The sequence below is a fragment of the Tinamus guttatus genome, unplaced genomic scaffold (genome assembly GCF_059628265.1).
Source record: "Tinamus guttatus ecotype Peru unplaced genomic scaffold, ASM5962826v1 Tinamus_guttatus_pri_ptg000067l, whole genome shotgun sequence".
NCBI classification, from domain to species: domain Eukaryota; kingdom Metazoa; phylum Chordata; class Aves; order Tinamiformes; family Tinamidae; genus Tinamus; species Tinamus guttatus.
Window position 1 is genome coordinate 481575 of NW_028288601.1, and position 72089 is coordinate 553663.

Here is a 72089-nt window from a genome sequence, read left to right on the forward strand (position 1 = left end):
TGACATTGTGACCCAGTGAATTATCCCTGTAGGTCCTTATCAGACCGGGTAAGTGGCATCATTTTGATAATGCATGAAATGTTCCTTTTTACTTAGGTACATAAAGTGTTCATCAGAGTGATTAGCTTTCATGCTCCCTATAATTCTACTACTTTTATCGCTTTATTAATTAAAAAAAAGTTTCGTAATAGAAAGCAAAGAACAACACTGACTTGATTTTTTTTTCCTCCCAAGGAAAAAATTGTCATAACTACCTGAGAAAACTAATTCTCTGTATTTATCACAGAAGTCTCTCTTAAGACAGACTTATAAACTTTACAATAAAGAATAAAATTCATTTCCATGTTTAAGCTCTTCAAGCAAACATGAGCTACAGATAACCCGTAAAACCTTTTCAGCCTTGGTAAATTCTTCCAAGCTGTTCTACGTAGAAGAAATTATGCTGAAATAGATACCTCTGATATAAGTGTTTAATTAAATGATTCAAATACGTTCCCATTGATTTCAGGAAAGCCACAAATAGTTGCTTTGTTTGGTCATCATGACTTTTGGACAACATAGTTGAACTATGGGAGAGAGACAGTTTTTCAAGTTACTTATTGCCTCTCGCTACTTCCTTTTTTGATGCCTGCAGCCCTCACTTCTATCCAGACTTTCCATACCTCTCCATCTATTGCTAGAAGTCCTTGAAAACTGCAGCTTTCAGTGTTGCAGTGGTACATATATCTTTGTTTTGGAGAATTACAGCCTTTAGGTATCTACTCCCCCTAAAGAAATCAGAAAGCTTCTTATAGTACAATGAGTATCCTCAAACCTTAGTATTTGAGAGCAAGTTAAAAGCTCAATACTTTGCATAAGACCACCAAAACACAACCCTAACTTACAATGGGGCTGCACGTACAACTACACAATCACAGTTAACTACAAACAATTAATAATATTACTAATGAGCTTGAGCACAGTACCTGTGTTGCTGCACTATTGAACAAGTAAATGAACCTCTAGGGCCTGAGCCTGGTAAGTATCAATACTGCATTTTCAGTCTGATGTTTAAACAGATAAACATTGAAAAGAACTTTTAAATTATATATCCGCATGCAGATAATTTAGCTTTTAAAAATATTTTTAGGTGAATGACAGCTGTAACAAGGATACAAAAGTTGCAAAGCACCTAACACACCAAATAAAGGCAAGAGCAGATCCAGCTCTTTTATAGCTCCTTCCTGCTAGCTAGCCCTCAGCTACAGGAGGAAGTGATTTCCACTGATAGCTCATTAGGGTAATGAGCCAAGTATTACATACACTGCATGGCCAAAGTTTGACTCTCTGGGGGAGCCTGGCTGTCTTACTCATATTCTTCAGTTCAGGGGTGGCAGTCAAAAAGGGTTAAATGGCTATAACATTGGCAAATTGCAATGTATCTTTATATTTAGCTATTTTTGAGATGTTCTGGTAAAGCTGGGTGTCTTTTCTAGTTTAGTCAGCTATGGCTGCTCTTAATTAACCCAATTTGACTGTGTTTAATTAATTTTGCCTTTCCTGTTCTTGATCTTCCCAGGAATGATCAGTCAAATAGATGTAGGCACTTGTAAATATTTGGAATAAAGATATATATATATTTCAGATGCAATATTTTCCAAAGTTAATCAAACACCTCTGGATAAAACAGGAAATTACACAGAAATAATCTCTAGAAAATTCCTTCCTTTTTTTTAATTTTTGAGGGGTTTGTTTGCTCATTTGTTTTCTGGTGGGGAGATACTCATTTGTCTGTATTGAGTTTAACATATGTTCCAAAGGAAAATAGGAAGAAATGGAAGGGGGGAAGTGGAAAACAACTTTCTTCTCCAGACTCCATTTTTTTCTCCTCTGTGTCACCAGGTGCGATTGCCCTACCCATCTTGTAAATCCTTTTTGGGCTGTCTTTTCTGTGCAGGGGAACTGGGAGGCGGTCTCTTACCATGTGCACAGTGACTACAGCAATGACTATAGAATCTTATTTGAGCTTTAGGTCTACAGTGTGAATAAATGATAATCTCCCTCCACCCCACACCTCTCAAAAACCCCTAGTAGGCAGTGCCTTTCTCAGGTGGATGTTCCTAAAGCTTGTCAGTCTTGTTATACACAGTGGTATATTTTTCTGAAACCTACAGCTAATAATGTATTTTAATAAAAATTAAGATACAGTGAAGGTCATACAGTGTATGCAGATCCTTCACATGTGTCAAAGCTGAACTTTTTTGTGAACTCCCTGATCTACTGATGTGTGTTATTCAGGCTTTAAAATAATTAAGAATCACTTAATTCTCTGAGTCAGTAATGCAAACACTAAGTAATGGGTAATGAGACAAGAAAGTGCTAAAATTGTGATCAGCCTGGCAGAAATTTGGATTCAAGTGAAGATAAAGGGCAGAAGAAGACCTGGGTGAATCATGCTAGTTGGTTTCAAAGGAATGTAACCAATGTATAAAAGGTAACGTGAATCTTGCAGAGAATAAACAAGAATCTTGAATAAAAGAGAAGAGAATAACAGAGAAGCGAATAGTTCAGTCCTGAACTTGTTCCTTAAGAAAAGTTTGAGCTATTTAGTTGACCAGTTTAATTAACTGGGATTCAGCTTTTGAGGAGAACAGCATTTCGGTGACTGGGAAAATAAGTAGGAATTTATTTTCACAAACAGTAAAGCAACATTGGAAACAAATGGTACAGATTCCAGTAAGTGCTAAGGAAGTGTTATTTTTGGAACTACAGAGAAAATCTGCTTTGTTTACCTGTTGGTAACAATAGTTCTTGAAATGGCGGAAGAAGTGGGGAAGAAACTTTCTCAAATAAATAAATTCAGCTAGCCATGGTCTTGATGTCATTTAGAAGGGAGAAATGAAAACACTTTTTAAAAGAAATCTTAGTTTTTAGGTGAAATGCATAGACATTTCTATATTCATAGCTGACATTCAGCAAATTTGGTGTGACCTCACAGAGAGCTTTCACCAACCTGAATTTTTCAGTGGCCTTAAACTGACTTTCCTTAAGCCACCACCTCCCTGCTGTTTATTGGAACAGACTATAGGATGGAGTTCCCGTGTGGTGGGGGATGATCCCACATGTGCTTTGCGAAAACTAAAAATCTAGCTTCTAGTTTTACTAACAGTGAGAATCAACTTGGAAACAGAGGGAGAAAAAAAAAAAAACACGGAGAAGAAGGAATAAACAAAAGAAAAAAGGGAAGCCGCTTGCTGATACCGCGGAGCGGTTCCCGGGGTGGGGCTTGCCTGTCTGGGCACCTGCGGGCTCTTCCCAAGGGTGCGCCAGATCCACCTCGGCGCCTCTTCCCGGGCAGCGGCCCCGCGTCCAGCCCTTGGCTGCGGGGAGCACGCGGGGACGAGGCGCGGAGCGGAAACCTCCCCGCGGAGCGGCGCGGAGCGGCGGTGAAGGCAGCGGCTCTGCGCGCAGGTGAAGCCGTGAGTAGGGACCGAGCGGGGCCGGGCGAGCGAGCTCCGCGGGACCGGCCGCACGCGGGGCTGGCTCCCGTCTCCGATGGTGGATGAAACTTGGCCACGAGTTGCCTTGTCCCCAGCAGCTTTCCTAGGGATGTTGCCCCGCGCTCCAGCAAAGCTCAATGCGCAGCACGGGGGGTGACGGCTGGCAGAGGGGAAAGGGCCGTGACCTAAACTTGGTCCCTTTCTTTTTCTGTCGTGGCTAATGAGGTGCCTTGTGGCTGTAGTGAGTGACAGTGGGTGAATTGTAACCTTGCCAAGGGTTGTCCTTCTATTGGTATATCCATCGGGACAATCTCACAATTTCCTATTTTTATGGGCAGACCACACATTTTAAAGATTAAAATGAAACAAAAAGAGAAAACACAAGTAGAAATATATCAAAAAGAGTAACTGAAAAAATACAGATTTGAGAAGTCATACATTTGCTTTCTTGGAAGTTATGTCAGGCTGCTTATATATGTTGTTGTAACTATTAATTTAACCTCAGTGATTCAATTTCATTACTTTTTAAAATGTTTATGTGATATGTCAAGGAGCAAAGCGTTGAGACGTTTGGAGTGTCAGTCACTCACTGTCTCAGAATATCACTTAGCTGGTGCATGTGTAACATGTAGGTATATCTTTAGTCTTTAGCTTGGTGATCATTAGCAATTATAATTGCTCGGTAAGGTTTAATCAAATACAAATTATTGAGGGAAATCTTTAATTTTTATTGTACAATCAGCCTGGGTGAACTATTATGAATGATCTAGATGATTTATTTATACAATACGTAAAAGCCTACTTAAGTAGATAACTGGTTTAGGTGGTATTGTTGTAGTTTGTATTGTTTTTAAAAATCTCCATATGAAATTATATATTTTTCTTTTTATTGTGCTGTTATAAATGTTTTTTAGTCGTTCTATGTCAATAGGGAAAATATTGATACTAAAATGTACTTGTTATTTTGTGTGCCGGTTTTGCCTAATGTGACTTTCATGTCTTTATCTCATAAGTATCCAACAAAGGGAAAAACAATGAGTGACGATTTTGTAAATCATGCAGAAATGGATCTCTCTGATGTTGGTAAGCTATGTGCATGAAAGCAGTGTGTGTGTTTGATGAATGTATTTCACAACTTTCTTTCAAACTAAAGGTGCATTCTAAATCCTGCTTGATTACCGAAGTGATTTTATAGGCAATAGCACATTAGCATATGTGTATTCTATGGCAATTTGCTGGACATATCCTATTTTCCCCTTCATATTCTTCCCGTTCAGTAAGTTTCTAGTGATTTTAAAACAGCTAGAGCCACCACCCAGAAAGCATGCATGCATAAGACTCATTCCGCTGAGTTCAACTGTGTTCATTCATATGAGTAAAGTTATTGGGTAGTACTGGCCTGGACTTGCAAATAAGATGAGCCCAATAAGGTAATAACAAACCTATGGCCTTTGAATGGTTATTTAAACAAATATTTATAGACTGCCTACGAAGGTACATAAAAACAGTACATAGAATAAAATCTAGTCACAGTGAGTCAGTAGTTATAGTTAAGGTTAAAGCAGGTTAGGGATGATTGCTGTGTTCCCATCATTTCTCCTCATGTGATTTGCAGATGCCCCTGTCGTGATTTGGCTCATCAGTTTCTTTATCCACTTGTTAAATCTTATCTTGTGCTATTATAATCATAAATAGGTGAGATTCCTCTTTTATGTAGATTTCTAAAGCCTTCAGTAAAAGGCTCTGTGGCAACTACTGCAATATTGCAATAAAGATACAATTAGAGGCCAAAACACGATTCTGCGGGCAACTTGCAAACATTCAGTGTTACCTACAGGAATTTTAGTCTATACTATAAGCAATGTTCCTTTACATGGATAGCGATCTTTGATACCTTTTCTGTATAAACATATCCACCATATCACCATTAAGAAATGGTGAAAACAAAGGCTGTTTTCATAATAAAAATGGGACTAGGTACTTTTTTTTTCTGGAGAGACAGAGATGAGCTTAAAAAAGTAAGTTTCAAGAAAAATTAACCGTGCCGTTTCAAGAAATGAGAAAAAAAATAATCTTTAAGATTTAAATTCCAAAAGAACGAGCTGGGAAAAATGTAGGAAAATCATACAAAAGACCGGATGTTATGTTAAAACAAAGTCTGCTTTTTGTTTCACAGAACCTGTAAGCAAGGGGAATGACAACTCTTCTTTCCAACATGATGAAAATCTTCAACAGAGTGACCAGCTAAAGACCAAGAAAAAAAAGTAGGGGGTCTCTGAATAGAATATTGGCTGCTGGCTTTTATTGCTTTGCTAAAACAAGCTTATTTTAATTCAATCTATTGTATTGTATTCTAGGAAGAAAAATGAGAAGGCAGAGAAAAAAATGGTTGGAATTTTTGAATTGGTTAGTGTCCACTTTGATGGTCTGTTTTGCATTTCCTTTTCTTTAGCTGTCATTGTGAATTGTTTATGTAGGTATAAGAGTTAGTAGGTAGTGAAAAACTGGAAGAGACATCTGAGACCCAGGAAATGCCCTCCTTAAAATTTGGTCCTCTTCAAAATTTATACTGTTATGTCCAAGTTCCCACCACAAGTATACTGGAAGTGCTTGAAGCAGCCTAGTGTTAGTGGCGTTGCAGATTGAAGTTCACCCATTTTGGAGGTAGGAATTTACACTGCACTGGCCCTTATGTGAGCTCCATGGATAAAGGATTTATACTGCGCTTAACTTCCAAGAGATTGAGAGAAACAGTGGTATGTTTTTATGTCAGGTTTCTACAACAGCTGTTCCTAAATAACTCTGTGCATATATATGCACGTGAACTAAGAAGACTTATTTCTTTCTAATTTATTCTGTGACCATTTATACTTTGTAAGTGGTTAATGTTAGAAATAACATTTCATAACATTTCAAATTAGATATCCAACTAACTAGCTATTCAGGAATAGCTATTTCACTTTAAATTCACATCATTTTTTAATCCAAAATGGATTAAAGGATGGATCAGTCCTAAGATACAATCAGTGACGCAAACAATTTCTACTGACAGCCAGGAGCTGGCTGATAACTCTTGTTTACATTTCAAAAGCATTATCTTAGTAAATATATAACTAGGTGGAATGCAAAATGTAATAAATTGTACAGAGATGAACATCAATGTGAAACATATAAGATACACACTTTTTTTTTTTTTTTCCTGTTGAGGAAATAACCAACAACAGCTTTACTGAATATTGATTTAAAGATGTATGTCCTAATACAAAATTAGTCTTATGTTCTTCTACTTTTGATTTTAGTATAGCTTCTTAGAATGTATATATAAAAACAAAGCGTGTTTTGGAAATATGCTGTCCTGTATCAAGGGTGTGAATTGTCAGACATAACCTCACTACTCTTTTTTTTTTTTCCTTTAATATTCATATAGTTCCGCTATGCTGATTGGGTGGATATACTTTTGATGGTAATTGGTTTGATAGCAGCTGCTGCAAACGGTACCGGATTACCGCTCATGATCATTGTCTTTGGAGACATGACAAATACTTTTGTGCTAAGCGGCCTGCAATCAAATGTGTCAGAAAGTAAGTGAATAGACTTCTCTAAGCATCAGTCCTGTTTTGTGAGAAGGGCTAAGGCTTACAACCCTGACTGAGTGGTGGTAAACATCTGAAAAAGTATATGATGAGAAAAATTAGTCCCTCTGCACATTATCAGATCATTTAAGTCAATGTTTGGTGGCTTGGACAGGACAAAACCAGCCCTTTAGCTATTTTCTTTATGAAAGAATTTCAGCACTGATGGAAGAGCAGGGTGCATGGCCACCTTTTGTACCATTGTTTTTTGGACAGTGCTGTGTCCTTATAAATAAGTCATTTCTGACCTTATTACCATATTTGTCTAGTGTCTAACCCCATTTGCTTAATGTGGAACACCCCAAAAATGATGATCCTAGGCTGTTATGATTTATTTTCTAAACATTTTAATTGCATAATTAATAGATTTTTTTTTGCAGATGCTTCAGTAAATGGATCTGCTTGTTTAGTTCCAGTAGATATAGAAGCTGTAATGACAAAGTAAGAATCTTTATAATTATTCTGTTAATAATTTTTTTTATTGTTATCATTATTGTTATCCCTTTGAGCAGAAGCCAAATTTTGCCTTCTTAGAAGACTTCCCAACACTACATCACACACTTTGGTATTTATCATAGTGGCATAAATAAAGACTAACTGAAGTCTTCTAGATGTCACTTCTCTTACAGGATACAGAGTGATTATATGACCTTTTTGTTCTCTTATCTCAGATTTGCTTACTACTATGTTGGAATTGGCTGTGGTGTGTTGATACTGAGCACCATCCAAGTGTGGACATTTTTGACTGCGGCCACAAGGCAGACATCAAGGATCCGGCAGAAGTTCTTTTTTGCAGTGCTTCATCAGGAGATGGCCTGGTTCGATACTACCCAGATTGGGACGCTGAACACCAGATTGACAGAGTGAGAACTTTATTTATTTATTTTTGCCCCCCCCCCCCCACAATGTGATGTCTAAAAGAAAATTGCTAATTTTCTTCTATGGAATTGCCTATAGAGAGTTTTGAAGAACACTTTGAACTGAAGTGTGAAATATTGCAGCTCTCTGAGGGAGGAATTCATTATCCTTTTCTGCTTCATTTGTGGAGTTTCTGTGAAATATGCATTGGGAGGGTTTATCCTGGGAAACACTATATTCTACCTTTCTGACACTGGCTTTGCAATATTTATGAAGCATGTGGCAGGTAGTACTAGATAAACAGCTCGTCTGTCTCCAACTAATTCACAAACACTGAAAGCTCTGACACTTTACTGAATAGGTATGAACTTGCATTTATATCCAAACAGATATCAGTCTGAACTCATTCCAAAATCAGCTAAAGATTTCTGAAATTCTTCCGTAGACTTCAATAGGTTTGGGGGTAGGACTATATATCCAGTATGTGGCAGAGGCCATATGGATGAACACAGATTTTTCTCAGTTTTAAGATCACTTTGGACAAAACTGTATCCTGGAAGCCTAAATGAATCCACTCACAACTCTAATATCTGCATTGCCTGGGAAGAGTAAAAGGAGAAGGAAAGTGGTATAAAAAAAAAATGTTATTGTTCCAAATAACAATTTTATGATAGAAGAGAGATAAGCTTTGATCTAAGAATGTGACCAAAACTAAGAATATAAAATGCATCAGAGAGCCCAGAGGAAGAAGCCATTTAGAAAAGGTCATAGGAGGTGAGAGGGTTGTTTGGCTGTTTACTTGTATTATTCCATTTAGAATATTGGATAAGGAAACTAAGGTCATTTGTGACCTAGAGACAGGACACAGAAACAGCAGAGAATGATGTAAAGTATAGAAAATAAGTCCTAGAAAATAGGAGATTTCCTCTGTACTTTGGCCAGACAAGAGACTAAAGGTACGATTCAGCAGCTGTGGTTAGAAATTTCCCTGTGCCAATTATGAAATTGCAAAACTTCTTAGGCATCATGAAGTTGGAGAATGGGGTAAGGTTTAACATAAGCACTTTGAATTGACTTTTTTTTTTTTCCTTTTAAGTGACATCAACACCATCCATCAAGGCATCGGAGACAAAATCTGTATATTTGTACAGTTTTTTGCCACATTTCTGGCAGGAATTATTATAGGATTCGTCCATGGCTGGAAGCTGACATTAGTGATTTTATCCATCAGCCCTCTGCTTGCTGCATCAGCAGCAGTTTGGTCAACTGTAAGTGTGGGGGACTAGTAAAGAAAGCAAGCCAGGAAAAATCACAATTCTTCTTGTATGCAGGAAAGAGGAAGCAAAACCCACTAGAATGGGTTCTGAATTGTGAGGCTGGTCCCATAGATACTTTATCAGTTCTTCCCATTTCCTACACCATTTTGGGTGGTGTAGGAAAAATCAGTGAAATAGCTAGAGAGGTGTCCTTTACAAATAGGGAGAGATTTTTTCTCCTGGCGATCTGTGGTAGACATATTAATGGGTGCTGTTTGTATTCCTTATCTATAATACTGTTTTTTTCCGCCTTGAAGCAAATATATAAGAAAAAAAAATTAGAAGCCATTATGTAATTAACTTGTTTGCTTCAACGTTTGTTATTGCTCTTGTTTCTGAACATCTCAGCTTGCAGTATTTGCATGCGCTGAGCACGGTTACGTAAAAAGTGCTGTTTATCCTCACTCGATGGAGAACGGAAGCACTTGCACTGCCTGTTAAAGGGATCTCTGAAGAGCAGACTTCCCTAATATCCCCAAGGGGCCCCTATGTCACACTTCCCTGACCACACAAAACGCTGCGTCTCACGTGTATCAGAGTGTAGTTCAGTGGCTGCCCTCAGAGTGGGAGGAAGGTGGGTAAGTCACAAAGCTCTTACATTTGTCTAGTCTTTCACTGTCATTTGGACACAACCGAAAAAGCTAGACAGTTTGTAGAAGTTCACAGCAGATAGAGGAGCTGATCCCAGCTTTCCTAAAATTTATTATTCTTGTGCCTTGTCTATTGATTGCTCTTTTTCACCAATAAGATTATAATAAGCTGCAATAAATTCTGATTTTGAATTTTCCAGCTCCTGGCATCACTTACTACTAAAGAGCTGTCTGCTTATGCTAAAGCAGGGGCTGTGGCAGAAGAAATCTTGATGGCTATGAAGACTGTTGTAGCTTTCAATGGACAAAAAAAGGCAATAGCAAAGTAAGTTTTTGAATTAATAATAATTCTACTTAATATATACAAAAGAAGTTCGGGTTTAGGGTATCAGAGTGGGGTGGAAAGAGGGTGGCAGATTCTCCTTAGAATCGGTTTATCCTTCTTTAAGTGAGCAGTTCACCTGAAAATAAAGACGTGTAAGTAGATCAAGTCCATGACCATAACGCTATTCAGTGTAGTCACAAATTTTTCCTCTGAAAGAGATCTGGAGTTAAATTCAGAAATCAAAGTTATGGAAGGATTACCTTTGCCTAGTACTGAAAAACAGCAAAACATGTGATTAGTTGCTTAACTTCTAGAACATGTGCACTGCTGTTCTGATCTTTAATTAATGAGCTTATATTTAAGCTTCACTGGATAAAGGCCTTAAGTAAAATCACATCACTGGCTTTTATTACTTTAATACTTTTCAAATAACACTTGTAGCTAACCTAACTCAGTCTTAGTCACATGTAGAAGGTGAGTCACTTGGTGCTTGTTGGATATGCCAGGCCGTAAGTTTATTCAAATGTGTGTCAAACATGCCAACAAGCAAGCAAATGAAAAAATCAGTGCATAGATACAGGCCATTACTAGTTCCATCTAGCTAGGGAATGCAAAGACCCAGTCTACAAGATCCATAAATCTCTTGCTTCTTTTTCAGCTCCCATGTACAAATTTTCTTAAATGATGTTAGCTCTAGCTCTGGGTCTTATAGTCTACTTCTATGTCTGCTTTAAGGACTGATGTTTGTCTATATGGTACTGATCTCAGCTTACTGTGTTTTGTCCTTAAACTGTAGTAGTTTTCGATTTTTTTTTTCCCTAAGCTAGTCTGTATCAGTTTGTGCCCCTACCAACACTAGGGTCTGAGCATCCTCTGATAGGAGCTCCTTCAAACTACTTCTTCATTTTCTTGAGTTCTAGACAGATATAACTGATATCAGGTAACTTCACACTGTCAGGAAGTAGTGGAGTTGACCAGTTAGGCTCTTACATAATACTACCTCAGTTCTTCCACTGTATCTGAGTGATCAGTTCTACTTGTGATCTATACTTAAATCCAATTCTCATTCCCTATTCTTGGAGGATCTGTGATGCTTGTGACTGGGGCTAGGGGGTTTCCCAAGAAAGCAACCAAGCCAAAGCATTTCAATAGATTGTATCCAATATAGGATCAGTAGAATGCAGTAATTTACATTAACAAAATCAGTTTGGATCATTTCAAAATTCCTTCCTAGCTGACTAAATTTGACCGTTCACTTCAGATCTTCTACTATGGGGAGCGTGCATGCATAAAATGTGTATTAGGAAGAAACTGCAAGCTGCTGAGCCTTATCGTTGTCAGGTGAAATGACACATGTGATCACTAGGTTATACTTTCCATATAGAGTTTGAGGAAGTGAAAGCTATTAATTGGAAACTAGAGATGAGTAAACTTGAATTGTCCTTAAAAAAATAATTCTTTCAATGAATTTATAAGTCTTTGTACTGCACTTATGTGCCCACTTACTTCCTATATCAGTGAATAATTTGAGTGAAAGACTTAGGACTTTCAGAATGGTCGAGAAGATGCAAACTGTTAGTCCGCAGGAGCTCTGGTTTCTATGTATTTATCTGGCTTCATCCATAGTGTCTGTTTTTAGAGAGGGGAGATTGTTTTTTAAAAAATGGAGGACTTAATCTTACATTTGATAGGTGATGTTGATTAAACCATTCTCAAGATTTACTTTCAGAGCTAAGAAAAACAAACTACTCAACAGAGATATCTTGTCTTTCATCATGAAAATAAAGTCATTGTTCTCGCTTGTCTTCTAACTTTTTCTTTCACAGTGGTAGTTCAGTTGTGAATGACGGGTTTAGATGTTTTCAGAATATGTCAGAGGAGATTTATTTCAAAGAATTACATTACTTCTAGCCTTCTGTCAAAAATATTTTGCATGCTAGGTTAGAATCTGGTTAATGGCTTCTATGGCAGAAAAAAAAACATGTGAATTAAAAAAGAGCAGTGTGAAATGTCAATCGGTGGCATGTGGTAACTAACAAATTAATCATTTCCTCATCCATTTTCAGATATGATGTTAACCTGGAATCAGCTAAAAGTGTTGGAGTGAAAAAATCCATTACCACCAACACATCTCTAGGTGTTTCACAATTTCTGATCTTTGGATCCTATGCGCTTGCATTTTGGTATGGAACCAAACTCACTGTGGAGGAGCCAGAAACCTATGACATTGGTCGTGTGCTAATTGTAAGTAAATGCAACCTGTAAAATTGCTCTGAAATTTCAAGCAAATACTGTTATACATCAGTCTATGTAATTATCCCTACTTTCTCATCGCCATCCATGAAATGCGTGCTGAAGCAGATGTTAAAGACTTGCTTGCTATAAAAGAACCAAGAGGAGGACATTTGTCTTACCTAACTTTTGATATTTAAAACTTAGCCATGTAGTTTGAACAGGACACTTGAATTTCCGATAAAATCAGTGTTGAGGCAAGAGTACCTGCAGGGTTTGGCTTTGTCTTAAACCCTCTTGCAGGGCAGGATGAACAACATAGAGCTGTTGACTAGGCATCTAAGACAAGTAATCTGAACTGCCACCAAAATTCCAGCTAGCTCATAAGATTAAAGGAATCCCTCTGGTGAGGGTGAGTGTATAGTCTGAAGTCCTCAAGATATCATTTGACTGAGGTGTCTTTTGCAAGTAACTTTACATTGAGTATTAGCAACATGTCTAGGTTGCTGTTGGTTTGGAGGTGTTTGGCTGTTTTCTGCAAAAGTTTGCTTACGTGCTTGGCTTTCAGTCTGTGAGTGACTTCTGATGAGTTCTCTTCAGTGCGGTTCCTCACAGCAATTGCATATATTGGTCCCACAGTTAGGATTTCAGTTAGAAACTCTGGACTATGTTTTGGGAGCCTTGTACCTTTGGGAACATCTGGAAAGCAAAAAAGAAGGATATTTGTTCTGATTGATGTTCTCTGTCATCTGCAAAAGGAAAAGTAAAGCCACAGCTATGTATAAGTAGTTATTATTTGTTGCCACAAAACTTGCCAAAAAAGTGGGCAGGAGCTACTATAAAATTCATATTTTGATTTTTACATTTGATTTTCCTGGAAAGGATGCACTAGAATATCTTGGAGATTGACTTGGAAATGACAGGCACTGGCAGATCTGTAGTCACCAATAATCTCATGACCTCTCTCTGTTTGATACAGGTCTTCTTCTCTGTGCTTATCGGTGCCTTCTCGCTGGGACAGGCAGCTCCCAATCTCGAGAGTGTGGCTAATGCTCGTGGAGCTGCCTATGAAGTATACAAAATTATCAATAAGGTATCTACAAAGCAGCTTTGCAACTAGTTTTACATTTTCCACCTTTGTCCTTGAGGGAGGGGACAAAAAAAAATCCCAAATGTCCCCAAACAGATAGATGATCTGCCTACTGCTGAAACCAATGCTAAGATATCTGTATTGGTGTAATGGAATCTGCTTCTTTTTTGATACAATAAATTTTTGGGATCCTGGGATGTGTATTTGACATGTGTGCATGAGGTCTTTCTCTAATATTAGATCTGCATCTATACAGGGAAAGTAGTAAGGCATTACGCCACTTTGTTTAATACATATATGTACAATTGAGCTGTTCTTTTTATTTGGACATTAATAGTGCTATTGATAGTTATAATGATAAAAAGTTACAGTGATTGTGTTGCTATGATAGTATGTTTCCACATTATTTTTGTCTTGGTCTTACTGTTTTATGCAATAATTGTTTATGTATATGAGATTTTAAATAATACTAGAAAGCTAATATAAAAATGGCTGCATTTTCACACTTTACAGAGTATGAAACCCTCCTATAGGTGTAACTTAGGTCCACATTTTGGCCATGGGATAGTGCAGCTAAGTTCTGCACGTGCGGGTTTTCTGCTAAATATTTTGTGAATGTGTTGTATTTGTAGATACAGAATTCATACTTTAACTGTTCCCCTGTGTTCACTTTAAAGACCATAAATCCTTAGGTCAGCTGGGTATGTCTAATAATACTATGCCACTTGTGTTATGCTTTTAAAGCCAAAAGGTTTTGTAAGAACAGCACTTTAATTGGGGGATGATGCATGTTGTTGAAATGCAACAGCTCTGCAGTGATGTCATGCAATGCAAGACAGACTCTAAGAATGTGTAAAGAATGGTGTAACCAGCTGAAACAGCAGTTCCAAAAGTATAGTAATGAGAAATGCACTTTAAAAACTCTCTTTCCAGAAACGTCTTATAGATAGCAGCTCTCAGGAAGGCTACAAACCAGACAAGATCATAGGAGAAATTGAGTTTAGAAACATCCATTTCAATTACCCATCCAGACCTGATGTTACAGTAAGTATTCATTGTAATATCCAGTATTGTTGTATTATTGTATCTAGTGTAATGAAATTCTGCAGCCTATATCTGTATTCTTTATTTAATCCTTTTGTTATTGTTGTTCTTCAATACTTTCCTGGCAGGGCAGAGCTCTTCATTCTTTCTCTTAAAGAGCTCTCCAGGAGATGAGCTATTTTGTGTCTCTGCTGGCCAAATGGGAGTGAAAGAAATATTTTGTCATCCCTCCCAAATCTGAGTCAACAATTCTCCCTACTAATAGGGAGTATGAAATAATATTAATAGAGCCGTAAAGAATCAGCAGAGATGTGTGGAAATTATCCACAATCTCCCAAGAGGTTGATGCAATACCGTGTAATCTCCACTGTCTAGACTAAATCAAATCAAATATAGCTACTGTCAGTGTTAATCTTGACAACACTCCTGATAACAGAGTTAGTAACAGCCTATTAGGTGGGGTATGACTATTGCCATCTGAAGAATTTATGGTATATAGTTTTTGCTTGATATGTGGGCACCAGGGTATCAGCACCAAGGAGATGTGAACCTCACTGGTTGTAACACAGGGAGAAAAGCACAATATGGCAACTATTTTAATCTCTCATTTCAAAAACATGTGTAGGCAAAATTGTAAATCAACCTGATATAAACAAAGCATTCCCATAGCAGCAAAATATTTTGGCAACTGCACAGTATTAGTCATGCATGAAAAGGACATCTTTTGAGGTAACATGATCCTAAATGTGAAAATGGCAACAAAGATACCGTTATCTGTAACCATTTCTCCCAGGTTGCTCAGGCTGTTAATAATAAGGATTTGGGATTGCTTAGGGATGTTCTGGACGTTACCTTGTCAAAACAACCATTTGTAGACTAAAAATAGAACAGAACAAGCTTGTTTCTCAGCAATAATGCTTAGCACCTTTGCAAATAGTTATGAATCTCTCGGAAAAAATTAATTTATAATATTTTAGGAGTGTCGAAAAAACAAAGGAGGACAGCAGCAGAACATATGAGATATGAATCTGACATGATATAACACAAATAGGAGAAAAAGAGCCATTAAGTTTAGAGTACTGTGGCTGTGTCTATATTCGTTGATTTGAGTGTTCTGGGGAATTTTTCCCAGGCACTGGAATGCAATGGTCTAAGCAGAGAAGCTGTTAAAATGTTTCTTGGCATGAACTTGGCCTGTTCCAACCATCAATCTTCTCAAATAATTCCCAGGCTTGGTTTGGTAGCCAGAATGATGGAGGGACCATTCTGAAAAGGCAGGTTGCCTACTGTCATCCTGTTTTGGAGTTTAATACACTTCACAGACATAGTGTAGGTTGTTCCATATCAGTGGTCCAGAACATTCCCAGGTATATTTAATTTACTCTTATTGCCATACCCTGTCAGATGAATCCCCACACTACAGTCTTGATTATTGCTTCAATTGTCTTGACAGACTGTTTTTTAATCATTCTACCTTTTTAAGTAACTACAAATTTGTCAAGTTGAAAAATCAATATTGAGGGTTTTTTTGTTTGTTTGTTTGTTTTTCCTCAGATTTTGAAAGGTCTAAACTTGAAAGTTCAAACTGGGAAGACCATTGCTCTGGTTGGTGCCAGTGGTTGTGGAAAAAGCACCACCATTCAGTTGCTACAGAGATTCTACGATCCCAACCAAGGAGAAGTAAGTTCCTACAAATGAATTATAGAAACTAAGAACTATTAAGATGTGCATGAATTTCCGATTTTGATAACTGATTGAATTCAAAAAGATCTCTGCATAGTTTTGTAATTCCACAACTTAAACTTCAAATGAACTGTATTTTTTTTCTGATCATCTGACTTTTTCTTTACTGTATTCCTCCTTCTTTCAGTAGCTTTCCAGAAGTAGCTTGCCACAAATCTTTCAACAGATGCAAAGATATGAAATTAAATTTTTTATTATTAGCAGCTGGCTTCTAATAGTCTCAAAATAAAAAAGCATAATCCAACAGTACTATGCCATAGTTTTCTTCCTTTTCACTAAGCAAAACAAAAACCTAGATTTTTTCCTATTTTAAGTAATTGTTTTCTTGGCTCATTTTTCTGAATCTACTACTCCACAGCAAAACTTTGCATCATTATACACTGTATGTCTGCTTTATCGCTCATCAGTAAATGGTGTTTCTCATGAGAAATTTTTGAAGGGAAATATACATATATAATATATATGTATATATATATATGAAAAATGTTATTTCTTACTCAACAACATTTAAAGAATGTTATTTAGTAATTATTACTCTTTGCTGGAACTAGGTAAGCATTTCAAGTATTAATTTCAAGTATTAGGGAGTAAACTACTACTATATAGTGTACCTGGGTAGCTATCGATTATCAACCCAGTAGTTTCTTAAATGTTGTTTCCACTTGCTCTACATAGTTCAGTTTGCTGTTTTGCTGCTGTATTTGTGCCAATATAAATTTTCATAGGACCGTGTGACAAATGATCTGGCTTAGAAAAATCACATCCCTAATCATTTTTGGTGGACTTAGACTGCTGCTTCAGTCTGATGTGAAGCTCAGCCACAGAGCCACAACTGAGAGGATGGTGAGCTGTGATACAGGGACAGGAACATGGGGAGAAAAGCAATCAGATGAGATGAAAATCTCTTAAGACAGCTTTGTTTTCAGACAACACACTCATTAAACAAACCTTAATGTCTTTCCTATTTATACTCTCTTTTTTTTTGGTTCATGCAGTAGCTGGAAAAACTACAAAGACTCTCTCAGTTTAGTTTTCTACTAAAAAGAAAAATAAGAAAGTTACTTTTCTTTTTCTTTGCAGGTGATACTTAAGTCAGGTAATAGTCACTTGCCTCTTTCAATTGATTTATTGTAAATATAATTGATTTCCTCATTATCTTTGATATATGTTTTTTCTCTCAGGTTACCTTAGATGGAAGGGATATTCGGACACTTAATATAAAGTGGCTAAGAGAAAATATTGGTATTGTGAGCCAGGAGCCTGTTTTGTTTGCAACTACAATAGCTGAGAATATTCGCTATGGCAGAGAAGATATTTCTGATGCTGAAATTGAGCAAGCAGCTAAAGAAGCCAATGCCTTTGATTTTATATCAAGACTGCCTGATGTGAGTCCATGAACTCTTTTAGCATAAGAACCAAAGGTCTATTTAGGCCAGTGTCCTTTTACTGACAGGAAGAGCATCAAGCTATAGCAATCAAGCTATAGAGTCACTTCCCAAAATATCCTTATAGCCTCCAGCAGCTTTCAGTTCAGGGGCTTTTTGTACCAGGTATCTTGCCTTTGTGTGGTTGCCCTCAGTGTTTTTTTTCCTATGTCTGGAAGAAATGTCAAGGCATTAACTCGGGAGAACAGAAGCCACATGGATGTATTACCATCCTTGCTGAACTAGCACAGTGTGTGGGTCTTTTAATGAAAAGATCCAAGAATCCAAAAGCTCTTCATGAGAAGCCATCCGTGCAATTCAATAGGAAACAGGGAAGTATGCCCAAAACCCAGGCTGTTTCTGGGAGATTAATCCGGATTGGAGAGAGGCATCTTTTCTACCCGAGATTCACTGCTTTGAATACTATCCTAGTAGCTGATGTATTAATTCCTTTCAGAGAAGAATAAAAAAAGTCACATCCATCTCTTTGGCCCTATAGTTAAAAAGAGGTAAAAAAAAAACTGTCCACTGAAGGTTTTGATTTTTAATTCTTCCACTATCAGAGAAAACTCAGTCTCTCATGAATATGCCATTTCTAACATGGAAAAGCCTACTACAAGATGGAGAAAATCCATGGTATCCTCTTCTAAAGCCATTGTACTTGCGTGGACTCGAGGTTTTCTTGGGTAAGAGGGAGAGACATGAAAGTGGGACCGGCTGAGGGAACTAACCAGATGAGAGCCAGAAATTCAAGTCTTTCCTCTCAGGAGTAGTTATTAGATCATTTTTTTCTGCTTAAACAGCTGTAATATAGTATAGTTTGGGACTTGCTCCTTTGGACGAAGTGACCAGGTCACCAGGATTGTGGTACCAGGGAGATCCCAGTGTGACATTGATACGCCTTGGTTCCCTGTAGCCTCAGTCCTTTTGAAAAGATAGGTAGTTCTCAGCAAATGCAGAGATGTCTTTTACAGGATTGACTACAGAAGAGCCAGGGTTTGAAGCACCCTGAAAGCAAACAGTAATGATCAAGACTTTAAAGCTCAAATTTAGACATGTAAAATATGTAACGGAGATAGGTGCACTTAGTTAATGGCTAGTTAGACAATGTTTGCTTCGTCCAGTGTCGGGTCAGGCAGATAAACTACCTCTTGCCTAGAAGCTGGATATGAGCACAGCATTGCACTCATGCTCTGTCACACTTGTAGAGAAGTGAGGACTTTGGGGCATTCTATAACTTTTATTTTATTTTCTCTTGGTCTCAGAAATTTAACACCATGGTAGGGGAAAGAGGGGCTCAGCTGAGTGGAGGACAGAAACAGCGAATAGCTATTGCCCGTGCCCTGGCAAGGAATCCTAAGATTCTTCTTCTGGATGAAGCTACATCTGCATTAGATACTCAAAGTGAATCTGTAGTGCAAGCAGCTCTTGATAAGGTATGAATTTTGTTATTAAAGTTATCTTATTGGTCTCATGAAAAAGCAAAGTGCAACAGTACTTCAGGAAAAATTAACAAGCACTTTTCAGCATAGCTTTCTAGTAGGCTCAAAGACACTGGAAAATAAAATTTGGATGAATGTTTCAATTGCAGTGTTATAACAGTCAACATATAATAATTAAAATGCCACTTGGGATTATTATCTTTTTTTTTTAAGCCTCTTTACTAGTTATCAAGACTTTTATACACAGATCTAAGTGTATAAAAATTGCAATCCTTCATTTCCTGGTGAAGCATGGATAGTACGTTATGAAGACAAGGCAAGAGGACTGAACGGCCTTCCAGGATAAATTAATAGAAACATAAAAAGAAATATCATTAATAGAAATATCAGTATGATATTTCTCATACTGATTCCTCACTGAGTGGAATCACTTTGTAATCTTCAGACAGCTCTCGGAATTTAGCTATGTTCTTTTTCACAAAGAGAGACCGAATGTAACTTGGAGCCTGTACTGAACAAAGAATTGAGCTAGTTACCAGTGCTCAGTCTCTGCCTCCCATTTGTTACCAGCACCACAGCTTTAGGATGGATGATCTGGGTTGATCATCCTACAACCAGTCTACTTGGTTGATCTGGGATGTTGTATCACATATCTAATGTGTATTTTAATGCATGATTTTGAAAATCCTACCTTTTAATTTCAGCAGTCTTTAATACAGATTTTTGAGTCACATGTATATCTCAAGGAAAATATATAACTTGCCAGCTTCATGGTCAGCTTATATCTAGCAGGGCAAATGTAGCTGTAGGTTATATTCATAGGGCCACACTGATATTTTTAGTATTGAGGTAACATGGATCCAAAGATAATATTCTTCTAATTTGTATAAAAATGATACATTATAGCTGCAAAGTAAGGCACTGAAAAGCATTGCTGGTTCAACCATAATTTAGGCTTTGTCTCCATGCACTGTAATCCAATGATCAAATGATAACTTTTTCCAGAAATTTATTATTTCTTTTAAGGCATAGAGGAAGATCGCTGCACAGTGACTGTTCTATCTGCTCTCTCCTCATCCTGCAGAACTCTCATTTATTGCAAGAGATTTCAGTTTTCCTCCTCCAGAGTTAACTTCTGCTCCAAACTTCCCAGAGGAGGGCAGTCACTATTTCCTGCAGCAGGTGCACGCTGGGTCGCTCAATGAGGCCCATGTGTGCCACAGGTCTGCAAGGCATGGAGCATGTAACCTGTTGACTCGGACTTTGAAGGCTCTAGCTGCCTAATAATGGCAAAGCCCTGATGAGAGCATATATATCAGCTGGTGATTTGAGAAATGGCTAATCCAGGATGTGGAGGTAGTTTTAGAGTCACATTTTTAATCTAGATATGTACCACTCCTTTATGCTTTATGACTCATCAGAAGTCATGCTGCTATGCTACCAAAAAGTGTGCACAGAGGTTGTGTAAATAAAGTGCATTTTTAGGTTCATTTTGAGAAATAGCTAATGACTTTATTTATATTTGCCTCCCACACATGTATAGATGTACAAACACTTTCTACACAACTTTAGCTTGAACAGTTCAAGTTCAATTTATAAACAAGTCAAGTAACCTTAGCTATAGGCATTAATACCTTCATATACACAGATACACCTAAAAATAACCCCAAATAACTTTGTTTTGTTTCTGTTATTGACATGAACATTTTAATGTAAATTGCTCTCCTCTTTTTTTTTTTCGAAAAGGCTCGGAATGGGCGCACGACCATTGTAATTGCTCACAGACTGTCTACCATCAGGACTGCTGACACTATTGCTGCGCTTGAGAAAGGCGTTGTGGTTGAACAAGGTACACACAGTGAACTCATGTTACAGAAGGGAGTCTACTATTCACTGGTAATGCAGCAGGTAATGGCATTTTTTCTTTTTTTTTATTATCATTGCTTAATGTATTGCACATATGACTTCATTAAGGTGCTGCTGAAGACACATGCTGACATGTACTTTCTCTGGGCAGTTCCTGCATGTTGTCCATCTGAAAGCTGGTGCACAGACATATGCATAGACTTGGATTTTTTTTTCTACTTGTAACAGTTGTAACATGTCAACAGATGATGTTGACATGATCTAATATGTCAGAAACATAACTGAGTAGAAGACAGACTACAGAACTGTGGCATGATCACAGAACTGATAGATTCCAGATCCAAATTACATGGAGTGCTTAAAAAAATTAAAAAAGCAAAATACTACTTCTACTATTTCAGAACTAATGAAGCAACTATACTTACATGATTGAAGTTTCAATATTCATGAGAAAAAAAAATCACTCTTCCTTCTCTCCACTCCAAATGTCTTACTATTATATATCCTGAATTGTCACTAGAGTGGTAGCAATAATGTTGAAGATGACAGGACATCAGAAGAAGATGAAGAGACAGAAGTGGAGGAATATGGAAACAACGAGAATGACCTTGTGCAGGAATTAACTGGTCAAGATGATTTTGGGAATCTGGAGATCCTTAAGAAAGGCAGCATCCGTAGAAGATCCAGCAGGTATAAGAGCAGGAAACACTCTTCTAAGAAATCCACTGAAAAAAAGAAGAAAAAGGACTTAGAGGTTAGTGCTAAAATTTGAGTTCAGCAATTAGTGATAGCTTATAAGCATAATCACAAAGCATATTAATTACATTTAAATAGGTGGTGGCCATGCATGCCATCTTGGTGCTATTATAGGGAATACAAGCTATGGTGAGTATTTATCCTCAGGAACAGAGGGAAAACATGTAAGTTTTATATATCAGAAAGCACATTTTGACACTATTGCCATAAAATATGTCAATAAAAAATGTCCTGTTAGAAACAGATTATCATTGGTTAAATAAAGAGGAAGTCTTAAGTTTTGTCCTTCTTCATAAAATTAGGGTTATTAATTTCACTGTCTTTAGCAAGTTCTAACTCTATCTAGTTAAAACAATTATTGTGAGATATCATTTGCAGTATTATTTGTACCACCTCACATTAGGAAGTATAAACTTATGGATAATATACATGGGTAATAATGTGGATAATAAGTGTGTGCTTACCAAGTTTTAAATCTATGGAAATCAGGACTTCATCTGTAGCACGGCTTTGGATTATTTAGCATATTTTTGGAAGCCATGTTGTCCTTTGTATCTCTGTTTCTTTTCACTAGAATATGATTACTAGGTAATACATGATGCAAACACATCAAAATACAAAAGAACTGAGTGCACTTGCATTATCAAAAAAAAATCATGGTTTTAAAACACATTTTTGACTATTTATTATGTTCAAGCTTAAGACCCTACAGAAAGTGAGTGTACATTCTCATGGCTTAGTATTCATCACATTGACAGAAAAAATCAAGCTTCTAGTTGTTGTAATATTTTTATTTCAAAAAGTTCAATTTAATGTTGTGGTTGAAGCTCACCAACCCAATACATGTGAAGCATAGGATAAGATAACCAGGAGGCAAGAGCAATAAACTCATCCAATATTTTGTCTCATTTCCAATGTTTTCACTTTTTGCTTTTCCAGAGCTTCTTCAGTGAAGATACTGGCATAGGAGTAGATCAGTTAAACACAACAGAGCATTTCAGTATTTTCAGAGGAGATGCAGGATGAATCACTGTTACATATGCCTCTTTCATGCTTCTGATAATGATGCATAGACTGTATTTTGTAAAAGAAAAAGACATCTATGCCCGATTGTATTACTGCCAACCCACTAGCATTTAGCTGAAACTGAACCAGAGGAATCTTTTCTGTGCTCTAGACAGTGAGACTTTTAGTTCTTCATAATAATTCAAGTGTTAAAGTTGCTATTCATGGGGACCATTCCTATCTGACTTTCAATGAACTATACTGACCCTTCTCCTCCCATGACTTAGTCTTTTGTTACATTTTTGTCTCCAGATTTATACAGTGCAATTGAAGTCCTAGGATATGAAACAGCAAAGCAGCACATCTCAAGCATGTTTGCTCATTCAGAGAGTGCACACAGAGAGCTTTCAGTGGTTTAATACGACAATTCACTACTCACTGCCTAATTAACTCCTACTCTCTAAGGATTTTTGTGTTCTGGGGAACTTTCTGAGGAAAACTTGCAAACTTTCCTTTCTTCTAGGAAGAAAATCTCCCTGCTGTGTCATACTCCAGAATCCTGGCTCTAAACAAACCTGAATGGCCGTATGTAACACTAGGAGTGATTGCTGCTGCAGTTCTGGGTGGGGTCTATCCTACATTTGCTGTTTTATTTGGAAAAATTATTGGGGTAAGTTTTGCAAAGTAATTGGATCCCGAGCTTCCTTCATCCCAGCCAGTTTTTTCCATGTGAGACTGGGTGATATCCACTCATGTAAATGTAGCCCCCCTGGTTTACCTTCAGGTGACTCAGACATCCAACAACATATAGAAGGCCACTAGACACCTACCTTTAGACAACAGAATTACATGGAGGTAGGAGGGAAGTGTCAAAGGCATCTTGCCTTGTGTTGTCAGTGCCATCCCTAACTATTGGACGTCATAGGCAATTGCTCCTTTATTCTCACATCATTACAAGGGACAAGGAGTCTCCTTTGGGATTCCTATGTCAAACAGTTCCTATACCATACTGCGCAGAAAGAAGCCTGCAGAGAAGGCTTGGAGGAAGATGACAGGATTTCCAGGAAACTTGAAAGCATATGGACTTGTTTCCTGAAGAGACAGGTTCCAAAGAAAAGCAGAAAAAATTGGTGAACTGACTGTCTAGAGGCAGAACTCTTGAGGGAATTGCAACTAGCCAGCAGAGGAAATGGCACATAGTTGGAGCTGGGGTAATGAGCTAACATGACGTAGGTTAAAAGGAAAACCGGGCTTCCTTCTGACATGCAACAGAGCTGAAGGCATACTGAGCTCAGGATTTTGGAGACTGCTAAGAGAAACTGCAGTGGAGTAGTTTCTTGAGATGAAGATTGATTTATTTGACTGGTCTATGTGCTATTTCTTTTTTATTATTATTATTACACAGGCTTTCCAAGAAACAGATCCAGTAAAAAGGAGTAAGAACACTTTGTTGCTTTCTCTAATGTTTCTTGTACTCGGAGTGATCACCTTAGCAGCATACGTAGTCCAAGTAAGTGTCACTATACTGAAACACTAGAAATACTTAACTCCCCACTAGACTGCAAGTAAAATTGCTATCAGTTCAGTATAAGGAGGAAGACAGAGCTTACAAAACCACATATATGTTCCAGGGCTCTTTGCAAGATCAGAAGATAAGATTTTTATCCATGTGTTTACCTAAACACATAAGGTCATATTCTCTGTAGGTTTAAATAAGGATATCAATGGATTCAACTGACTGAAGACAAATTTGAGGGCCTGACCATAAAAGCTGTACTTATACATCCCATTGACAGTGTAGACTTTTCCCAAGGGAAGTTACTGAATGGCTGGTACAGAATAGAGATTTGCAGATGGCTTTTTTCATACCTACCAGCAAAGTCCCCAACTTTAAATCCTCTTAGTAATGTTCTGTGACCTTCAGGAAATGACTCTTGCATGTTGATCCCAAAATCCATTGGTATGACTGGTACAGGTGGACATCACTGGTAGCATTCTCAGTAGGGAAGCAAATATCTGATTGGGTCTTGTGACTAATTTATCCTTTGATGTAGGGAGCATAAGAAAAGACATTACAACAAAAGTCCTCCTTTTTTGCCGTGTTGATACATTTGCCATATGTGAGAAAAGAGAGTTTCAGTTCCAGGAATATGAATGTTACACTTCCCAAACTTTACAAATGAACAGAGGGTTGCAAGAGACTTCTCGGTGTCATGGCTTTTATTGTGTATTTTTTCTAACCTGATGGTTTAGCTCAGTGTATAAAATATGAACATTTATCCTTCCTCCCCTCCACCCACAGGGATTCATGTTTGGGAAGTCTGGGGAAACACTGACGATGAGATTGCGCTCTTTGTCCTTCAGAGCATTGCTTCAGCAGGTATGAGTTATGCAATGAGGATATCATGACAGCCAGATGGCTTTTGCAGACTATCACAAGATATGTGTTTTGTTTCAGTTGTGTGGTCTGGAGAAAAGACAAACAAAAACCTGTCTTTACCACCAGTGGCTTTGAAAAACATACTACTTTTCTGGAAGTCTCCTATCCTGTGTGCAATTTATCTCAGTGCTACTACTGGAAATACTCTATTTTTGAAAGAGTATCATTGCAGATGGTGCACACATGCACATTTCTGACATGCTAAGACAAACATGGTTAGCAGGAATCTGGGTGAACAGAGACAGCTGCAAGGAAGCCTGAAAAAACTTAGTTTGTACTTGCTTAGGTGGTCATGATGCAAGTATGTAATGCATAGATTTAAGTCTAATATGTTTAGCTGATCAGGTTTAAATCTCTACATTACAGTGCATAGCAAACAGATTATTTGATAACATTTTTACTGAAAAAAAATAAAATCAAACTGCACTATAGCTTCAAGAATTACTTGTGAGAAGAGAAATTCTTAAATTCAATCCTTTCTGGTAATAGATCAATGAGTTTTCACACAATTGATTGTCACTTGCATAGGAATTTTGAGGATGAATAACTTGTCAACCGGTGCACACACTGTAGGAACAATTGAGAAAGACCTGTACGTGCATGGAAACATCTGAAAGGATCTCAGAGAAGGAAAATTATACGTGGTTAATAATAATAAAACAACAGCAACAAATTTTCCCATAACCTTTGGAAGTAAAAGAGTCTGATTCCATTCTATATGGACAAATACAAATCGGAAATTGCTCCTCTGTAGTTAATAGAATAGATAATTGCTGTAAGAAGAAAGGAGTTACCTCTCTTCAGGCCCAGGAAGGACTGGATAAAAGGGATTTATAACAAAAAAAATGTAAGTAGGTACATCTTAAAAAACATTACAGCTGATAGCATCTTGTTTGTGAACAACCAGATGTTTAGAACAGAATATTGCTCTGAGCTTTTTCTTTTAGTTTTTGTGGAAGGTATTTACTACAGAGGAAGATTATCACAATTTATTATGGTTAGTGCTGTCATTGACTTGCCCTTCCATTTCCTCACGTGCTGGGTGAGCTAGAAGTATTTGTTCATTTTGATCATGATCTTGATAATACTGAAGTATAAGAAAAACATGTCTCTTTTAACAAAAAAGTAACCGCATCTTCTCTTGCAGGAGATTGGATGGTACGATGATCAAAAAAATGCTGTTGGTGTGCTGTTAACTCGACTTGCTACAGATGCTTCCCAAGTCAAAGGGGTATGCAGATTCTTTTTTGTATTTTCTTCTCATATTATTCTTACAACTATTAATTGCAATGGGCAAGAGCTGCTGAAATTAATTCAAAAAACAAGGTAGTAAATCTACCCCACATGCTGGCAGATGCATTTAAATAGCATGCTGTTGACATCTTGGAAATGGCTTTTCAGCTGATAAATTACAAGGACTATCAAGTATTCAGCAGATGTCCACAGAACTTTATTTCCCTAGTTGCACATCTTTAAGCTAAGTATATAATAACTGTGAACACAAAATGAAATCCATACATGAGCTGGGGACCAAAATCAGTGGAACCCACAGTTTTATACTCTGTGATGGGGTGCATCTAGAGCTTCCCCTGAGTGATGTGAAGAGGTTACATCTACAGGTGATGCAGCCCCTTACCAGCCTTAATAAACAGAATTTTTCTTCCCATCCCTATCAAACGTGCTTCTCACACAAGGAGACCAAGCAGGAAAAAATGATTTGTCATTAACAAAGAGCACAGAGGAAGATGATGCCCGAGGGATGGGATGACTCAAGGCACAGGCATGGGAAAGGCAGCCACTGGAAACCCAGCAGAAGAATATGGCAAATTCTGCAGAGTTCCACCTACTCCTCACCTCATCAGCAGTCCTTGAAAATCTGCCAGGCTAGAGAGGAAAAAAAAACCTCTGCTCTCTCCCTTCTTCCTGAAAAAAAAAACACTGTAGGATTCATGGGGGAAGAAAAAAAAACATTTAAGAAAACTCTCAGTTTACCAAAAATCTCCATTTTCAGCCTCTGTAGATTTTATTCCACATTCCTCCTTATGAACCAATACTAGGAAAATAATCTTTAACAGAACTTTGTCAATTACAGTTTGTTTTGGTGTTACTGAACTTTATCACCCTGTCAGGGTAGAAGTAGAAAGGAATACAGAGAAGGTCTCCTATGTATAAAAGCAAACTAACAGCAGGAATTTTTCTGCAAAGCAGTTGCATGCTCTGCAGCGCTATAAAGTGTCAGCAGATAGTTGTCCTGCCTCTGGTCCTATCTGCTGACTGAAGCTTCCATCTAAAACGTATGGACATCTAGAACATATGGCTGCAATTCACCCTGTCTTTGGTTTAGTTATTATTATTTTAAATAGTGTTAAACAAGAAAAGTCTTTTTGGGACAGGAAATTTTGCATCTTTTGGCAAAAGAGGGGAAAAGTTCACATGACACCCAGGGAATTTCATTCATTTCCACCAAACCAAATTTTGAAAGATGGACAATTTCCACAGGGCTTTTTCCAGCGTTTTTTTTCTGCGGTCCTGAGATCTGCTCTGCATCCTGGATACCAATCACCTCTTGTTTTAAGGGTTCTTGATAAAAAGTTTATGCTAGCAGGGCAGAGACATTTGTACATGCTCTTTCCCACATGGTAGCCCTGCTGAGATGAAGCATTTCTTCAGCGTGGAAATGAGGTTCTTCCAAGCATCGAGTCCCAGATGCAGCCGTGTGAGGACCTGGGATTATTTTCCATTGTCATTAATGGGAAAGGTCTCTAGCTGACTGTCATGAAGCCGTCCTCATCTGCTGCTGGGTTTCCAATGGCCAAGCTGCCCCACAGCAAAGAGCCTCAGGGGAGAGTATTGCTGTCCCAAGCAGCCACAGGCCTCTTCCTGTGCTTTAGGTAGCAAAGGAAGTTCATACATATTTGCATATATTTAATTAGACATCTGCCATTACTTGTTTTGCAAGTACTGCATTACTTGTTTTTTAGAATCCTCATTTGAAGGTCTGAATGCTGGCAGATGAGAAAATGTCTAAGGACAGTTGCTTAAGTCTATGCCTATTGTCATGACCATGCATGATTATGTTTTCCAGATGAAATTCTGGTCTTCAGTAAACAGTGATTTAAAATAATGACAAAATTAACCGAACTAAATCTAATGATGGCTGTTTTGGTGTTTCTGGGTTTTTTTTAGGCAACTGGATCTAGACTTGGACTGATGACTATGACTATATGTACCCTTCTGACTGCCATCATTATTGCTTTTGTATATGGCTGGCAGTTAACTTTGCTTATCCTGGCCTGCATTCCTTTTGTTATTGCTGCAAATGCAATAAGTGTTAAGTCTATGACTGGTCATGCAGCAAAAGATCAAAAAGCTTTGGAAGAGGCTGGAAGAGTAAGTTCTCCGATTTTAAATACGGGGTTTTGGTGTGAGATCATTTTTAAGGACAACATTGTAGCTCTATTACAGCTGAGTCAATTATCCAAGATAAATGAAAGGGGGAGAGGAAAGCACAGGGTGGGAGAAGAAAGGAATGTTTATACATCCCCAAGAAAAACAAAACATAGATAACAAAAAACATCTGTAAATCAGGCTATAAAACTGCATTTGAAAGTTTCCATGCCAGGTTTCTGCAGAGTGAAGGGACGGCATAAGCAGCAGCAGCAGCTCAAGCGCTGCTGCGCTTTAGGTCTAGTGCAAGTGGTGGAGCTCTGCACTGCTCCAAGCTGCAGAGGGCCACGTAGGGGAGCCAAGCACTGATGTAGCTTCTTTTCTTTCTGTCCTAGCACACAAACCAGCAGCACGCTCAGGAGCTGAGCAAGGGTGTTGCCTTCATTTACCTGATGGGGCACAGGGGCAGTCCATGGCATTAAATTCAGCTTAATTTATGGGAATCTCAAATAATAAGACCGGGTGTGATGTTCCCTGTGCCATAAGTAAGATTCAGAACTAGAATACATTGCGAGCTTCACCCACCTTGCTTTCTCACCTTGAGGTGAATAACTTCATTGTCCTGTGCCCTGTTTCCTGATATACACCTCAGTCTTTTTCCTGAAGTAAAGACTTTCTGATGCAAAATAATAAATGTTAGAGAAGAGAAGCTTTTAGGAGATATGTTGTAAATTTCACTTATAAGGGGTTACCTCATACCTGTTTTATCCCACTTTAGATTTCGACGGAATCAGTTGAAAATATAAGAACTGTAGCTTCACTGACCAGGGAAGATGCGTTTTATGAAAGATACATTACAAGTTTGAGCGCTCCATATAGGTGGGATATTTTTTCTTTAATAATTATTTTTTGGACCTATTGAATTTCCCAGTTTTATTATAAATATATTTCCTACAAATTATCCAATGTCCACATGATTGGGAAGGATATCAATAGCCTTCTAAATAAGTTTGAAATTTATTTACTTACAACATTTATGTTATAATGCACATGTTTACATGCTTGTAGAATGAAAAAAAAGTGATTTGCGTGACATTGCATTTTCATCGTACAAGCGCTTTGTATACTGTATTCTCCATATGTTTTCAAAGTATTGTGTTTGCTTGTGTATACATGAAATGTGGGACATCAGTTCACTCTCTTTTAGCATAGTGGAATAATACGATATAATTCAGGAATTGACAGTAACTCCTGCATCACACTTTCCATAACATGAACCACTTTTATTCCAAACATATGACCTTCAAAAGAAATTTCATGTTTGCCTTGTTTGGCCTGCTATATCCCAACTGATATGTTTGTCTCAGATGATCCTCACTCCAGCAACCATAAATATCAGGCTTTTCTAGTCCCATTTTGTTTAAATAAAATAGCCTAAAATCTGCTTTGTTTCTTTCCTCCTTAAGGAGGAAACAGAAGGGATTGAAAATAAGAAATTGTATAATCTATTCTCAGTCAAAACAGTGTTAAAATTTAATATTGGGCAAACTAACAATATCCAGGATATGACCTGGATGCATGCCTGATTCTCAAAGCTCCTGATTTACAAGTGGACTAGTAAGGAGACTTCTGTGTCCTCAGAGCACCCTAACCCATGAAGGCAGAGTCTGTTCTCTTACCTCTGATTCAGTGTGCAGTCAAATATCTATACAAAATGAAACTTCTCTGGAAGAATGGATTGAGAAACAGAAGACAAAGCTAAATCCCAGTGGGAATATCCAGGATAATGTCCCTACTACAATTCAAGGATGAGAGATCTCTGCTCAGAGGCAAAGACGAAGGGCAGAACCCCTAAGGCAGCCCTTTAGGCTGGGTTGAAGCCTCTTTTCTCTTTTCACCTGGGTCATAGGTGGTAATTATTAAAATATCTTTTTAACTGCTCCAGTGACCTGCCCTGGCTTAGAACAGAGGAAGAGATACAAGATAACATAACAGAGGATGAAGGTTTTCAGTGCTGTAATTCTCTTTCCTAAGGGCATTTCCAGGTCAGCATGCAGGATGCTTAAAGGGTCAGACAGGTTGTTTTTTTGGTGTGGTGTTTTAGGGCTTCTTTGTGTGTGTTTGGTTGTTTTTTGTTTGTTTTGGGTTTTTTTTTTGTATATTTGTTTGTTTTCTGTGAGTGCATGCATGTTTTAGGTTGTTTTTAGTTTGGGGGGCTGAGCTTTATTGCTTGAAAATTTCAACCCAGAAATTTGGCCATCCCTCAGCCAGTGTCTGCTTATTTCTATTTTTGAAGTTATTACTTAAAGCAAGTCTCTTCTTTTATCAGAGATTCTCTGACAAAAGCCCCTTTCTATGGATTTACCTATGGAATAGCTCAGAGTGCAAACTACTTTATTAATGCGGCAGTCTTCAGATTTGGGGCATGGCTCATTGCTCGTTGTATGACCAACTTTGAAAATGTCTTCATGTGAGTACATTTGAATACAAATATATTCTTTGAAGGTAAAGATTGATATGTGGGATAATGGCTTCAATGCATGATAATTTCTTGATGTAATTACAGATCTAAAGGGCCAGAGAGATCAGGAATTCGCAGTCTGGCTGCGAGTTCAGTTTGGGCAGAAGAGCTCTTTCTGGGAATAGGGCAATGAAGCAGCAAGTGTGTTGCTGTGCTCAGTGCATTTACTGCAGAGAAACTTTCACTATTTGGCTAATCCTCTTCCAGGCAGAGGATTTTGCACAGAGAAGTGACATGACTTATCTACAAAGTACATACAGGAATAAATAGCAGGTTCTAATACTGTATCAAATATTTCTGGGAGAGAGCACTAGAAAAGTCACAGTCTGAAGATGCAGACAACTTTATTTTGAGGGTTTGTTATATAAATGAGAAAAGCATACTGTTTCACTTGAAATGAGTGATGCTCTTTTGATGCTCTTTCTTTCACTTCTAGAGTTTTTTCTTCAATCATATTTGCAGCTATGAATGTCGGTCAGTCTGCTTCCCTGGCACCAGATTATGGCAAAGCTAAAATTTCAGCTCAAAGAATCTTTCAGCTTTTGGATAGAAAACCTGTAATTGACAGTTATAGTGAAGAAGGTGAAAAACTTGTAAGTTTTTTATTTTGTTTTTTTTTTCTCAGATAAACCTTAAAGTAAATTAATTTTTAATGTTTTATTTCCCATAATGTTTGTCCATAATGTTTTATTGCACACTCATAGTCATATTGACTGTAAAAGAGTATACAAGAGTTATAAAACAAACAAACAGACAAAAAGTGATAAAAGTGCCCTTTTATAAGAGAGAGAAACTAGTTCCTTCTGAGAGCAAATAGTTTTGTCAAAATCTATTGTCTTAGAACAGTGGAAACTCATTTGAGTGAAAATGTTTTGGCTCTTGTGGAGTCAAAACTAGCCTGATCAATGATCTGTATGTTCAAAAACAAAACAAAAAAGCAATCTCCCCCCGTTCCCCCCCCCAAAAAAAATATATAAAAAAACAGCTTTGCAAAGTAAAGCAAGCAGATCTTGGCTCTTAAACTGAAAGTATTTCAAATAGAAATTTGATGGATTAGAAGGACTATATTTGGACTTCCAATTCAAAAGGAACTGGAATGAGCCTTCCAAAATGAACCTTTAAGGCTTTACATAGTAGCCCCTACTCAGGAAATATTAATACAGTTTCTGTAACTTTGGGTTCTATGCAAGATATCTAGCCTTTAAAATTGCAAACATGCTCGTAATTTCCCCTTTTATAAACATGCAAATCTTGAACCAGGGACCTCAGGCACAGACTATGAAATATTTGGTAAAATGTCTTTTGGATAAAATAAGAATTGACTTAAAATATTTTTAGTGTGGGCCAGCTTGAATACTAATTATGCCTGTGATGTCAGAGCAAAGATGCAAGTCCGTTAAATTAGATGTTTAACTAGTGTGATAGCACTGTGCTAACAGTGGCACTAGTGTGTGCATGCGGTGGCTCATACCCCAAACAGTAGGACACCCAGTTGCCCTAATGCATTCCTTCCAATCATGCTGATGCAGAATAGCTAAGCAGCAACTATAATTAACAACTATAATTTCTCTTTAAAGCACAGCTTTAAAGCACATGCCTCTATATTATTAATGGACTTAGCTCAGTTATTTTAAAATCTGATCCTGAGTTTGTGTTATATTCATTTTGGACTAGGAATGTGAAATCAATAAAGCAGAAGCCATAGATTATACGAAGAATAGAAGTTCCTTCATTTCAAATGTAAATAGCATAAATTAAAAGGGTTAAGATCATTTAATTCTCTAAAGTGAAGATACTCCTTTCCAAGCTGAAGTGAAATGAAGTAAATATGAGAGCGAGATGCAGAAAGTGATTTCTCCAGGAGATTCTAGCAATTTTAATCCGTAGATCATCCAATAAATAATGATACTACACTCAATCCAATCTGTAACTGAAAAGGAGAAAAATAAGCTGTTCTGAAAATATCACTCCAAGCTTCCTTGACCATTCTCTCACTTAAACAAAGCTTACACCTTTTTTTGTTGTTTTTGTTCTTCATTAAAGCAAATAAATGTTAATGTAAGCATATGAACTTTCTATTGCTTTCAGAGTAATTTTGAAGGCAACATTGAATTCAGAAACATTCATTTCGTATATCCATCAAGACCAGAAGCTCCAGTTTTGCAAGGACTCAGCGTGAAGGTTAATAAAGGACAGACACTGGCCTTAGTAGGAAGCAGTGGCTGTGGTAAAAGCACCTCCATTCAGCTCTTAGAAAGATTTTACGACCCTGTGGAAGGACAAGTGGTAAGAAAAGATCTGTATGGCTATTAATAACAGTCAAACCTACAGAGTTCTCTATCTTTTGAGTGTTTCATAGTCTTTCAATGACCTTAACAATATCTCTGGAAAGACGCCTTTGTGCTGGAGGTGGTTTACTGAGGTTGCAGTGCCCCTGGGGCTAATCTTAAGACCCTTGTCATTGCCTGTCCACATGCATTTGCCACGCATGCCAAAACTAGTACACATATTTGCATGGCAACCTATCTCAAAGATCTGATTCCTTCAGGGAGAAGAGCGAAAGGGGCAGGGAGCATTGCCTCTCCAGCAGTGTTCACAGCCTGCTTGCACAGGACCATAACGTTTATGTTACTTTCTTGTTAGTAAATAATCTTATGAATATCTATTTTCATATTAGAGATGAATTTTTATATGAATTCATCCAAATCATGTGAATTTTCATATGTCTCAGATAGTATGAACATAATCCTATGGGGATGTTACTGTTTCATGGGTGGAGGGATGCAGTGGTGGCCCAGGAACATTTCCTTGGAAGTTTTAAGGCTGGCTGTTTAACTCACAACACAACAATGTTTGTTGGTGTGTCCAGCTTCTAGGGAGAATGCTTTCCCATGAGGGTCCTGGTGTTCAATGAGGTTGGGAGGACTTCAGGAACTGCCTATGATTTGCACTGCACATATCTGTCTAATGGGAAATAAAAGTGAAAACAACACAAAATTAAAAACTAATGAAAGGAAATATTTATCCATTGCATTGGTTCAGTTCCATTTTTTATGAGAAATGTATTTTATTTCAGCTGGGAATCTAATACATACCATGTTTCCTGTTACAAATAGTGTTTCCTGTTTACACTGTGTATGTGTGAATGATCTCTGTGCTCAACTTGGTGTCATTTTTTCTGTTGCTTTTGCTAGCTTGCAGATGGATTTGATACCAAGACTTTGCATTTACAATGGCTAAGGTCTAGACTGGGCCTGGTGTCACAGGAGCCCATTTTGTTTGACTGCAGCATTGCTGAAAATATTCAATATGGAGACAACAGCAGGGTTGTAAGTCAGGAGGAAATTGAAGAAGCTGCTAAAGCAGCAAATATTCATGCCTTCATTGAAAGACTGCCAGAGGTAAGAGATGATGATCTTCCATTCACAGTGACAGCGAATACTTGGAATGACATGAAGAAATTGCTTACAAAGATAAAATGAAAAAGAACATTTTTGTTGCCTTTAAGGAGAACAATATAGAATTTATGTTTAAACATGTCAGTGTGTTTAAAGTCCTTGCTGGGTTATTCAAAAAAGGCACAAGTTAACATTGTTGTGGACAAACCAGAATATGCGGGGAGAAAAAATTAGGACAATTTATTACTTACATATACGTTCTATTATTTTTTTTTCTCTTTTTCTGGCTGCAGCTTCTCAAGTTACTCTCAAAAAAAGGTGAACTATAGTAAAATATTTCAGTAAACTAATTTTAATTGAATGGGCAAGCATAGAGAGTGTTTCTTAAGATGTAAGATGTGCAGATAAATAAAAGATGTCGCAAGCATGAAGGTTAGGGCCAAGAATTGTTGTAACAAGGAAAAATGCTTTGATATCTGATTTCTGCTGTATTCCCAGTAACTGAAAATGATGCAACGATGCTGAAAAAAATTCATTTTCATTACTAGTGACATTCAAAAATAAATTGAAAAAAGTTTTGTAATTTAATGCAAGAAATCCAGGATCAAGTCCTTTGTGTGGATTTCTGAAACATTAAACCTATACATTAAATCTATAGTTACATTTGTCCATGACCATATGATCACTAGACTCTCTAGAAAAGCCTGTCACTGGTGATACCATTCAAAAAATACTCTGTTTCTTCAGGGAAGTAAATTTTCAGACCAGGTATCAATACGCATGGTTGGGTATAGATAAGTATTTATATAGGAGCTGCTTATAAAACCTTATCTTTATCAAAGACACTTGTGCAATTCTTTTTTTCACCTATCTTTCAAGATGGAAATACCTAATCATCTTTATAGCCAAGTATTGAGCTTTACTTCTCTAGCCTTCCTTTGGAGAGAGTATTCACAGGCGCCTTTTTTTTTCTTCTCATATTAATACCCAGAAATATGATACCAGAGTAGGTGAGAAAGGAACACAGCTTTCTGGAGGTCAAAAGCAAAGAATAGCAATTGCCCGTGCTCTGGTTCGCAAGCCTGCTGTCCTGCTTCTGGATGAAGCTACTTCTGCACTTGACACAGAAAGTGAAAAGGTGAGTAACGATCACTATGCTGATTGGAAGGGTCACTATGTAATGATCACTGTGCTGATGCATGGTTACTTGTTTTCTCTAAAATAAAACTTACAATTGTTTGAATCATAGTGCAAATGCTCAGCTGTGAAACAAGACAGCAGGTGTATCACTGCAGCTTTTCCAATTGCAAGATTTGAAGTTAAAAACACTAGGAAGCAGTGTGCATGCACTAAGTATTTAAAAACAAACCATCAAAACCTACCACTTTAAGTAATACACATTATGGAGAATTGATGGTAAATACTGAGTTGGTGTTCTGACCCAAACTCTTTTTGCCCCAGAACCCAGTTCCCAAGTGACTCATGCTTGTAAGATCAGTCTTACTGACTTCAACGAGCCACCTTGTTGAGTAACGATGTCTCAGAAATGTATTGACTCCTGTACTGATAGGAGACATAAGTGATGTCATAGGACCAACATCTGATTTCATATTCTTTGTTAAATGAAATTTTCTAGGTGATAATAACATTTTCTTTTACATCTGTGTGCAGATCGTCCAGAAAGCTCTGGATAATGCCCGGCAAGGTCGAACCTGCATCGTTATCGCTCACCGCCTGACCACCGTACAGACGGCAGACATCATTGCGGTGATTCAGAACGGCAGGGTGGTGGAGCAGGGCACTCACAGCCAGCTGCTGGCAAAGGAAGGATATTACTATGCACTTGTAAATGCACAAGTCTCTAATTAGCTCTGTTTGAAAATATTTATGGGAAGGGGAGGAAACACTTACAATGAAGTAATATTGGTTGTGTCTATACTGATGAACAGAGCTGGGACTGCTTTCTAGCCCTGAGACCATGTGCCACAACCAGGCCATATGGCATAGTACTTGTCCCACATATCCACGAGGATGATCATCGCACACCTCAGGGTGGGTTGTGAAAGCACACAGGACGATCCGAGGGGTGAAATCTGTTGGGAGAGTTGTAGGGGACCGTATAAGCTGGCGGTAGTCAGACCTGTAGCAGTTGCATCCATGCAATGTCTTAGGTAGGGCACTTAGCTCTTGCTGTGACCAAATCCTAGTGCATTCCTGCTGGCAGAGGCTAAACCAGTACCAGTGTATACGACAGCAGTTAATCACCTGGACAAGCAATGGCTGGTGTGCTTGCTTGCCCATGTGGTGTTTCCCATCAGCTAGATGCAGCCATAAAGTCTACTTGATTTGAGAATGATGACTATTTGAACCTCAGTGATGCTGAGGTTCAAAATAAAGGCACCTCCACCAAATTTAAGAAGATGTTTTTTATCCACTTTATAACGCACTTTTGATATTACACATGCTTCTTGGTGATTCAGTGTTTTATTTCATACAATAATTGTAATAAATATGTGCCTTCTATGTAGATAAACTGATATAATACCATTATCTTGTTTAGTGTTTTTTAATTGTTGACCTCGCAAAGCTCAATTACTCCACAATCATCAGGGTCATTTCAAATAAAGTCTTCTGGCGGCTAGGGTGGTTCCTTTGGAGCTGATTCATGTTAGTCATGCCAATAGCTACTCTATGTGTGTGTGTATTTTTTAACATGTGATTCTTTTATTTTGAATGTTTTTGAAGACTTTGAACTATTGCAAATTTGGTAGTTTGCTTACACAAATTTTATTTAATATTAGTTATTCCTCTGCTATAGTCTTCAGGATGCATCCTTTAGTAGCTGAAAAATATTGTGTAACCAGAGAGAGTGGCTCAACAGCCATTATTTCTGGCTAGCCAAAGCCAGCTGCAGCACTTTAATTTTCAAAGGCTTTACATGTGGTTTTGGTTTAGGATTCATGGCCTGAAGCAATATAGAGTATTTATAATTTCCAGATAACCCAGCTCAATTTGTGGCAAACAATCTAAAGTATCAGTTATCTCTTTTGCTCATTTTAATTGGTTTTCGGCATCAAAATCTATGAGAGAAATAAAATAAAACAAAAAAACCTGGTCTCAGCTTTGCCAAAGTAAACACAGTCACTCTCTGCTCCCTGCCTCACACACACATACACAGTGGGTTTCCCCAAAGACCACTACTAGGAAGCGTTCTCTCTCATTCAGGCACCCCTATTGGGTGACCTTTTGACTTCCTCATTATAAGAAAATGCAAGAACTGCTGTCCTAATTACCTTTCCCATTATCCAAAGTGCGATCCATTTAAATTCCCTTTTCCCTGTTTTGTTTCTGCATTGGAGTTGGTATTCTCAGTTTTGAAAATAAAATATCTTCTTTTCTACACCAGAAATCCTTTGGGGAAGAAAAGAGGGATTCGTTTTGTGTTTTGGTTTTGATAGATATTTTCTTTTCATCACAAAATTGGTATTATTCATTACAATTACTAAATCCATTATAGTAACAATTATGCAAAATGAAGTAAAAAGGGTAAATTGAGACGCATTCTATAAACAGTAATAGCAAACACTGTGTATGAACCAAGTAACATCTGAGCCTAGTTAATGGATGATGTTTGTGGAAAATATCAGTTATATCCATGCAGGCAGAAGGATCCGTAATTCAGGATCACACAGCATGCTTCTTACCCTGTAATCATTAAGTAGTCCAGTGGCAAGGTAGATGAGGAAATATAGGCTATTTGACCAGAACTGTGGCATGATCAGCCTAGAAAAACAAGTTCTGGGACTACTGGGTCCTATGTGTTTCCTCATTTGCTTTCAGGGGACAACATTGACTACAGAGGATAGAAAAGGGACTAAACTTGCATCATTTGGGGCATGTTCTTCACTCTCTGTTATCCTCTAACCATCTCCTGCCACAATAGCTGGAAGGCCTCAATACCATCTGTGTATGTTAAGGACTAGTAATGGTCTTGAAGTAAAACGCTTAGCAGTAATGTGTCACCTAGCCGAGCTAGGGAAAGAACTATGAGCTATGGGTGCTCCCTTGAAATGTCTGTACTTTTTCTTCTGTGACTAAAGAATAGAAAATACAGTTGACATAAATAGCATTCATTTACTTTTTACAAGTGAGGTTTTACAAACTGTAAGCACAAATTTTCCCAATTTATCTCAGTATAAACACATTAAAAGAAACTAATATTACAGCCTCATTAAAAAGATCAGCTGCAGAACTGAGAAAACCAACAAACAAAAGAAAATCCTACCCAGCACAAACAAGATGGTTAGCATGGAAAGAGAACAGCTGATGATCAGCTGTAAGAACAACAGAAGAGCATACTATTGAGTGCTTGTTAAAACAAAAAATGAGCTGGATGACTTTACTGTCTCCGTGAGATATAAATAGGTTAATATACTCAGTCTGTAGGCACTATTAACAAACTCCATGCCCTGACAGCTCATCCAAGTAACCTTCCACATCTGGATATGCCCATACAGCTTGCAGACTGGTTGTGTTCCAATTAAAAGCAGGACTAAGTTCAGAGCCAAATGCATGTTAAAAGCACCTTTTCAGCACCAACTCTATCCTCATGTTGAGATCACAAGAACTGGCCTGACCAAAAAGAAATGCCTGCAAGGGCACATTTTAAGAGTATTCACAAGCAAGTATTTGTTGGCCCCATAACTCTTTGTCCTGTGCTGCCATGTATACCTGTTGCCACCATTAAAATCACTTCCCTTATTCCTGCCCGAGCAGAGACATGTAGTTTCCAAATGTACCCAAAATATGGCTAGTACCTCCAAGTGTCACCAGGTACCTTGACCCTAAGACGAGCTGCCGTGAGCATCACAAAAAAGAAATTCCACCAGGACATCCTCATTAGGCAGACTCAGCTGGGACAGTCAGTGCCAACTAGATGAGAAGCACCTAGCCCACACTCTTGCACTATGCCAGCACTGATTTAAGCCTGCAAAGGAATTACTCATGTATGATGAAGGAAGCCAACTCTTCAGGGAAAGCATTCATAAGGGACTTTGGAACTGTCTTAACCACTCAACCTTGCTGTGGTGCCACACGGAACAGTTATATTTAATTAAAATTTCACAATCAGAAGTCTATTTTAAACTGATAATTACTAATGCAAACTGAGACCCCAGAGATGGGGTAAGTCGTTGACAGAAATTTGTGATCTAGAGGTCACAGGAACTGATTATCCTTAGGCTTCAAAGAGTAAATAGTCTTTTTATTTGTGCAAGCACTAGAGTGCAACATCCCCGGTGGGTGGGAACAACTCCCATTCCTGGATGTCTTATGTCAATTTGGAACACCTGTTGATAGGTCAAGAACAACACTTTGCAAAGCAGTGAAAGACTGTAGTGTTTATCATCATATGTTTTCCCCAAATGTCTGCTTTCCTATGCAACCTATAAAAATCTCTTTATATTAATCCAAAAATTATAAAATGCACAGATTTTACTTGATAATGGTACCTGTATGGCAAAAAGGAAAGCTTTCATTAAAATTGCAATTCACAGCTCTTGTACTTTTAGAAACTATCTTCTTTTTTGAAAAATGCAGAGAAGAGAACAATTGGATGTCATTTAGGTAAGCTGAAATACTAAATCAGTATGTCCTTTCATTTATTTTTGTATCGAGATTAGATTTATGAGTTTAATTAAAATTCTGAAAGCTTGTACAATTCTATTAAACCATCTGTAACAGGCAATAACTAACTGCCCTCTCTTGACTATAATCAACACACATTGTAGGGATGACTTTTCACTTGCATCTTTCCAAATATACATGTATCTGGCTAACAGAGGGCTCTTGTCATACTAAGCTATAGGAAAATTCCTGTCACACTTGAAAGCAGGCCTATTTAAATGTTAATGGTAGGTGATTTCTCCCAATTAGTAAGGGAAATGTTAAGAAACTATGCAGGATCATTAAGGTCTGTTCACCTGACATTGCTGGAGGGTTTGAAGTGAAATGGTTCTCTCTCCTCCACTCTGCTGCAGGAAACTGGTTACCCTTGTGACACTGGTTTAAACACGCAAACACACACACCAGATCCTCACAAGGTTTTGCAACATGGATATTAATAGGATGGTTACAACTATGCTGGCAACCTAGCATGGTAACCTGTAGTGAATTGGTCTGCACACATTCAACGGCGAGAGTTTGGGCATCTGTCCCAGGGTAAGTGTCATTTCTGGATGAGATTCAGGCCTTCCCCTTCACAAAGCAGAATTTCAGAGCATTTTCTTGTGAATGCTTGAGCCATGTCTTGGTTTAGAGACTGCTACCAATGGAGCTTTACCCAGTTATCTATTTTTTTTCTAAAGAGAAAGAATCAAAGCAGAAGAGTTAATACAGTTTATTGGAAGACATCGTTGTGTTTCTTGTTAGAGAAGGAAGTAGAGTGACAGCTTTTCTCAGGAAAAGAATTTCTGTTTGGAAATGGACTTGGATTATGCTAGAGAAATGTGGCTTGGCAGTCACTGCTTCTATATCCACACTGTGTACATGAACCAGCCAAGCCAACGCGTGGGTAAAAGCCAGTACTTTACTTGACCTATTTCCATGTGTTCATACTGCTGAATGCAGGACAAACTTGAGTTCTGTAAAACACATGATCTCCATTTGTATAAGTTCTGAGAAGATGGTAAGGTATTTCTAAGACGTAGGGCACAGTTAGGCAAAAAGAGATACATCTAGTCAATGAGGTCATCAAATTTGAGAAGCTTATTTCAAGTTCTGATCCTTAGGTGTTTGTAAAGTACTGGCAGAGTTTTATCCAATGGTAGGAGAATTCATTTGCCTTGCTCCTCTTTAATAGACTCCAGCTTCCCTATGAATGTTAGCTAAGGCCGCTTATACACTTACAGCTCTCCCTGGACTCTTCCCTCCCACTTGCATGGGTTGCTTTTCCTCTATAAGCACCTGTCTGGCACACACAGATGCTGTACCACACGATCAGACACAAAATGATAGGTGGAGAAAAGGGGGAAATGCCAAAAGCAGTAGAAATGCAAAAAGATTATTTTCTAAAATTACAAAAACTTTCTTATGTGGAGACTGGTTATTGCACTCGGTAAGTGGATTATTTCTTTCTTTCTTGTCTGTCTGACACAGCACAACATCAAGAACACAGGCAACTCTTATTCACCTGAGAATTTAGCAGTCATCTTTCCATTTTAGCATTTATTTCCTACCTGGCTCACCAGCAGTTATAGCCAGAAGCTGTTTTATGAAGAATGCCTTTCTGTCTGAAAGCTATAGTTTGTTGCCCCATAGGAAGCTAACTTATCCACTCTACTTATCACCAACTTGTCCAACAACAATATCATAGGATCCAAAGCAAACCCACTAAGCTTTACTGAAGTTCTTATGAAAATAGTTGTTATTGTGCTGAATACTTTTATAGAAAGATATATTTAAGTCCATTTAGCCTAATACATAGTTTTTGTTGATATGCTTGAGTTGACCATCACGTATTTCTGTTCTCTTAGGGTTCCACAGGCATAACCTCCTCATTTCTTTTTAATTATTAGGATATGACAATCTCTGTGACAATCCCACCTTTTTGATAGTGGATGCTGAAGCAGGGTTGTTCTGGGGATTCTCCCCCCACTTCCCTACAAATACACTAAAAATTGTGAGTTCACATCATTTTCATATCTGCTATCCCTAGAAACTTACACCTAGCAGTGTAGTGCAGTTCAGAAAAAAATTCAACCAAGTAAGGATCATTTTATGCAGCACAAGTGGATTCTGTTTTTGAATCATGGAATCATTATGGTTGGAAAAGACCTTCAAGAACATCAAGCCCAATTGTAAACCATTGCCACCCTGCCTGCTAAGCCATGTCCCTCCGTGCCTCATCCAAACATTTCTTGAACACTGCCAGGGACAGACGGTGACTCTACCACTTCGCTGGACAGCCTGTTTCAAGGCTTTACCATTCTTTCCATGTAGAATTTTTTCTTAATATCTAACATGGACCTGGCACATCTTGAGGCCATTTCCTCTTGTCCTATGGGTAGTTATTCTGGATTAACCCCCACCTCACTACAACTTCCTTTCAGGTAGTTGTAGAGAGAGATAAGGTCTCCCCTGAGCCTTCTCTTCTCCAGACTAAACAGAATCATAGAATCATAGAATGCTTAAGGTTGGAAGGGACCTCTAGAGGTCATCTAGTCCAACCTCCCTGCACACGCAGAGTCACCCAGAGCACGTGGCACAGGACTGCGTCCAAGCAGGTTTTGAAGATCTCCAGGGAAGGAGACTCCACAACCTCTCTGGGCAGCCTGTTCCAGGGCTCTGTCACCCTCACTGTTAAAAAAAAAAATTCCTTAAGTTCATGTGGAACTTTTGGTGTTTCAGTTTCTGTCCATTACCTCTAGTTCTGTTGGTAGCCACCACTGAAAAGAGGCCAGCACCATCCTCCTCACTGCCTCCCTTGAGGTACTTATAGACACTGATCAGGTCCCCTCTCAGCCTTCTCTTCTCCAGGCTGAACAGGCCCAGCTCCCTCAGCCTCTCCTCATAGGGCAGATGTTCCAGGCCCCTGATCATCCTTGTAGCCCTGTGCTGGACTCTCTCCAGCAGCTCCACATCCCTCTTGTGCTGTGGAGCCCAGAACTGGACACAATACTCCAGATGTGGCCTCACCAGGACTGAGTAGAGGGGCAGGATCACCTCCCTCGATCTGCTGGAGACGTTCTTCTTAATGCACCCCAGGATCCCATTGGCCTTCTTGGTCACGAGGGCACACTGCTGCCTCATGGTCAACTTGTCGTCCACCATGACACCCATTGCTAAAGCAATATGAAGAGACATCTGTCAATTTTTAATACTCAGTAAAATAATTTTAGTTGGAATAAACAGGCTTGCTATAATGACTCGAATTATTTTCTTTAATTTATTTCACGCATATTTAAAGACCTGGAGCACTTTTTTCCATTAATTTATGCCAATCCTTTTAGGGCATATCCAGTGTTACTTTTTTTTTCTTTCTTTCTGTTAGACCTTTTTACCTTTCCGTAATTATTTTACATTCATATATCAAGTTGTATAATGTGATAGTGCATATTGACTCTGATAAAGATTGTCTTTCCTCACCATCATTACAAGTTCTTTGCAACTGTCACTTAATTGTTTCTTGCAAACAGTCTCAGTTATGGATGTGTTTCTCTTCAGAGAAAATGTCTAAATTAGCCCTTTTATAGAAATAAGGAAAGCATGCACATTGTAATACGTATAAATGTACCTAAATATATACATAAATTTATATATATTTATATACTTAGTATATAAATATATGTATATTTATTTAAATGCTATTAAAGATTGTTTCATGTGAGAGCTTGGAAAAATGTAAATGAAAAATCAGTCGAATCATGAGAAAATCCCATTTGCTTTCAGGATTTTAGTTCAATCTTGTAGAGTGAATAGTAGCTTTTTTTTGACAGACATCAAGTTTTGATGATGCAATTATTCAGCTTAGACACATACTCAATTCACATTCTGCATTTGCATTTGCCCACCTGATATTAATTATTCATGCAGATTTATTCCATTTTTCAGCAGATATGGTAGCTTTTATGTCCAGGCCTTTTAGCCATACCTCCTGGGAAAGCAATTAAACTCCTTGGAAAGCTCAGACAGCTCGCTTATGAAAGTGGCACCATATCTGTCAGGAACCCAGAAGCTCTCCCTCGGCTTTCATGAGAGTCAGCGTAATGGAAAGCTGCAGAATCCAAGCGAGCTTTTCTGAAAACATTTCTCACAGTGAAAAACCAACCCTCTTGTGGTCTCACTGCCTTGCCACAGGCTTACTTTCTTCCAGAAAGTATGGTTTCCCTGTGAAGCTTCATATTTTCACTCTCTCTACAGCCATCCCACAAATTGACATTTTTTTCAGCAAGATACAGGGGCAGCCCTGGGGCTGCTCAGTTGGGACCTTTGAAGAACCCCAAGAAAAGCAAGGAAAAGTGCCCAACACAGAAGTAAGCTAGAACTGCCACCACAGGCCAAAACCTGAAAAAACAGAATGTCCCTGAAAAGCAACAAAAGCTGACAGGAGCACAGCTCTCATACCACCCTAGTTGTAATCACATAGTTATTCCTAAGCGTCAGTAAAGAACTGTATTATGTAGGTGACATTTAAAATGCATTTCATTAAAGTTCAACATTTGCCATGACTCCTTCAGTTTGTTTTCATCTTTATAGCAAATATAGTACATCCAAAAATGTATTTTAGCCTCCTTGCCTGTTAGCTAGATCCAAACATAATGATCTAGGGATGGCACATTCACGTATGTTTTTAATAAATTTGTGCTAAAATAAATTATATTTAATCCAAATCTCTTTTTTTTTCATAATAGTACAAGCAAAGGAAAACAGGAATCGATAAGTGATTATTTTAATACTGCATGTGTTGATTGACTGTGTCATCCGTAGACAGATTTCTTTTTTCAAAACTGTCTGCTGCCTTACATATATATATGTTTAATATATACAGTAGTTCTACTTTTCTTTTTCCTTGAGTTTGATTAAGTTTTCATCAATCTCCTCACCCCATCTCAGATGGCCACACATGGTAGTGCCTTGGCTACAATGCCACTGCCATAGATGAAGAAACTAGGTCATTCTGGTAGCAAAAGACTGAGAAGAACTAAGTTAAGACCAGGAGGGCACTCTTGGTGTCATACCAGAGCACAGCAATGCAGCCCAAAGGACAATCCCTAAAATTATTTATTTGCTGGTCTAAAACATCATTACTTGGGAAAATGCTTCCCTGGAAATAGAAATACACACATACAAAATAATGATTTGCTAAGTTTCATTCACTTGGAAAAGATAAATATGGGCAATATGTATAGATGTCTAGAAATTCAAGTACTGGGGCAAATACTATATATAACTTCAGGTGGATAGCATATCAAAGTAAGAATGGGCTTTACCATAATTGCTATCATACTTATTTAGAAGATAACTTTTAAATTGTGCTAGTCACTTTCTGAAAAGGCAAGAATCATATTGTCCACAAGCAAAAAAAAAACAAAAAAGTGCACAGAAACATACAGACACACACAAACACACACACACACACAAGTCCCACAATTCAAACACTCAAAATACATGGATGCAGCCACACAAGCAGAAACATCTCAAAATCTCTCCTCAGATGTCTGTGCTATTTTAGCCTTCCAAAAAACTTGGCAACCATTAAGAGCCAAATTCAATGACAGTCCAACATGCACGTTTTTGGAGATATTTCATGAGGCTCGAGGGGTAGATTATGTGCTACAAGGATATTAGCCATGCATCTTTCACATGGCCTTCCCTTTCAGCTCATCCCATTCACTTGTCATATCTTGCTCCAGATTAAGTGCCAAACCTGTCAGAAAAGAGATCTATTTTCCCAAGTGTTTATAAAATGACAAGCACAGTTCAACTTTAGTCCAGCATACATGCTTCCAAACACATGAAACACAAAGTAAATGCCTATAAGACCTTCAAAAAAAAAAAAAAGAAAAAAAAGCAACTTCAAAAGTGGTGAATAATGTTCTTTACAGAAACTAACAAATAAAATATCTGTCAGATGTTGTTGCTCCGTGAATGATTAGTAGCAGAGATTTCAAAAGGTCACATATGAAGAAGCCTTGTTATGCCTAATCACAAGACAGGGGATTTTCTACATCCAGTGACAGCAGAGATAAGCAATCTGCTCATCCAGCCCAAGGTTTTGCAGCACTGTCGGCCACTCTCATACTGTTCTCCCTGACCCACTGCGGCCCCAGCAGGAAATTGTATGAGTGCCTCACAAGAAAGCCTTGAGGAAAGAAACAACTTGGTCTGCAGGACTGGTTATTCTGTTAGATGTGTCACAGTCAGTGCTGCACTGTGCATCAGAAGGTTTCCAAAAGCAGCTCAAGGTCTTATCTAACAAGGTTAGTTCTTACCGTAAAATTTGCGGTAAGAACTTGCTGTTCTTACCGTAACGAATTACAATTGCAAAACTATTCCAAAGAAATGCCCACACGAATTGTTTGAGGGAGAAATACAGATTGAAAATAAATTCACGAAAACATTACTAAGGATGTAATACTTGGCTAAACCAAGTATTTTGAAGATTTTGTTGAAGTAAAAACTTCCATTTCTCTTTTGAGATTTTTTTTTAATTCGAAATTATTTTTCCAGGTGCAAAATCTTTTTGTTGTTGTTTTAGAAAATTTGAGATGAGAAGCCTCATTCTCTGTTTTTAACCCATCTAAAGCCATTTTTCAGATTTATTTGTGAAATACTTTTAATCTCTTCTGACTTTTTACCGAGCTAATGATACATCCAAAGATGATCATCCAATCCTGATGCTAATAGACTGAAAATGCAGTTATGACAGGTGATGCCTGTGACAAGAGGAATCTGCTGGGGAAGAAAGGCAGAGGAGAACAGCAGCAGTTAAGAAAGAAGTCTTCATGTTTGGTCAGGCTCTGCAGTGCATCAAATAGCACCATCTTATTTCCTGAAGGGCATTGAGACTGGTATCTTGTCTCAGGGGAATGTTTCAACTTAAAGCAGGCTTAGGAGGGAAGTGCTTGAAAAGTCCTTGGGAAGACAAGGCCAGTAGGCTGCAGATACGGAAACAACATAAAGAGTATGTAGAGCAGAAGCTTGTGCACCTTGCAGGGCCCTTCTGGGGAGGCCACGATGCATAGTGTTTGGCATGGAGATAGCAGCCCTGTGTATATTCTCCTGTTTGTGAAGATAGAAGTGAAAAGGGAGAGTATGGAAAATGGACGGAGTCTGCAGTTAGAATAAAAGATATGTTGAACAGAAAACAAGAAATCATAGCCTCTTTCACCATAAGAAATCATAGCCTCTTTCCTCCAAGTACTTTGTCCAGTGCTACCATGACCTCTGGTTGTATGGACTAACAGTTTTCCCTTAGGTCTTCTACTCCATGACTAAGAGCATTTGCAGCATGGACAACCACGACTGCATCACATGCTCTTTTGTACCTGTCCACCACAGGGACTGTCTGCAACCACTTCAGATGACTTCTCTAAAGCGCGACAGGTTTTTCAGACCCATGTGTAAAACATCTTCCATTCCCAGCTTCCAACAGTAAATAACTGGTTTGCAGGCTGTTGGTAGTGTCCTGTATACACCTACCACACCCTATCAGCATGAGTTTTTCACTTTTTAGGTGCTCAACCATGCTACAGATTGGATCCAGAGAAGACAAAAGAGGTGAATCAATCAGTGTTTTAACTTGGGTTTGATTTGATTTGATTCTCCAATTCTAAAATTATTGAAAAGGAAAAGAAAACTTGCTAATAAAAGATAAAAGTCAAGAATGAAAAGCTTCCTCCATCCTTAAAACATGTCTGTGAATCTCACAAGGTATTGCAATGCTTCAACAGATAGTTGAAAGTATTTAAGTTGCCATAAATCAAGATGCTTTTAGCCAAAATAGGTCTTGAGCAATGTTTTCATGAGAAATTCTCTGAATCCCTAATACAGGAAATGTCTGAGATTCCTGAGGAAAAGCAGTATTAACAGGGAAAGGTGATGATACTTAATAGTTTTGGACCTTCAGCTTTTGCTACTGGCATGACAAAGGTTTGAAAGCAGCCTTTGAGATCAAAACATTCTGGCTTTTGACATAAAATTAGTAGTTCACATACTTCAAGGATTAACTTCTTAATCATTTACCAGAAGTATTCTTTTTTTAATTAGGAAAAAGTGAAGGGGAAGTGAAAATAGGAATAATCCTAATTTAAATACTCATTTTTCTCTTTTATTTTTAGGTATACCTTGCACATCACACATTACTTGAAATCGTGGGAAGGGAGGGATTGGAAAAAAAAAAGTGCAGGAGAATAAAATAAAAGCTTCAGAGGACAAAACAAAAGTTTCAGAACAGTTGGGCTCTTCTGTGTAATTTAGAAGGCGAATTCCTAATGTCAAGGTCTTATCCATGGGGATTTTCCACATACCCACTCATCAGAAGTGCAGGGGCTATTGCACATCAGCCTACACGAACCTACCCAGAGAGCCAAACTATCCGGTATTGTTTTTGTCTCCCTCAAACTCCCATGAAGGTACTCAGTGCACAGACCAGTATTTGTATTATGCTGCTAAGGGAAGGATTTCATCCAAAAAAAGCTGGCAGTCAGAGTTTTTTTAATGAGCCATGTGCTGACAGGCCTGGTTGTGAGCTATTACAGATGTGCAATTGACAGTATAATGAGACACAGGAAATTCAGAGGCCAAAAAAGTCTATTCAGATTTGCTGGTTATACTGGCAGGATCAAAACCACTTGTGTTCTACCTCGCATCCCTGAGCAAGAGATGTTTGATGTCCTTAATGAAAACATTACCTTTTGGGGTAGGAGAGCTGATGTGCATTGATTGCCATAAGGAGGCATTAGCCTGCTAAGTCATTAGCCAAGAATGAGCAAGTAGGGCAAGACTCATAAGTGGGCATTAATTATAGTAACACTGAGCCTGGGATTCCCCTGCTATGTAACCAGGGATGCAAGGATCCAAGGAGGACACCACGGGAAATGAGATGGACAGCATGAATGATCTTGCCAGTAAAGGAAAGCAAACATTTGGGGAAAGAATAACCTCCCCTACCCTGCCCCTCAAAAAATTCTCTTCTCAATAAAGTGAAGTCTCCAGCTGCTAACTTCAATGAGGAAGATTCTTAGTGTTTCAACAGAGAAGTGTTCTGCTAGTTTCGTCTGAGCATGAGTCAGATACAGAGGTTGCCAAAGGGTTCAGTGCCAAGCATTGCTCTCAGCTGTATGTGCCCACAAGAACACGGCATGTGAGCAGATACCATCTCGGTGCTAACTGAGATACTGCAGTGGCTGTCAGTGGCTGTTCTGTGCTGTTCAGTACCTCATTTGTTTCACTTTTATTATTGCTGAGAAATCTAATTTTCAGCTGTATTAGAAATTATATTGCTAATTGCCAAGCTTGTAAATTCCAATGGAACAATGGAAAAGGCCTATTTTTATCATTATGCAACAGGTAAAACTTGTTTACAGTCTTGCTGATTAAGCAATAGCCAGCTAATGACCCAGTCTACTTGTTCTTTGTCATGTGGAGAGGTTTATATACATATACACACACACATATATATATATAAATTTATTGATAGGAGTCTAGAGAATGGGATACATATACAGATCTTTTCCAGTGTAGCTAGGTCCGTTTGCCAGAAATAAGGCTGCATAAAGTGTCCAACAGTGACATCTACCGGCACGGAAACCTCGATCTTTGAAAATCAGCTGTTTATTCTGCTGGAGTATTTTTAGCTGCATTAGCAATAATACAAATGCGTGCAGTCTGCTGTTGCAATAGCATGCTGCTGCAAGAAGACTCAGCCTCTGCAAACTAGTAAAGCTTCTAGATAAAGAATTTCTTGCACAGCTTGCCCTTACAAAACATATCATCACCTATGAATGACCCATTTTCTTAGCACAGTATAAACTGCAGAGAAATCACGCTTCTTCAATGGGCCTACTTTAAGACACAAGTCACTTAAAATAAATCCCTTTGCATAAACTATCAGTTATAAAAAAAAACACCCCCCTGTTACAGCCTCTGGGATTAGTTGTACTGAACTCAAGAGACCATCATTAGTCAAGTGCAAGAATTTATTACAGATAAGAGGTTTTAACAAAGGTAAAAGTAGAGTATAGCTAGAAATATAGCAGAGATGAAAACATATATAAATATCAGAGGTCTGCAGCTAAAACACTGATGCACAGTACGATGACTACTCTCATCCTTTACGGACCATCCCTCCGGTAAGGTTTTCCCCAGCTTTTCTATCAATGCACAGTGCACAGTGTAGCGACCACTCCTTTATGGGCCCTGCTTCGGCTCTCATCTTCCCCAGTTTCTCTTTACCACTCTGTTAACACTGGGGGTGCACCCCTGCTGACAGGCGGGTCCTCGGGTCCAAAAGTTAGCTGACCACAGGTCCAAGTCCACTCCAAGCATATGTGGCTGTCTCTTTTGTAGCCAGTTATAGCAATGCTGACCCACGGTTATAGAGAGCTGCACGGCCTCAGGCAATACAGGCATGCATGTCAGCCGGTGACCCCACTGCATAGGCCTCAGCCCTTCCCAGTGAGTAACGAGCCACCCATGCACTGGTGTTTCTCTGGGTTAACTGCATTTAGATGTTTAGGGTGGGGGTCTATGTCACTTCTCCTATGTCTGGACTTGTTGGTTGCAGGTATGGAGGAACCTCGAAGTGGCACCAACCAGGTGCAGCCAGGCTTTGGTAACTCTTGGGGAGCACCCTAGGGCAAACCATCCAGAGTCCTCACGGAGCTCCCCAGCTCAGTCAGCTGCAAAGCCTCCCCCAGGCAGCATGGTTTCAGCAGGCCACCACAGAGCTTACCTTGCTTCTCACATAAGGCAGCCGTGCTCCAGAGTGAAAGTAAATAAAGCACCCACATCTGTACGCAATACTTAACTGCTGGCAGCAGTTCTCAACCTTTCTCTCCTTTAATCCACAGCTTTTTGCCTCACAGCTGCAAACTCTCACCTTACATTAGGGTCACCATTTGCACCTTGTATCCTTCAGTATATTTTGCCCACCAGAGTCATACCCCTAACTGCAACTGTATAATATTTTTTGCTTGCCTATTTTTAACAGAAAGGCATCAAAGTATGGTATTTTACAAAATATAAAGCTTCAGGCCTGATTTTAGTTTTCTATTTTTCTCCCACAAGGTGGGAGAAAGGTACACTCCCACAGCAATGCATTCTTCCCCCGCTTTCCATCCTGCAGGAGCCACTGAGATCAATCTTTAGTCTCAGACCACAGGCATCCAGCTTACTTTTTTTTTCCCTGTAGAACAAGGTGATCTGTAATATTAAACTTATGTCTCATCTATGAAACGAATCCTGTCATCTCCATATCACCTTTGCAGATAGATATTTCAATAGTCAAAGGAATTACACTTTTTTTGTCGTTATCTTTGCCCAGCAGATAATGGAAGCAAAACAAACGGAAAAATGTCACAGGCTCCAAATTTCTTAGCCTGCAAGGCAGTAGAGGAGTTAGCACTTTAGAAAGTAATACATTAAGTCACTTCTTATCACCACTGATCACGTGGTGCTTTTAGATCACTTCATTTGCCAGACTTTTTTTTTTTTTTCAATCTGACAAAATTTATACCACACAAGTAACTTTACTGAGTAAAATAACGAATCCCTCCCAAAGCCTTAGTGGGGAGTTGGAGTCCATTTCTGTACTTCATCTATTTCTTCAATAAGCCTGTGTATTGGGAGGGAAAGAGAGAACCTGTGAAGGAAATAGTTAACACTTGGGCTTGGACAGAACAAACCTCTATAAGTCACCCTGACATGTTCCCGTAAATCACATCATGTGTTGGAGGCAACTTCAGAAAGGGTCTTAGGAGTACTTTTGTAGCAATCAAGACAAATGTGAACTAATTAGTTCTTGGCTTCTTATTGAGAGAGGAGCGTGAAAAGCTGGCACGCAGCAGGTTGAGCAAATGAGCTGTGTAAGGGCATGTTGGGCATTTCATGTGTGTACATATAATGGATGAATTTCCCTGCAAGGGAATTGAGCTTGCCATGATTATTCTCCCAGTAAGAGCTCACTTAACGGTGACGTAGCTGAAAGTAAATGCAGACAAATGGTATCTAGCTACTTCTAATGTGGGCATTAGAGAATTTATCTGCTTCTTGTTGCCTGGATGTGAACAATAAACAGGTGATTTTACTTCTTTTTTTGTTTACCATTACATTGCTCTCTCATCTTTTCTGATTTGAGGTGGCATGGTCTAAGTGTTTTAAGGTTTGCTTCTGACTAAAACTGCCTGCCTACTGCATGGCCAAAACAACGATTCTAGCTGAGCATTTGGTTCAATAACTATTATTAACTCCCAGTGATCTTTTCCTATTTCCATAATTGTACCTGAAACTGTGCAATTCAATGCAAGAGGATAAACTGAGTTCCTGGAATACAGTATGCTCAAGTATTTCAGAGGCACTGTTAAGTCAAGTTCAACCTCCAATTCTGATAGTCTTAAAGGTATTTTTAAGCCTTCTTTCGGTGAAACTATTTCTGATTATTTCAATTCCCCTGGGAGCAGCTTCTGTGAACAAGAAAAGCAATTTATCTAGCACCATGTGGCCCTATAGAAATGTGGCAAAAAGCTTATAAGACTAGGTATTGTAGTCAGCAGATACTGGTTTGCTTTCTTGTCCTGTCAGAGAAGCCTGAGAAGAAAAGAGATCATCTAAACTTGTTTTTTTTCACTTTTTACTATTTTATCTCTTTCTTGGAATAAAGTCACATCATATCACACAGGCAGAGAAGGAAAAGACTGCGAGGAGACTGGATTTCTGATGTGGTCACAATCATTGTTGTCTTGGGAGAAGTATTAGCTGATGCATTTGGTAGTATTGGCTAAGAAAATAGAGCTCAAGCTAAGACAAATGTTTTCTCTAGAAGGAGAGCAGCTTTTCTACATAGCAATTCAAAAAAAAAATCCCAGCGAGGAAATTCTTCTCCAAAAATGATAGTGTTTTCTTAAATAAATATACCGCTCAAGTGATTTTTTTTTCCGCAATCAGGAAAAGTCTTCAACAAATCAATGACTGCTGTTATTTAAAGTGTATATCATATACAGTACAACTGTGGCATTAGATTTTCTTTCTAAAATAAAATTACTACTTTTAACTGAATGTTTTCTACCATCCTCTCATATTTTTGTGAATCCAGATTTGTACATTTAAAAGCCTTACCCAAACTGGAAGTGCTTGATCCTCACTATAAACAGTCACTGTTTTAGAAACTAAAGAAGTGGTGCATACAGCTTAAATGACTAACCCTCATGAAGCAAAGCCAGGTTATAAGAGTATACTGCAAACAGACCATATTTCTATATACAATGTTAGTCAACTTGCAACACTTTCTTCATAAATTCTTCAGATGATCTTGGATTTAAAAAGTCTTCATGATTTCTGGATGCACTGACAAAGTGATGTGGTCAAGAGAAACACTTAATGTCTCTTCCTTAGTTTATTTCTGATGAATTATCTCTGTGTCCTCTCTTGATAAAAATTGGCCATCATAGCACTGCAGAGGAAGCCATCAACCAACACACCAAATCACTGGTTAGTGAGACAAGCTAGCAAAATAAGTGCTGGGGAGAAGAGCAGAACAACCAAATGTCAAATAAGGAAATGGTGGACAGAGTCAGCATTCAAAAGGTGATGTAAATGGTTGGGACCTCTTAAATCTACAAAAGGGTTGAAATATATACAGGTAAATAAGGAAATGCGTATGGGACTGCATTATGGAGAAAGGTCTCATGCCCTTTCTTAGAAGTCAGCATGCTGGAGTGCCTCTCTGACGTGCCTGTACGCTAACACACAGGACATGAGAAGCACGTAGGAGGAATTAAAAGCCTGTGCAGTTGAATGAGCAGTAATGCCTATCCACATGTTTTGGTCAGATTAAAACACATCTCTTCGAAGTAATCAAATTGCCAAGGACAATTGTCCCTGTTTCAAAATGCCCCTGGCAAAAAAGCTTATTCCAAAATTTGGAATGTCTTTCCATCACCTAAGTACCGCAGCCATCCTAATTCTGGGGGATTGTAATTTAAAAATAAGTGATTATAGAATTTCAGAAAAAATATGTTCCTATTCCAAGATCCATACTCTCTGTAAGCACATTTTCTCCATGCTCTAAAACTTCAGCAGAAAGTAAAAAACTGATTTTTATGGTTCGTCGGCCTTAAGTTTTATATTTAGTTTTGGCAGTAGGGGAATGTTTGCTTCCATCAGAATCCTCTTGTAAATGCACTAAGCACAAGGAAAAAAAAAAAAAAAAAGGATGTAAATCCAGAAAATCCTCTGTATAAATCTGAGAAGCTGTCCCACTGAACTTGTGTTTTGGCAAAGTATTGATGTTTGGCTGGGGACCAAGCATTCTCACCAACAAACAGAAATCAGATGCTAATAAGAAAATCCCTTAAACATATTGACTGGAGAGTTGCCAGCATTTTCAAATGTTGTATAATACAGGAGTTTTAATCTTAAGGAAAAGGAAGGGCAGGGTGGAATTTGTTTAGAAAAGGAAAACTGTTGATTGGTATTTTAGCAGAAAAAAATATTAAAAAACAAACAATGTTTATAAGTCTAAGACATGTCTATAAGTCTTCAATTATACAATATGGAAAATCTAGTCACAGCTCTCTTTTCAAACAGCAGTGGCACTGTTAAAGCAATGTTTTAATAAATGCACAAAGAAAATACCATGTAGTGGCCCAAATTTCCATACTCACTATTTCTGCGGAGATATATATATATATATATTCAGCAGAAAGAAAATATGTATTTTATAAACTATCCACAATGTACACCATGTGCAATGTATGAGTATTATGTATTTAATATATTTAATATATTAAATGCGATTTATAATTTATAAATGTACTCTAAGTATGTCGTTATTTTTATTATACTACTGCTATCTAGAAATGTGGAAGTAAACCAATCACTTCAAATTAAAAGTAATTTACAAAATATTGTTCCCTGTGGCCCACTTTGTATAAATCATAACCAGCTCCCCAAAAAAATGACCAGAAATTTCAGTCTTTAGTTGTTTTAGTAGAGCAGAATAAAAACTTTTTTTTTTCTTTCAGTTTTCTTATTTCTCACTCATCTTTTTAACTAACAGTTTCTCCCTCAGCAGAGGGTAAAGATCAGTGTTCAGTTGTAAATAAAGTCATGAAATGCTTCTCTTCTTCAGATGACTCTTGTCTCTTACTCTTTTGGATGGACAGAAATTGCAGGTTGCATAGCCACTGCTATTCTTATTTGCTGTTTAGAAATCTCTCCACTTTCTCTGTGAAAACAAAGATCAACATTTTTCACAAAGGAAGCTTGCAACACCCCTGCCTGAAATAAGAGGAGACATCTGAAAGAACCTAAAGAGAGAAATGCAGATAATATTAACATTAGAGAAGTATTTATAAAACATACACATTATACCAGTTCTGCTGAATGTAACTAGAACAGAAAAAAAAAAATCTGTCAAATAGGAACTTTTTTTTTCCAGAAAAGTGTATTTTCTTTTCAGAAAAATGTATGAATCTTTACAAGCCATGTTGTGTGTGCTACATATTGTGTGTCAGTTGTGACAAGCATGTGCTTATATGTGTAATTTATAAATTGCTGGTTCTAGAAGAGCTCCAGTACTATGTAAAGGTAACAATGAAATAATGATTTATGGGCTGAACATCTGCTTTATATGTTCAGCAAGATATACTGGCACACTAAAAGGTCTCATGAATGCCAGTTTTACACAAGAACTGCATACACTGTCAATACACTGCCTTAATTCAAAGAAGTTACAGATTTAATTCTGAAACATCTCTAAACAGATTATGCTGGCAGAGGTGACTGCTGCCTTGCATTACATCAGTTAATACATTTGTTTTCTAGACTTGCAGGTCAAATTCTTCCCTGAGGTTAGTTCACTGGCTTCAACAGAACATAGAACAGGAAAAAATGCTCCAGAAACCTGAAGCAAATCCTCAATTGCATATTGAATGTTCTCTTTATTTAACCTGGGGATTTAAAAATCAATTCTTGGTGATGTAGGAAGAATTCATTAAATTAAATTACTGATGACCAAATTGACTGCTAATTACACTTTTCCTCTTACATATACGATGAATTCAATAAAGTAAATTCAAGATCACTTCAACTATGCACATATGTATAGAAAATTGAGTCATTTCTGTTGTCTAATCAGTCTCTTCATATCCAAAACTATTCATAATTTCTATTTTCTGCCAACTAAATCATATCACATGCAGTCACGCATCCAGAACATCTCAGACTGGCTGCTTCTGAGCAGAATTGCATACGGCATTTCATTCCTGGGCAAGAAATGATCTGAGCTGAAGCCGCAAGCTCTTTGACTGTTGTCATTTCCATTTTTGTGCTTTCTGCTGCTTTTGTAATTCAGTCTTTCTTCTGTATGTTACATCATCAGCCCCCTAGAAAACAGAGGCAAATATTTAGGTCACAACTATGTTACGCAGTTATAGTGGAGGCAACTATACACAATGAAAATACAGCTGAATTTGGTAGTAAATATATATTTTTTTCCTTTTTGTAGGTTCCTTGCTTTCACCTATTATCTTTTTTATTATGAGTATTAATTCTAAGGCTGTTCAATTCTTGGAAGCATCTGCTGTGCTTACACAGAAGAACATTTGGAGTTTCTTCCATATTCCAGTCACTGAGCTCTTCTGCTCAAATGGCTTCACTGGATATTCATTCAAGCATTTAAAATTGTCCGGATAACATTCTTATGATCCATATGAGTATTGAAATCAATGGAAGAATGGACTGTGATAACTGTTAAAAAAGTCCCGTGGCTCTTCTAAAAGGTTCTAAAAATTCTAAAAGGTTGTGCTTTTGCAGTATGTAGAGACAGTGAAATCCATGGTTTAGTTATGCTCATACATTTTTAAAAGCATCTTTGACTAGATTTTAATCTCTGCTTACAGATCTCATCCTGTGTTCCTTTCCCTGTATTCTAACAGAAAGAAAATAGATGTACAAGATTTTCTTAACACTCCATCACTTGCTATTTTGATGCTGTCACCCTTTCTTTCTTCCAAACACTGATTGTTCTCGTCAGGAAGACGTTGAGTGTCTTTCTGGAGTGTGGGCTGGAGCCAAAGAAGGGCAACGAACTGTTGAAGGGGCTGGAGCACAGACCTTATGAGGAGCGTCTGAGGGAGCTGGGGTTATTTAGTCTGGAGAAAAGGAGGTTCAGGGAGACCTTATTGCTCTCTATGACTACCTGAAAGGAAGTTGTAGTGAGGTGGAGGTTAATCTCTTCTCCGGAATAACTACCAATAGGACAGGAGGAAATGGCCTCAAGATGTGCCAGGTCCATGTTAGATATTAGGAAAAATTTCTACATGGAAAGAATGGTGAGGCCTTGGAACAGGCTGCCCAGCAATGGGTAGAGTCACCATCCCTGGCAGTGTTCAAGAAATGTTTGAATGAGGCCCAGAGGGACATGGCTTAGCAGGCAGGGTGGTGATGGGTTTACAGTTGGACTGGATGTTCTTGAAGGTCTTTTCCAACCATAATGATTCCATGATTTTATGATTCTATGATTATCAGTCTGGGAAGCTCTTTTAGAAAGATATGGTTAATACTCATTCATACAGGTGTATCAGCCAGTGCAGAATAAGGGCCTCTGGCCTCCCAGTCTGGTTTGGATAAATGTACTCCTCCTTAAAACAACTCTGTGTAGATGTGCTGTGTTCCCATTTGCCTTTATAGACAAAACATAATGATGAGAAACTGTAGATTTGAAGGTGTGAAGCTCCAAGAGGTTGGTTTCAGAGAAGATCCTTCAACCTTCAGACTTAAAATGTCATAAGAGCAATTGAGCAGGGCTTGCAGGACCTCAGTCACTGTCAGCACAAGTCTCCTACTGCCCCTCTGCTGGAATTACGTCCAAAGCAACAACCATTGCAAGTGCCCTCTCATCTACTAGAGGCAAAATCAGGAGCTCAGCTGAAAGACTTCAATATAAGCTGATAGTTCCTGAAGTGGCGACCAGCAGGCTATGTCTTCCATAGAGGTTTGCAGGCAGATGATTTTTTTCTAATTTCGTTTTCCTCATTGGTCCATAAGATTTTAATTTTGTTAGGATTTGCACCACTGCTTTCAATATGTCTTTTGCTATGATTTTTTATTCTCAAATAAGGGACATTATTTCTGCCCTTTCCTACTGTCTGAATAAGTCTTTTTTCTATAGCTGACACTTACTTTGGTGAGCTGAAAACAGTACTTCTGTAGCTGTCACAACATAGTAAAGAAATAACCCAAGGAAAAAATAGATTCGTGCAAAATAATCTCTCATGGCCGGAAATTGGTTGCAGATGAACCAATATTTCTGTTGAAATGAGCTGTATATGCTATTTGTTACACAGCTTCTGCAAACCCTCAGGCAATTCTGGATGTATTTGTAAAACCTTCTGAAGCTGCGCATCGCACTGACTATATGCAGACACAGTGATTTTTCTTGTTTGTAGCTCTTTGGTACAGAAATGCTTGTCTTCAGGCATGCTGTAGCGAGTGTATATTGTGTCAGATGAGTCATTTTTAATATTCAGTTTTTCTGAGTAAAGAAATTGCATCACAAAACAGGGAAGTTGGACCCAATATTGCAAATTTCTCTGCCTTGGGTGTTTTAAATAAATAAACAGATGCAAAATCACGGAAAATGACACATATTAGCAGTTAGAAGATGGGACTTCAGATTCAAAACAATTTTTGGAAATGGATATAATGTTCCTAGAAGGCTCCAGATTGACAGTTCTTTTGTTCTTGGGTTTCTTTAGTAGCTCAGCTGTTTGAAATGTAGTCCTTAGCATTTTCAGAGTAAACCTGCAAATGCGCTGTTAAGACCAGCTAATGCTATTTGAGTTCTCACAAGAGCTTTGCAGCTGCTGTAGCAGCTTTTATTCCAGTGCAATTAGTCCACAGTTTAAATGAGGTCAGGGAAAGGTCCCCCTGCCCACAAGTGGGTCAGCACCTCCGATTGTTAACTGCTGTGCTCAGCAGCAGGTTGCCTTTCTTTCTAAAAAAATGTGTTGTTTCTATTTTAATTATGTTTGTGATAACCTAACTTCTTGGTGACAGATGCTTTCTGAACAATATTGAGTACTATATCTTTACAACTATTTTACTCTAGCTTTCCTCTTGGAATAGCTGTGAATTTTTTTCTGCTGACTTATTAATGAACACGAAGAGGTCCAAGATGGTGACATGGGTAAGTTTGGCAGTACAAGTAACAAGTACAGTCTTAGAGTCTAATGAGCAGTCTCAAGTAATTTGTAATTACATTAATCTCAAGATATGAACAAGAAATACTATATTGCTGCAACCTGGACTTCCTTAATGTTTCCATAGTGTTACCATGCCAGGGATAGGCATGGTTAATCTGTAGATAATCTGGGGCTTGAGTGCCCAGCCACCTATTTAGCACCATCAGCTTTGAGTCATGTTGTTACCTATTTGGATTTTAAGATAGTCTTTCAATGGATGCCCCATTGCCTTCTAAAAATATTTTGGATGTGACTCAAATAGTAACAGACCATTAGGACTTCTATAGTTATTCATAAATATTTGCCTCGAGACCATCACTTCTTTATAGTGGATAGAGAAGAAAAGGAAACATTTTATCTGAGATATTCATATGCCTGCATTAGGATGCTATGGCCTGTAACCTAGAAGAGGCTTTCTCTTCACCGCTGATTATAAAGTACATCTAAATAACTGACACGGGGTAGTTAATTAACTGAAGGCATTTGCAGTCCTACCTTTCACCACAGCCTCTGACAGCTATTGGCCATGCTCACAAATAGCCTTACCATATTCTCAAACCCATCTTCACAGCCCAGTCCCACAGATGTTTATCCTTTGAACAAGAAGTACATAAATATTTTTATTGCTGAGGTGTAGTTACTAGAAGGAAAAAGATACATGAGTAGGAAGAGAAACAAACACTAGTTGAGGGTGTGATATTTTCTATAGATAACCCTAGAGTAACATAGTGTAAAATCATTCAAATTAAGATGCTTCTGAAAATTCATGGGCATGGTCAGCCAATGTCTTTAGGATGACACTTAAAAATGATACGAGGCAAGACAGAGAAAATGTAACTGATACACAAACTGAAACTACAATGAAGGAAGAAAATGTACACAATATTCTATTGCATTTTCTTTATCTAAGTTATTAGTCCAAGTATTTTTCTTCCTCAGAAAAGAACTAACACAAAGTTCAGTGTTGAAGAGAAGCTTTTCCTTTCATGTATGTGGATGACTTTTGTGTGACAGAACATATATAGAAAATGCAGATTTATCACTAAACAACCCGCAAAGGAAAAAACAGATGATACAGAAATGCACAAAATAGAGAGGTGGAGGCAGATAAGGTGATGGAAAGAGACAAAATAGAATCAAAGCTACAGAATAACTGGGTGAATATAAATACATTTTAAAATTTAGAATGACATCTCATTTGAGTGGGGGGAGGAGGGAAAGACAAATGTGATATGCCAGCCCCAAGCAGATGGCGTCTACCTCTGGGAAAAAAAAAAAAAAAAAAAAAAAAGTGAAATCCAGGCAAAAGAGGCACTTCAGGGTTGAGCTCCAAAAAACCAAAACACTGATTTTGTGCAGCCACCTTGCGTCGAAAAGGGAAAATTGCAGCTTTTAAAAATAGTGCTTTTTTAAATTACAGCACTCTGATTCAACAAGATATTTAATCTCCAGTATAATTTGATGCTTGTAAATATACCTTTACCAGGGATTACATAATAATGTGCAAGTTAATTTGCCCTGATACTCAGCTTCTAGGAAGCAAAGCAAGGAAACATTACTTTTACCTCCCACTGTCTTGCAACTTGACATAATCCTCAGAGAAATATAAGAGGATATTTTGATTTACCTCAACACTCAATAGTATCCTAATTAAAAATAATTGTTGAAAATGTAAACATGATAGATCTTATAATCTTTCATTTTTTTCCTCTGTGTGTGTGTGTGTGTGATAAAAACAGGAAATCAGCACCGTGGAGACCAGAAATGAGGAATAGCTGGCTGATCTTTAGTGTTCATCCCTAAAATTCTCTTATTAGGTGACAGTGCATCTGCTCTAGACAAAAGAAAGTGAGAGGTTGGTTCAGGTTGGTCCAGAAAAAGTATTAGCTTTGTCTGATATGCCTTTCAGTTACAGTTAGAGGCTTTTGCATGGAGAAGTCTCTGCCTTTCCCCCTTGGTTATACAGACTTGACACAAACCTCCTTGTTTATTAGCACAAAGTAGACATCTATACTTATGTAGTGTGAATAGCTTTCCTCTGTAAATTAGCGAAGTATAAAAAATATGTTTTAATGTGGCAATGAAGTCTTGAAACTAGATATTTAAGACAGATACATTGCCTGGTCAGCTTTGGGTTCCCGAGGACAAAGAAGGAGGATATACTGGGTTAAAGCGGTGGCGTGTGTCCTCTGCCAGTGAGCCGGTCTCTGTGACAATCATCCTGACCTCGTGCCTTAGAGAGGCCTATCACTGAGCTTCTAAGTTGAATTTTTTAAAGGAAAAGATACTCCAAGAAAAGCAGAAGCAGCAAAATAAGCTAAAATGGGAAGCAGGTTATGACTCCAGGCTGTCAAGGAAAGAAAGTAGGTCATAGTTGTAAAAGAATCATGGATTGTACAGATGTGCAGCAAATGAGATCAATGGGATGTAACAGCAGTATCAGTATGATAAATTAGAGGAATTACTCTAAATCATTGAGCAACAGGGGACATGAATTATGGTTTGGTATTTTGTTTACAGGCCAGGCAAGGTCAGCCTACTATTATTATTGCTCATCAGCTTTCCACTGTTCAGGCTGCAGATGTAATAGTGGGCATTGTGGATGGCACAGTGGTTGAAATGGGAATGCACACAGAGCTGATAGAGCAAAGAGAGTCGTATTATTCACCTGCAATATCATAGCTACGTTTATTATTATTACTATTATTATTTGTAAAATCGCATTATGCAGGATGACCTATCATGGATCAAGCCCCCAGTGAGCACATGCTCCCAAATGCATTTGGTATTTAACAATCATACCGATGCTGAATCCTTTCAAGCAGCACACTGAGTTTGTTTATTTATGAATATCTCAGGCGATTTAAAAAGACAACCTATTAAACAATCATATGTATTCTGTCATTTGTATATGCAGTCTTCAGACAGCAGCTATGCCCACGCTCCCCAATAGAAATGTTTGGGAAGGTTTATACCATTCAAAGTGTGCTTCAAAAAAGAGGATAATAGCTTAGCTGTAAGTCTGTCCATGTATCACTGGGCACCAACTAAAAGGAAAAGTAATATCAGGACACCAAAATCCTCAAAGCTGCCAGCAAACTACATTTTTTGTGCAGACAAATTATAATCATGGCTTGAATCACTTTTATCCATGTTGGTCCAACAAAACAAAAAAAAATACAAATGAAAACATAGAAAAGGCAGAGGGAAGCTGAGTATGGGAAGGTATGGGCCATCTTACTCAGGCTTGAGGAACTGGTAATTCCAGTAGTCAGAATAGTGCTACTCTCATGATAGTAGAGATGAAATCTTGACTGAGCACATAGTCAGTTACACACAGTTCAGGGTAGCATAACCTGAGAGACACTCCTGTTTAGCACAATCAACTTGAAATGGACAGTAAAAGTAATGGGACTGAATTTTCAGATGTTGCTAAACCACAGTTTAAAAGTTACCTTCTGGAAAATATCTTTAAAACATATACTTATCTGGCCCTTCCTAGTAACAACATGAAAACTATTTGACAGGTGTTGTTCTGGCACAGCTAGAAGTATGCTTTGGACCGGAAGGCTTTTGAGAATACTTTTTAGAATTAGAAAACATAGCTATTTGTCTAGGGAGGAAGTAGGTGGTTCTAGAAGGACTCGCAGAGAAAACAGTAGCAAAGTTTTAAGGGAGAAATCCTGCCCTATTTGACCTTAACAGGAACTTTGTTCAACTGGCTGACAAAGCAGTCAGTGTCATTGATTCAGCAGAGTTATTAATGTGTTTTTTGTAGTTACTTCTGGAGCTGGAGAAGTAATATCAAGTAGTTCATAGCCATCTCCTCATGTTCTTATTCTCCATTCTTCCATGATTCTTTTATTTCATTCTGTCTGTATGCGCTGAACACAATATTCAGGTCATTTTCCTTTAAAAGTAGTAACAGTAGTAGTCAAAAATTATTTATTCTCTGAATCTTCTTTTATATGAACAGCTGCTTCAAATTTCTTACCTGAAAATATAGAAATTAAAAAATATGAATAGTCATTTATTGTGCTGTGAACAGTAGCCACTAGCCACAATTATTAAGGGAGTTTGTTCTCCTCCGTTTTCCATCATGCTTGCTGAAATTTTAACCATAAGCTACGAAATTACCCCCCTCCCAATTTAATTTTAAAATAACTGAGTTAATGTGCACATCTGTGAAGAATTTTTTTTCCGAATAGGAGAAGCTTTGACAAAAGGTATGAATGACTTCTTCCAAATCTCTGAGGTTATTAGCAATAAGGCATGGAGCAAAGGAAAGGCTCTGTCTCTCCCAGTGAACTGCACAGGGCTTGGGCACAGCTGCTGCACTGACATGCAGCCTAAGTGCTGGCATCTCCTTGCACTGCTTTGGCCCATGGTAAACACCACATACATACCCAGGCAGCACTGGAGACCCATACAGTCTTTACAAAGGAGAAATCTCAAAAAGCACTATAGAAAAAAACAATCCTGTTTGTGGGAACACAAAAATTCAGACAGTTGTGAGCTGTATCATGTTTCAGGAATACACCTTCACTCATTTTATTTACTTATTTTATTTACTTATTTTATTGTATTTTATTTACAGGTTAATCCTCTAAGTCCCTAACTCTCATTTCTTGTGTTTCGATCTCTAACTCATGCCTCTTTCTAGTTAGCACAAACTGGAGTATTTTTGAACTGAAAATCACAGTCCTGACCTAAATTATTCTGTGATTTTTATCTGTTCTAGCCCCTGCTCAAACCAGGACTAACTCTGAAGCTAGATCAACTTGCTTGGGTTCTTGTCTGTGTAAGCCCTGAGCGTCTTCAACAATGGAAACACCAGGGACTCTCTGGCACCCTGTGCTAGTGATTGGCCACCCCACTGTGAAGAATACATTTTTAATTTGTAGTCAGATTTTCCCTATTTGTGTCTGATATCTGTTACCTCTCATCCTTTTGCTGTTCACTTCTGAGAAGAGATTGGCTCCATCTTCTCTATAACCTCCCATAGAATCATAGAATGCTTAAGATTTGAAGGGACCTCTAGAGTTCGTCTAGTCCAACCCCCCTGCACACGCACCCCAGGATCCCCTTGACCTTCTTGGCCACGAGGGCACACTGCTGCCTCATGGTCAACTTGTCGTCCACCAAAATGCCCAGGTCCCTCTCTGCAGAGCTGCTCTCCAGGCTCGGTCCCCAGCCTGTACTGGTGTCTGGGGTTATTCCTCCCCAGGTGCAGGACCTTGCACTTGGCCTTCTTGAATTTCATGAGGTTTTTCACCACCCAGTTGTCCAGTCTGTCCAGGTTCCTCTGGATGGCAGTGCAGCCCCCTGGGGTATCAGCTACTCCTCCATTAGGAGTTGTAGACTGTAGCAGTTAAGATCGCCTACTAAACTTCTCCAAACTGAGAAAAATTTACTTCACCCAGCTCCAGAACTTAATGATCCTGGTAGCCTTCTGCTAAATTCACTCCAGTATCCCATATCTTTTTTTTTTTTCTTGCTTTCTTTCTTTCTTGTAGTGGCAAGTGCAGATTTAGACACAGACTGTGTGATCTTAAATTCTGAATAGAGTAGAAAGTTCACTTTGCTCCACCTGCTGGCTACACTCCTGCTGCAACAGCCCTCTATGCGGGTGGCCTTTTTTGCTGCAAGAGCACAACTGCTTACTGCATCCAGCATGTTGCCTCCCATGATGCTCAGATGCTTATAGAATAATGCTTATAAAAAAAAAAAGGAAAGTTCTTAGTAGATAGAAGGTACAAGATGGCAGCAGCGCGGTCTTGAATAAGAGTATCAAAGCCACGCTAAAGAAAAAGTAAAAGCATATTCCAAAAATCCATGTGCCTAGAAATCTCTGTATATGCCTGAAATACTTATATGAGTATCTATATTTATTTAAATACATATATTCAGTGTAAATTTGCATAAGTCAGACTGTTGAATTTTTTTCAGAAGAGATCTGCTAGTCAGAACTATACAAACCAGCACTATTTGTGTATTTAAAACATGTTTCCCCAAATCTGTTGTTTCTATAACATTTTCTGTACTAATGTTTTATGTAAACATAATCTGTTTTCAAAATCTTTGTCATAACATCAACATGCAACAAATTCACCACCCTACCTTAACACACTTATCAGTGAGAATCAATCTATTTTCCCGATTAATCTTTTAGGAACAGATTAAATCAATTTAAATACAAACTTAAAATTCATAATTTTCCCTAGCACATGTTTTAGATATTCTGCAAAAGTCTTTTTCATTTCCCTTCTCATTTACTTTCTGCTGGCATTTTAAAATATCATCTTAATGATGATATTTGGGGGGAGAAAATCAATAGATGTACTACTTGTGTGTTTGATTCAAATTGCAAGTTTCTCCATTTTTTCTGATGCAGCAAATAGCCAATCTCTATTACAGTGAACAGTCTGATATCATAAATATTTTCCTATCCCAGTGGTGATTTATTCTGGGGAAGTTAGATTGTGTCTTCAACGTAAATTTATTTCCAGAGTTACAGTTAGAATTAATGAAGTCCATATTGTCATGCTGATGATGATCTTTTGAAAAGCACATTAAATCCCAGTGACTTTTACAGGGTTTACATCACTTGACTGTTTTGGAAAATTTTACATGTAGCCTTCCTTCTTAGCCTGGAAATATTCATTCATAGAATATTCTCTTTTCCACTACCAAGATGTTACTAGGAACAGTATAAAATATAATGTATGAGTTATAACATACTTCAGTGATTTAGTAAATTAATACTCAATTTATCCTGCCTTTCTACACTTTTTTAAAATAGAGAATGATATTTTCAGGGAGACTCAGAGTGAAGATAGTGTTGTTTTCTTTTGTGTTGCTGCTATTGATAGTATTGGCCTAGTCACTTAATCTTGTAGGCGATTCTCATGCTTAATAGAATAAATTGTCCAATAGGAAGTTTTCATTCTGCTTGTTTGAATTTTGATGGATTTAATGTTGGCAGTGAAGGGCTCATAGCTTGAAGTGTCTAGTTATGCAGCTGTCTTGTTCCAGCCATTGTAGTATTTATTGTAATACTTTATTTTTACAAGCTACTTCAACAAACCATGTTCATCTTCCATAAATAGTACCAGAGGCCTGTTAGTGGAAAAGTGATATACAGGATATATGCAGCTTCTTGCAAGGATTTCTTTATAGGGAGGTGGGAGAATTTCTAACGAGGTTAAGATTTTCAGCATTCTATGTACATGCACTGCCAGGCTGGTATTAGGTACACTAATAAATACACAACTTATTTATTTTTCCTATAAAAATGCATACAGCATACCTTGATCCATATTATCCTCTTATGCAGCTAAGTTTTATTTTATTTTGTCTTTTATTTCTTCTATTTCTTTATTTTTTCTAAAAATAAGAAAAAAATAAGAATTTCTAAATTTTTTTTACTAAAAAAATAAGAATTTCTAAAGAAAAAAATAAGAATGTTTGAAGCATTTGCTAATTTTGTGTCTTTTAGAGCACTAAAAGATGGAGGGGACCTTTGCTAACTACATTCACAATTAAATATTGTCTTCTCACACAATTTCACTGACCAGTGATGGCACTAAAATGCAGTGAGAATGGAATTCAGCTTTCTTTTAATAATTGGTTCAATTAACCAAGCAGATTATAGTAAATGTCTGCATGTTTATCTTCAACACACACATATTGCATGTGCAGAAAGTTTGCATGACTCCCTCCTTGACTACCTTCCCCATTTTACTGATTAAGACACAAGACTCTGTTTCCCATTCTTAGCAGTCATAACTCTACCTGCCACAAGCAAATGATTAATCAGGTCCTTAAAATGACTTTATAGCTGTAAATCAAGTAGTAATTTTAAGAAGCAGAACTCATGGACAAAATAGCTGTTGGGTTTGCCAGGGAGTAGAAAGATATATTTAGTCACCCCTGGATACCTCCACATCAGGTCTTTTAGAAGGTCAAGATGATCATTCCACAAACCTTGTGTGCGTGTTGCTCCTGAAAAATATCACTTCAACTTGCACAGCTTCTCTCTCTTTTTTTTTTTTTTTTTTTTCCTCAGAATGTCCCGATATCCCAGCCACAAGTCTTTTTGTACTTGGGCCTTGTTTGAGATAAACAGCAGTTGTCCAAAACTTTCTGAATCCACGTTCTGGGTTTTATCCTCCACCTCTCTTTGAGGCTCCTGGCACTGCCCACTTTGCAATCTCCTCCTGCTGCTCCTTGCTTCCACATTTGTTTGACTGCCAGCTAATCTGCCATCTTAGACCAGCCAAGCTAATCTCTCCAAAAGACAGAATCTGTCCCTTTTTTTTTTTTTAATCAAAATCACCTACTTATCTCTTTATCTTACTTTCCAGCACTCCTGATTTTCCTGGCAGGGTTGATTACTGGGGGACTTTATTGAACACCATGTACAACATGCTCCTGCTGCAGAAATGATGTGTACACCCCTGAGAGGGAATGACTGTATTTACTTGCCTAACTAGTGCAGCATTGTAGGCTGTGGGTTCACATGAATGATACAAGCTACAAAAACAGTATTCTTGTGTATCTTTTGCCCAGTTATATTTGTTATAAATAGATGAAATTCTACATATAGTTCTGGAAGTAGAGCTGACTTAATTTTGTGGGATACTTTAACTGATGCTTAAAAGGCCTGTTTCTCCACACTGTGAAGGTAGTAGAATATATTCTTTAGGGTCAGAGTACTTTTTTTTTCCTGACTTTAAGGAAATCAGTGTTCTGTATTTCGTCAACTTTGTAATACATCTATCTGCTGGTATGATTCCAATTATAATTTTGAAATGGTTCCTCTAAATCTCTAGAAGCCATTTTTCATTTATTCAAAACCCTTTCTGAGATGATTATGAAGTCATCTGAGCCCCAGCGTTTCTTATACAAATGTAGAAGAGACTATAGGGACATAATGAAAGTGCTTGCCATTAAACTCAACACCTGCATCAAAATAGCCTGCTGGCCGTTACAGTGAAGTTTAAGCTCAAGAAATATTTGAAGCATAAAACCTTTTATAGATCTTCATTTCAGTTACCTTCATATCAGCCTTGGAATCAACCTTACACAGATTGTTATAGACCAGCAGGCCATCTAGTTTCTCAATGTATCCCATAACTGATCATCTATTGATCAGTAACTAAAAGTCAGTCTGATATATAGGACCACCCAAGACCCCTACACTAACTTGCCATCATTTTGAAAAGGCTAATTGCTGACCTCCTTTCCTTTCAGACTGCAGGTTGCAGGGCATAATAAGATTTATAGATGAGACAGAGCTAGTCAAAAGAAAGAAGTTCATCATGTAGAACTCGGGAAAAAAGTAAAAGCTAAGCTATCATTATAATCAGATACTGCCTTTACTAAGGATGCATAAGGTCAACTTTTTAAAGCAAGTCTGTAACTGCCATGAAGGATATGAATTGCCTACAAAAATGCTATGGAATAATTCTAAAGCAAATATGAATCAGTATAACTTGGCAGAAGTCAGTGCAGTATGCCAGTTTACAATAGGTTAAGATATGGCCTCACATGGACATTTGCATGCATAAATCAAGTAATTGCATGCACAAACTGATAGTTAATGTGATTTGCATGTATAAGTGTTCACATTAATTAGCAAGAGCACTATTGAACTGATGCGTGCTGTCTATTTTTCATATGCGAACAGATGCACTTGCAGACACTGAAGATTTTGTTAATAATGACAAAAGAAGAAGAGAAGAGGCCTCTTACACACTGAATAACCGCTTTTCTTCTCCCTCGCCCCAATATCCTCTGCCTCAGTCTGTTCTTATATGAAAACTCCTAGTTCAATAAATAAAAAAGTGATACTGGAGCTCTGTTGGCAAGGTTATTCAGAGAGAGGGGAAAAAAAAACGAATGCTGTGTGTGTTTCTGTGTTTTTTGTTTGTTTCTGTTTTAACAGTGACATTAAATATGAATCAGTCTCAAAGGTTATTAATAACATCAAGCTCACCAGAGAGCACATATTTCTATAGCAAAGGATAGCAAAGTCAACCAATGAGCCACTTCTGAGAGGAAAATGGCAAATTGTCAGCAGAACAGGAAGGAAAGCAAGAAAGGAACCCCAAACCCTTTTTGTAAGAGCACAGAATAGATGGATGGCAGGTATTTAAGCCAAAAGACTTAAAACCAAAGGACAAAGGGGCAATAGGTAGAGTCTATCTGTGTAGATATGAACTATGAAGTTTGCCATTTGCACAGCAATTTTCCAAAAGATTAAGCATTTCCAGTTCTTAGATTAGGAGGTCAGCCAACTGCAGAGAGAGATGCCAAACTTCAAGGTTCCCTAAAGTTTATATTTGGGGATAAGATTTCAGACTAGCCCAGAATCAGTATTAAGGAAGGAGACAGAAGGCATGAATGAATGTACTTCGGCTGAGCTGTCACAGAGACCCTGGACAGACAAGAGATAAAACAAAAAAAATGCAAGTAGCAAATCTGTCCATACAAACTGATTTCTCAGGAATCAAAACAACTTCTTAAATTTGGCAAATATTATGGGTCAGAAAATGGAAGAGAGGAATTTGTAAAAGAACATTTTGTTTGACATTTTCAAGATGAAACTTTCTGTTTCAAAACAGTTTTTAGTTAAAAATGAACTTCAACTTTTCAAACAGCACTCAAAAAGATTAATTGAGGAAAAATGAAAAGAAACACTTAATGTTGGATAAAATTAAACATTTTTTATAACCGTTAAGTGCTTTTTTTATTGCTGAAAAGTATAATAATTTCCAGATCTGGACTAACCTTGATCTATGTTTAATTTGCTCATTTTTGTGGGTCATCTGCCAATCTAAAAAAAAACTGCATTGTTTCCAATGACTTTAATTCTGTATTCTAGTTTGAAATTAAATCAATTGATTTAAAATCCTGGAACTGGCTTCTTTTCAATGATGCCACATAGTGTTAAAATCCAAACAAGAATGGGAAAAAAGGAATTGTGAAATGGCAAGGTGTTCCAGTAAGGGCAATGTGAGGCTATTCCCCAAACATACGCTTCCAGCTCAGTGTAACTAGCAATTCAGTGCACACAGTAAGACTGCAGACACACAACGCCTGGGAAGACATTTTTAAAAATGGACTCTAGTTGGGCGACAGATTGCATTACACATTTTTTTCAAGCGAGATGAGGCCATGCAGAATGACTTCTCTCGCATCTTCATGATTTCTAATCTTTTTCCTCTTCCTTTTACCATTTACCTTGAACCAGGGGAAGAGAATTTCATAGAATCATAGAATCCTTAAGATTGGAAGGCAAACAGCGACTTTTTGGAAATTACCTGATTATAGCATACTGGCACAAGCCTAAAATATGCAACATAAAATATCTCCATCTTTGTTTTTTTCTGTCATTATCACTTTTCTACAGGAACGACCACTGATCTTAGAAAAGCGTTTGTGCTCACTGTCATGGGAATGCTAGAGATAATGGCAGTATCATCCATGGAAACCAGAATTAAAAGGAACTACAAGAATGAGGGAAGACAAGAAGGACTGTTCCACATCTTCAGGATTTAAAGACACTGAGATCTGTGCTTGGCCTTCTTAAAATGTGTTTTTGATATAGCACCTTTCCTCTAGGAAAGATTAGCAAAAAATACCTCTATTTGTATAGATGAACAGAGAGAGTTTCTTAAAGAGAAAAAGAAACGTCAGTGTCAACCTGAGAGATAGAAGGAATGAAGAACACAGGCAGATGAACAGTATATGGCATCATACATTGCTCTTTTTTACTCTTTTTTAACTAATTGTAATATTCACTTTGACTATCATTTCTTGTGTTTCAGTATACTTTGCACTGGAAAGCTGTTACATTTGGCTGACTAGAAGTGAAATTCTGTTCTTTACAAAATATTTGAAGATATCACTTACTTTTATAGTGGTGTGACTTCATCCTGCAAATAGGCTTGCTCTGGTGTACCAGATGGAGAGATATCTCTTACTTTGTGTGATCCAAGAAAAGTAAGACTAGATTCCTGTTGAATTCTTAAAGACATATGGAAAAGGATTCAGCTAAGCTGACATCTCTATAAAACTGGTGGAAATATACTGATAGACAGGGTTTTCAGGGAGTACTGATGGAACAATATGGTAGTAGCCATCACAGCCCAGATGCGCGCTTGTAGGCCACTGCTCTCAATGGTCCCGGAAAACTTTTCCTCCTGCTCTGGTATGTGGTGGTATTTGCTGGCTATATAAGGTATGGACAGAGTCATATGTTTACCTCAGGTGGTGGATGCTCCATATTAAAAAATATATTTTAAAATTTTCTCTAACCTGTCATTTTCCTGTAACTGCACCTGGATGATAACTCGTTATTTCCTTTACAGGTCCCACAGTGGTAGCAATGAGAAGGATGTACCGATACACAATATTCTGCGCATTTCCATTTGTGCATGCAGTCTGCATGAGGCGTAGCTTACTCCGCACATTATCTCTTTGACTATACAGAGCCTATCTACGAATGAACTTGTCCCATTTGCAGAGCTCCTTGCCTTTCCAAGCAGAGAAGTTCTCTGCGTTTTTGCAATT

At 38.0% G+C, this 72089-nt stretch overlaps 1 protein-coding gene across 1 annotated transcript; it reads left to right on the top strand.

Moving 5' to 3' along the window:
* The first annotated feature begins 4513 nt into the window (after nucleotides 1-4513).
* On the top strand, nucleotides 4514-36494 carry ABCB5 (ATP binding cassette subfamily B member 5). Its single transcript, XM_010218868.2, has 28 exons — nucleotides 4514-4562; nucleotides 5656-5743; nucleotides 5837-5885; nucleotides 6907-7060; nucleotides 7492-7552; nucleotides 7783-7974; nucleotides 9066-9237; nucleotides 10076-10200; nucleotides 12267-12444; nucleotides 13412-13525; nucleotides 14456-14566; nucleotides 16121-16246; nucleotides 17491-17694; nucleotides 18999-19169; nucleotides 20922-21083; nucleotides 21562-21795; nucleotides 23326-23472; nucleotides 24208-24312; nucleotides 25105-25182; nucleotides 26390-26473; nucleotides 28429-28632; nucleotides 29408-29508; nucleotides 30959-31099; nucleotides 31587-31743; nucleotides 33239-33436; nucleotides 34345-34551; nucleotides 35540-35686; nucleotides 36220-36494. Exons 1-28 carry the CDS (start codon nucleotides 4514-4516, stop codon nucleotides 36415-36417), a joined length of 3957 nt encoding a protein of 1318 aa, XP_010217170.2. The 3' UTR covers nucleotides 36418-36494.
* The last annotated feature ends 35595 nt before the right edge of the window (nucleotides 36495-72089 follow it).

Excerpts from the sequence above, each read along its gene's own strand:
- ABCB5 (XM_010218868.2), top strand. The coding sequence starts at position 4,514 with ATGAGTGACGATTTTGTAAATCATGCAGAAATGGATCTCTCTGATGTT. Across the intron at positions 5,886-6,906 it reads TGGTTGGAATTTTTGAATTG|TTCCGCTATGCTGATTGGGT; the intron begins GTTAGTGTCCAC and ends ATATTCATATAG. Across the intron at positions 13,526-14,455 it reads TATACAAAATTATCAATAAG|AAACGTCTTATAGATAGCAG; the intron begins GTATCTACAAAG and ends CTCTCTTTCCAG.